The sequence below is a fragment of the Erithacus rubecula genome (genome assembly GCF_903797595.1).
Source record: "Erithacus rubecula genome assembly, chromosome: 1".
NCBI lineage: Eukaryota > Metazoa > Chordata > Aves > Passeriformes > Muscicapidae > Erithacus > Erithacus rubecula.
Window position 1 is genome coordinate 65,968,332 of NC_136658.1, and position 72,089 is coordinate 66,040,420.

Below are 72,089 nucleotides of genomic sequence, written 5' to 3' on the forward strand. Positions count from 1 at the left end.
AGTCAGAGATTGCTCAAAGCAACAATGATCCACCAGTGCTCTTTCCTTTAGGAAAATTTATCTTGGGGTAAGATTGGGTCTGCACCAGCCAGGAATTAATCCCAGCTTGGGTAACTTCACAGCAGCTTGAGAAGGACAGGATCAGCTTGACTGCATATTTCCAGATTATCATACCTAATATGTCACTTGCTGTTGTTCTGATTTGTTAACCACTGTATATCAGCAGCAGACATTGTGTTGATCACTCCAGATTAAATCTAGCAACAGACAAAGTTCAAGTTTCACTTTTTTTCCTACAGCTTGATAAATGTCACAACCCTGTGTGAAACTCTCCCTTTTATATTTATTAATTTTTTTAGATATGTCTCTATTCTATGCATGGGATGATTTCTGAAAGGATGTAAAGATGCAGCTCTAACAGAAAAATTGCCTAGGAAGCTCAGAGCGTTTGAAATCAGAAGATGAGAAAAGAAACCATTCTGCAGACTTAATTAAGGCTTTTGCTAGCAGCAAAAACTATAATGCAACATGACAGTTATTTGAATGATTTTTCTTAAGATGACTATTGCTTTTCATTATCTAATTTGACATTAAGGTTGGTGCTGTATGTCTAGCCTGCAAAACAAAAATAAAAGTTAATAAAACACATGCTAGAAATAGAATACAAGTTCAGAGGGAATGCTCTGGGGGTTAAGCCTTTCTCATGCTTTGGGGAGAAATATACTACCATACCCTTGTCCTAATTTTTTCAGTGTGGTTTAGAAAAGGCCTTATGGCTAATATGTCACATCTAATATAATTTGCTATTTCTGCCTTGCATATTATTGAACCTCACTTTTCATATTATAACTGCTCTGCTAGAAGGGCTATAGATAAAGTTGTGTCAGCATTTCATTATTAACACTGGCTTTTCAGTGCTTTTCAAGTCAGACATTAACATAATTCTCATCCCTGGCTTTAGACTGGTAGATATTTATAACTTAGGTGAGAATCATTTGGCATAATTTTTAAAGAAACATTCTGGCCTACTTTTTATCCAAAGATCCATTTTTTCTTCTCAACAGTGAGACAAATCAGGATTTCAACCAAGTGCTTCAGCTTAAAACACAGTGAAGGCAATTTCTCCTGGTGGTTTAACCTTCCAGGATCTCTTCTTCCCAGTTCTCCAAAGTATGCCAAAAGTCTAGTGAATAATAAAGTCTGACCTTTGCTGCTGATGAGTGTATCTTACACAAATTCAGGATCTAGTGGATCACTCAGACTCAAGAGTGTGCTTTTACAGGAGGGAGCTTGTCTCTGCAAAATCTGTAGATCCACATGATTGACACACAGTTCAGTTTCAGGCTTGAAATCAAAAATTAAATGCATTATTGTCTTAATGATAATATTTTTAAATAAAACTGCATTACCCGTGAAGATTTCACTGCATAAGAATAAATGACCAAATCTTCTGGGACTTTTACTTAAAATACAACAAGAAATAAATAAATAAACACAGTAATTCTCCCTTGAATTATTGAACAATTGAATTGGTTAATATCCTCAATGCCAGATGCACAAAGAAAATAAATAAAGAAGTATTTTTAATGAAGAAAAAACGCTCTTGTCTCAAGTGTGTGCCCTTGTCTTGAGCAAAGTAGATGCTGAACTGGAATATTGATTGATAGATAATTAAAAAAACATATCTAATTTAGCTGATTATTACAGATATAAGTGTTTCTTTCAAGTGGATTAAAAGAAATTCAAATATAAGTATTTCATTTGTGAAACTGTATTGCTTAAGTAATTCTGTATTAATTACTTGCAAATGAGGTATTTTTGTTTCATATGCTTTAAACCTCAACAAATACCCTTAATGAATTAACTGATAATGAGTGTCTTTTTAAAGCAGATCAGATACTAATTTGAAGTAGCTTAATAGGCTCTTAGTACTGATATTGTCATTACCTATTGCAAACATCAGCAAAATAATTTTTTCCTTTTTTTTTGCTGTCTCCTTTTACTATTTTCTACTAATGCAATAATGTTAACCCTACACTAAAGAAGATTTCCTTAGTTTATGTCTTCAGTATGATATTTTACAGGATAATAGCAGGAGGTATTTGTGCACATAATGCCAACAAAAAGAACTTGTGCCTCTTATTGATGGGCAAACTAAAGAAAAAATTCCCATGTTTCTGTTATTGAGTTGGGAAAAAGGTATGAAATAATAGCTGAAGTTGGAAAGCACCTCTGAAACAATCTCATGTGACACCCTGGAAAAGACAGGTTTGTCCTAGCTCAGGGCTTGAGATCTGAACACCTCCAAAACCAGAAAATCCTCAAGTTCCTGTGGAGCATTGCAAGAATTCAATCTTCTCTGCCTTTCTCCACGTATTTTCTGTCTTCCTGTGATGGCTTCCATTAGCCATCCTGCACCTTTGGAGGCAGACCCAGAGCACTCAGGGCCCAGACTCTTCAGATGTTCCATTCACCAGTACTTCCATCTCACCCTTCTCTCATCCTAGTATTCCCCTTCCAAATTTCACTGCTTGTTTCTTGATTTCTGCATCACTTTTGAGTAGGTACTATTGCAATTTCCTTAGCTGGAAGTCATGGCTTTTCAACATCTTTCATAGCCTTTAGCTCAAGGTCAGGATACTTCTAATGCTGCATTCAGATGTTTAATTAGGGTTCTCTTCTATGGATACCACATATCCATATCAGCCTTTCTTATTCTCAAAGTTATATTCTAATTTGCAATTAGATGTTGACTTAAATTGCCTACAATGTTACATGGGAAAAACAAAACAAAACAAAACAAAAACAAAAAACCATCACAAAAAGCCCCAAACCTTCTGGCCAGAAAAACAAACTCTGAATTCTGTTAAGTAAAAAATCTAAATATTTTATGAAACTGAGTGATGTTGGCACATGGAATTTAAAATCCCAGTCTCATACTACATTTCATGGCCATACTCCATTTCCCATTACATAAACATCTAATTTGAGGCATCTATTTAGCCAACTCTGGTAGTTATTATAAAGGTGTAATTGCTCCAGAGTGAGATCCAGCCATTTTGCTTGCTTGTCCCAAGGTACTATTACTGCATATGCTTTTTTCTCCTTTTCTCCACCCATGGGCATCTCCATCCTTTTTAAGATCCTACTGTCTCTCTCTGTACTTTACTACACATTGACTTCCAAAGATCTTGAGAGAGTATTTCTAACAAGAAATATTTTATATCATCAAATCCCTTGGACCATGATGTTGGCTATTCTTCCTAGACACAGCAAATGCAATCTGTGAAACTGGTTTGGAAGAGCAAATATGTGTGAATGACAACTGAAAATTCATTATGCCCAGTCAGTGAAACATGGGGAAAACAGAATTGAGGCCAAGACAGGAGAGAAAGTGAAGGTGAAAATGCTGAAGGTGAAAAAGAAGTATGGTTGGAGCAGAGAAACAGAATGGTCTGAGCAAAGAAAGACATGACAGCAAACAAGTCTGAAGCATGCAGAGTGGATTTAGATAGAAAGAATGAAACAAAACTCATCCATCAACAGATGACATGACAACTACACTTGGAAAGAAAGATGCACAGCCAGAACAATGAAAAAATTAGACTGAATATGTCTAGCAAATATTGCTAATTATCAGTTTATCACTCCTAAAAGCATCACAGATGTGATAAGAGCACACAAAGATGTGATAAGTTGTTTAGCACAAAGGGAAAGAGGTGAAGCAAAACTATTCATAACTGATCCAATAAATATAAAGTTTGTATATCTCAGTCTGTGTCCACTGACAGACACAGCCAGAGGTGCATTCGAGCACAGACAATCTCTGAGTGCCATCAGACAGGCAAGATACACTGGAGGTAAAATGGGACCACTTTCCCAAGACCACTGCCTGGTACAATGTGCATCCACCAGCTCTCCACAAGAAAGGGAATATAAATCTGCTGCAAATAGACTGTTCTCATCTTTGATGTACTCCTTCACCGGCAGGATACAAACCTCTGGGATTCTGTGACTCAAAGGTACTCATGAAACACCTTTATTATGTGTTCATAGGCACTCATTGGAGACCACCACCTAATTGCAGGGTGCAAGAGAAAGAGGATAGAACAGGCTACCAGATAATTTGGGAGAGTTTGCCTCTGCCCCCCATTCACTCCAGTGAGAGGGACAAAGACACCTCCCCATTGCCATGGGGTTCCCAGTCTGAAGGACAGGACTGTACACTGCATCCTTTATAAGGAAAGCTGGACAGCACAGAAAGAACAGAGTAGAAGGGAAAGAGAATATTCCTCTCATTTAATACAGTTTAACATACGTGCTGTCTCTCTCTCTTGTCTAATATCTGTATCTTCTGGAGGAGAAGATTCATTTCCAGGAAACTACCTAGCTAAAAATATGATACTTTTGAAGGGGAGATATTAACTGCACTTCTGATAAAAACCCCTTTTACTGATCTTCCTATGATTTCATTGATGCCTTGAGTATTTTATTTGAGATGATAGACATTCTTTAGACAGAACTATAAGGTTTGGCTTTTAGCAAGACAATCGAGGTTTTATTCTTCTAATCACCATCTGTTGTTCAATAAATGTCAAATTGTTCCTAATGCTATCTTCTAGCATACGAGTTTTAATTTGATTTTGTATTCTGTGTTCATTACTGGCAACTGAGAGCTTGTCATGTAAGATTTTCATTCCTTATACTATCTTGATTCCAGTAGGAAATAAATATACACATGCATTCATACACAGACAGATAAGCATGCAAAAGATGGGCAGGCTTTTCAAAGCAGAAAGCATACAAAATTGCTCTTGCAGTGGTCACTGTGACTGAGGAGCCCACCAAGAATATAAAAAGAGCAAGATAACAACAAATCCCTGTAACACTTTTGAGAAACAGAATTGCTGGACTGCATGTTTCAATCATAAAGATAAAAAGACATTTTAGATTAACGTACTCTGTATGTTACAGTGAGGTTCAGGGTGCAACCAGAGGACCGTTTCTGAGCCACTTAGAGAAAATAAATCAGACATTGACTCAGAAGGTGGTTTGGAAGTCACAGAGAAAAGTCAATACACTCTGAAACACCATGTAAGTCCAGACTGGTTGGACTGTGATATTCAATATGAGAGGGTTTTCTTCTGATCACAGCAGAGAAAGCAGAAATGAACCTCCTTTGATGAGCTTCTGCAAATGTCAACAGAGAAAGCAGAAATTCTATGCTGCTCCCTGATGTGGGATATCAGGTCATCTGAGAGTGACTGGTTAAATAATAGGAACATGCTCTTTTCCTGAAGAGTTTTACAAATATTTCAGGACTCCCTTTTTGAAGAATTTTCTTTGCAGTCATCAAGGAGAGGTGAAATACCTTTCAACTGTCAATGTGCTGTTAACAATTTCAGCTCTACATGGCACATCTGATTGCTTAGGTCAATTCTGAAATACCCTAAATGCCTTGGGAAGCTGTACGTAAAGCCTGTTGGAACAGATTCAAGGTTAGAAATACAGAACACCAAGATAGGTCACTGTGAAAAGCATCATAATTAGTCAGGCTGCTACTGTTTAAATCCTTGACAGGTATAAACTGATTTAAAAAGCAAACTAAGATGTCTTGTGAATGTATATAAGACAGCAAGGGGCAACTAGCAAAATTCAGGAATGAAGTTGTAGCTCAGTACTAAATTTAATTCTAGAATTGATGTAAGTCAGTAAAAGGGAAAACTTTTTGCTGAGCTACCAGACAGGAAATGGATGCACAGACACGAGAACAGGATTTCTGGCATGACGAGGCTCTTCAGACTAGAACCAGCAGCACACCACAAACAATCAAGTTTGTGTTACTCTTCACAGATATTTGTGCAGCCTGAAAGGTGGTTTTATCCCCCAGTCATTCTCTTAGGTATTTGACTGTCTTTCCAGTTAGAAAATCTTCCTAAATCATGATCATACTATTTGCTTGCTGTAACTGAAGGTTCTGACCCTCGTGCTATGTCCTCCTGGCATGTAAAACAGCTCATTTCCTTCTCAGTTGGCACAGCCTTTTGCCTATTTATTTCTCCTGTCAGCACCATCTATTACCAGAAAGAAGAGCACTGGTAGAATTGGGGTTTTTCCACACATTTTCACAGTTAAGTCATTCTGAAGTTGTCCAGGTGGGCTGCAATGAGCAACACTTTTGTATGGTGAAGTGGAAAGAAGCACCAAAGAGCTAAGAAAATAATAGCAAACCAGTATCTCAAGGACAGACAAACATCCCAGCTATTTATTTCTTTGCCACACATACAACTGGTCATCAGATCAAAAGGAAAGGGATTTGATATGCCACAAACCACAACAGATGACAATAGCCTTTGCACATGGCAATAGCAGCAATAAGCTGACAAGTATATTGTACACACAATATAAAGCACCATAGAAACAGCACCACCAGATAGGACTTCATTCTTTCCCCTGCCTTTGTAGCTGAAGCGCAGTCACAAACTAGTCCAGACTTCTTTTGCCCTGCTGCAGGAGCCTGCTCCAAGGACCTGGCTGGTACATTAAGGATGCAGCAAAATCCATGTTGCCTCACCTCTCTGCAGCCACAAACTGTTGATGATTCCAGTTCAGGTCAGTTGGTGGGCAGAAGCCAAGTCCTATAACATTTCAAAAATGCTGCTGTTCAATGTGCACAGCTGCTGGCTGGAGTCATGGCTAAGGTTTTGCTGAAACTGTGACCCAAAATACATTTTCAGAAATCTTCCTGAGGTGTCTAAACACAGAAACGAGAGGTGGCAAGGATGGGAAATAATTAGTGGTGGGGAGGTGGGGAAAGGACCACTATTATTTTACAGGAAGAAGCAGAAAGATTTTTAACATGACCTGTATATTGGGATTTGGAGAATGGATCCTGGTGAGAAAAATGATGCCCAGTGCAGAGGAAAGGAAGGGGGTTTTAGAGGTGGCACAAAGAGCTTCATTTTGTCTGCATTAAGCTTACACTGATGGCTTCAAAAACATAATTGCTTCTAAAATAGTCAAATTATGCATTATGAATACATTATCTCCTGCATTTTGATTGCTTTTTCTGCTGACAAATAATTCACAAAACAATCCAGATATCTGAAAATGTACCCACTCGAAGCTTAGCAAGTGGTCTGTAAAGAGAACTTTACAGCACTGGGAGAAAACCCTCAGCCAGCTCAGCTCTGCTGGTAGGTCAGATAGATAGATCTTCCATTAGACATTCATTCTCTCTCACACACATACATGCACACAAGTCAGGACATACTATCCCGCTTCTATATTATGGCAGCCTCCTAAACGTTTCTCAGCTTACAAGAGCAATTGCCATGGAAATGTTGTGACAATCCCCTCAAGGCAAATGAGTGGTCTACACAACAGCATTTCTGAGCTCGAGAGGTCCCTTTTCAAGGCTATATTGAATTGAGTAAGTCACACCATTACTGAGGCAGTCTCAAGACTGGCAGTGCAAAACTATACAGTGATTTGCCAGCCTTAATCGCTTTTCAACTCTATGCAGCAGCTCTCTGGAAGTCCTGAGACATGCTTTTCCAACACTTCCACACTATAACTGAAGCATCCATTGTTAAGGAGCTGTTTTCAATTTTTCTTAGCAGTCCCTTTTGTGGCAGGGTCAGCTTTTTAAGGACGGCTAGCACTCCTTTAGTGTCAAAAGGACCCCAGCTTCCAAGAAAAAGATCCCACAAATTAAAAAGAATTAAACAGATTATTTAAATAGCCTAATACTGTATTATCACAGCTCAGGTTACTTCTGTCCTCATTCTTCAGTGCAGCTAACCTCCTCTGCCATTTCATATAGCTTTCAGGTATAAGCCTTTTAGGAGTTTAGAATTCACTTTATTCTTTCCATTCTTTGCCTCTTCATATCATTTCTTCACTCAAGGTTTCTCTCTCCTGTCGTTTGTATGATATATAGCTGTTAAAAATAAGTGCATATTGTGACCTGCTGTGCACCACTCACTGCCCTAGAGCTAATATAATTTACCCTAGATCAGAATACTTTCTCATGCCTTTTTATAGGAGATACTCCAGTCATTGCTTGTAACCAATACTTCTTCAAGATCAAAGGTCAGGACCATGAACTGAGGAAGGGGAGCTTGCCAGATATATAGACCCAATTGCAAGCTCTAAATTCCTGTTTTCTTACAATCCTCTCGGGGGTCTGGTTCAGTGCCATCTCTCTCTGTAAGGGGAGTAACTCTCACTAGAAGAGCAAGAATGACAGTCTGGGAATTTAGGAGACTTGCTCAGGGACAGAAATGATGTAGCATAAGTAAGAACAGGACAAGGACTTTAGTTCATGGCATGTGTCAATGCTGAGTTTGAGAAAACATACCCAGAGGAGTAAAAGACATTCATTCTTATCTGATATGTTTGCTGATATGCCCAACAATGCAAAGCATTACAGTGGCAATGCTGATTACCTTTCACTTAAGAACCAGGCTGAAAAATAATTAATTTCTTATAAGCTGCCAAATGGCTATTTCCACAGTCACAGCCCATGGTATGTAGATGAAAGCTTTTGTATTTAAACTGCACTTACAGACACCCTGCTCAGCCCTGTAAGGGACATAGACTCTCTTAAGGAGGCAAATAATGATAACAAATGTGAGTAACCTGCCCATAGGAATTGGTTCTCCTAATTCACTCCCTGAACCTGCCTCCTGCATTGTCACCAGACCAGCCCCTCCCCACCCAAGGGCAATGACCCAACATCACAGCCCAAGCAGAAGCTGGCTCCCTCTTCCCACTCAACAGCCTTATGCTCACCCCTCCAGCTCCAACTCCAACCATCCCCTGTTTCTCCAAGCTGTCACATGCCTGGTCCCACTGTACCCAGACTCATGAGAAAGATGCAGGTCCATATACAAGTCAGGAGCCTGCCCAGCTGTCCCCTCCTAGAGAAGTGTGTAGCTCTGCTTCCTAATTATAAACAACAGGCATGGAAAGGGAAATGGAAACTTTTGTCACCAAGCTTGGACCTGTTTCAAATTTGCCCTGCCTGCTCAAATGCAATACTGTTTTTCTTGAAAGGCTCATTGCTAATATTATAATCCACACTAGCAAATAAATGTACACATCACATTGATTACTAGAATGACTGAAATGAAATTACTTCCTCACGTCTCTCTGTCTTTCTTATCTCTGTACATGTAATTTTCCACTCTATTGTACTTGCTCTGAACTCTGCTTTGAAGAGTTTTTCCATTTACTGAAACACTAACCAGTCACAACAATTTATTTGCACTTCTATTGTGCTTGCCTCCCCTCAGAGAATATCAACACAAATTACAAACATCAGTGATTTTAGCCTCCATTCACTCCAGCAATATAATCCCCAGCCTACAGATGAGGAAACTAAAGCGTGACTTGTCCAAAGTCATATAGGAAACTCACTCCAGAAATCCGTGGTGTCTTAAGGATGCTGGAGGCCATGGGTACTGTGAGCATGTGCATCAGAGACACTCTCTGTACGTGCAGTGAGGCAAGCTCCCCGAGCAGGAGGTGTGGATTCACTCCAGCTGAGTCTCCAGTCTTGCAGTGCCACTGCCCAGAAAGTCTGACCCATTTGGCTGTCAGGTTGCTTTTGAAGGAGACACAGAACCTGACTCTTATGGTATCATAATTTAAGAAATCATTGACAAAAATAAAATCTAATTTCTACACAGGTCCCTGCCAGCTCAAGTTTTAGGCTACACTTAAGAAAGTGATATTCACACCAGCAGAAACTTCATTTCGTTTTATTTTCCTCCTAGAGGTGTCTCTAGTCCTTCTACCCCTAACCCTCACCAGTGATCTGGAAACAATGCTATTAGACAATTAAAACAGAATCCAGACAATTATCTTTGCTTAAATGCTCGGCTTATGGTGAGGCAGATATCCTAAATTGTGTTTCAGTCCCTAATTAGCAAATATGGAATAGTGAGGAGTTCAATACAGAAGTTATGCAACCAAATCAAGTGACCAAATATAGATGGACTACATAACTTTTTAGAGTTATTTCAAAATATTTATCATTCCCAAATATTTACATAGAAGTCAGCCTTATAAACACTTAGGTAATTACTATGGAATGATCATTTAAACAGCAGCTTAAAATATAAGCTAAAGTTAAACACATAAAGTAGGAGAACTAGTCCTTATCTTCATCTTGTACGCCAATTTCAGTTTGTTTTGATTTTCAATTCAAGCAAAAACACAGACAAAAATTATTTCCTTAGAAGTCAAAATTATTTCCTTAGAAGTCAAATCTATTTTCCATTCATAATCTATTCAGTAAAAATCATCATACATCCAACTTTTTAACACAAATACCACGGGAGCTGAATTTTCAGTCATTCTTTTACAATATAGAGAGTCACAGAGAATGAGTTGTCATCTTCCTCTTACAACTGAATTCACACTGTGCTAGTTTTATGGTTGCTTTCTCACATATCAGACATGGATCTATCCTGAAAATATAGGTGAATAATAGATTTGATAAAATATGTTGTTTCCACATGATAGAAACTGTGTAAATTTGATTTGCATTTATTTGACATTTCATTTGAAAAAAAAAACAGGAATGAAACTTTCAAAATGGCACATTTCATTTCAACACTTTCAAAAGGAATCTTTTGCATTTTTAATTTCAAAATGGCTTTTTCATATCAAAATTGACCTCATTTAAAAATAAGAGGACTCAACTATATGGGAAAATGGGTTTAGTTAGCTACACATTTTAGACATGCCAGTATGAAGCAAATCATATTGTTTTAGGGTCCTGCATCTCCCCCCCCGCCCCCCAATAAAGGAGACATGCTCCAGTTTCATGTGACTTGAGAGAGCTTTGGGTTTTTTTCTCATAGTTTTTTGTCTCAACCTTCATCTTGTCTCAACATTCATCTTATTCAACTTAATTCCCCCACAACTGCAACAGTGGAATTCAGATATTTATGTGTAGGTGTCCAGGGTGCTGGTCTCTGCATCTGAGGTGGGTTTCATCCAAGAGCAAAAGAGAATAGAACCAACAGAAACTACAAGGTACTGGGCATAACCCAGAGTAAACACATACACCTGATTATCAAGAAAATCTTCAGTTTCAGTGCTCATGACAACAGGGGGACCTTTGTTTAGGTATTTGGTTGCCACACACTGTAAGCACCTAGGGCAGTTTGAGGTGCCCTAGAAGAGGTACTTGTGACAGGGGTTATGGGAAATGCACCTCCCTAGGCCAGATAGAGGCAAGGCAATACATCCTGGGGCACTCCAAATGGACCTAAAAATATCAGGGTGAGACACAGAAGTAAACCCCACAATCTAAATCTAACCTACCTAACATACAAAGTCATTCCAGAGTGTTATCTGGTCTACCTATTTTGACTATTGTATGTTTTCCTTAAGGATAAAGTGAATCAGTTGGGCAGGATCTAACTCTTTGTATGGATAGTGTCTATTCAACTAGTTTAGAGCAATATGTGTTTTAGATTGATAAAATAAATTTAATTCCATTCAATTCATGTGGCTTTGCAGTACAATAACAAGCGTGAACTTTGAATATTCACAGCAAACTCATCACACTGAGAGGACTGTTAATGTTACACAACCAGTCACAACAAGCACTTCATGAGCTATTCATTAATACTTTGCAAAAAGGAAAAGTGGGTTCAGTTTTATAATTAAAGCATCCATGCCAAATCATTTGCTGTATTATAAGAAAACTACTCATTATAGAGTCATAACAGCACTTAGTTTCCCTTGTGGAAGCCCAGACATGAGCACTTGGGGGATTCATTTTGCCAGCAAAACACCAGAATTAGGAGGCCAGTTACCCTGGGCTGCTTGAATAATCCACAGGGAGAAAACAAATGGAACCAATCTCCCTGCAGGATACCTCAGTCTTAAACACCAATCCATTCTGCAGGCTTTAGAACCCTCCTAGCCCTGCAGATTATTAAAATCATTAATAAATTAGTTTGTGGTTGACCTCATGTGGGTATTTAGGACCTTGCAACATACCCTGGAGTATCATGGATAAGAAGCACAGACCCCTCTGGAATTGCTGTGGGGACCAGGCACAGCACTTCAGACAGCTCTAGACCTAAACTACATTAAAGTCCAAGTGACTTCCCACTTCACCTCAAAATTCCCAGTAGTTTGTCCTTAATTACCCATGCACACTATAAAGGAACTCGTTTTGAGTCTAAGTAATTATTGACTGCATAAAGCTCTATTGCAGTCTGCAGGATTAGGCAGACAGGTGACAATCAGGAGACTAAGTCTCTTGGAAAAGCTCAGTGTATAAAGGTCTGGCAGAAATTCCATGGGAAGCCAAATGTCCCTCTTGCTGAAAAGGCTCTTTGGTGGCAGAAGAAAAAGGTAATGTAACGATTTAACGGTAATATTTGAAATTCACTTCACTGTGTTGAGACTTGGTCCCTCCACTATTGCCTCCCCCTTGTCTGGACTGAACAATCCCCGTGATGTAGCTATGGAGGTCCTTGAGATGGGCATCATATTTGGGACAAAATAATGCTATTATCATACAAATGATGCTGAAGAGCCTGCCTCTTGTGCAGCCTACACTAAAAAATGAATGAAAAAAAGATTAGATTCTGTGAGATCCTTCCTTGCAGGAACAATGTATTGTAAAGCAGATTTGCTTCATTTCCTTCAAAATCCCTCAGATAATGCAGGACAACGCTTTTCAATGGTTCCCACTATAAGCACTGTGTGTCTGAGTAAATGGGAACATGGTACACTTCAGAAATCATTGTAAAGAATTACTGTTTATCTGGATAAGGAAGGGTAGACTTAAGACCTGATTATGCCTACCCATCCAAATGCATTGAAAACTCTGTCCTCATTTTCACATTCCTCAAGTAGCAAAACTTGACATCTGTGCAAAAACTGTCCCACTGAACAAAAAATATGGCTGCTAGTGCAACTAAAAGGGCTAGAGTTTGTTGCTAATGAAACTTTCACCACATTTTTATCTGTCCTTCAGAGGAGTTTGTGGTTATTGTTTTTTTAAAGTTCCCACAGGAAATCTCTGTGGTTTTATCTGCACTTTGAGGGTCATGTAAAAGGCTGGGGCATGTTTGAATGCTGAAGAAATTATTCAGAATGCAGATTTGTAAACGAGGGTGGTTACTTACTCAGAACGATTGAGCCTGGGTATAAAAGCCAGGAAGTACATATACAGTGAGAGGGCTAAGTGCCAGCTCTACGTGCTCCCCGCCCATCTGTGGTTCTGAGCACCACTGAGTATCCCTCAGTCAGTGACACTAATGAGGGATGAGGATTTTCAGCATCTCATGGGCTCTGACTGCTGCAGGGCTGTTTGCATGGAGCATTCCAGGGTGTGCATGCCTGCCATAGTTCATGGAAATATGGCAGTGGGGATATTTCAGCTTGCACCTGGACTCCTGCTCTGGCTTTAAACACATGGCACTGGTTCTGACTGCTATTTGTTCATCTCTTTAACACTAGAACTGCCACAGTCACAGTTATTCTCTGTAACTTGATAGTATCCTGGCAACAATTTTAATTAAAGGATGACATCACCAAATATTCCTAAACAGTCTTTCCATCCTATAAAACATGGCTGATATGTCTCTGAAAGATTTGTATCTGTTTCATGGAGAGAAATGCTGAAGTCAATCATTTGGTCATTTGTGTAGTGAAATCAGTTGTCGACTGTAGTGGGGAGCAGGCTGCAAACAGTGCTGATTTCATTATGCACAAAGAGCAGGTATTGAAATGATGCAGCATTCAGGCTCTGCCTCCTAAAGATTGCCCACCACACAAAGTAGAGTAATATAATTGTTAAGAGCAGAGGGGTACATTTTCAGAGTGCTTTGCTCAGCAGTTTATTCTCCTGACTCTGATTAAAATTAATGGGAGTCATGCAGCTGAAACCCCATGGATTGCTCATGGTTTGATGACACAATACAGCTGCAAACGAAGGCAGGATTGTGAAGAGTCAGGTACAAAATGGCAATTTTTACTCCATTTAACCATAATCTCTTTTCCAGCTCTCAGCACATTAACCACTTTTCTGCTGATCATGTCTGAAATGTCTAAAACTAAGCAGTGCTATTTAGAGTGCCCTATTTCAGCAGTAAAACTGAGACCTTGTCAATACAGCCACTAGTACCTATGGTAACACCTATCTTGTCATTTGTTCCCCAAAGTAGAAGGAATTTTACAATGTGGATTGATGCAGGATGCTTTTCACTCTATTGCAGTCTGCTAATAATTCCTTACTAAGATATGTGAAGGATTAACTCCTGGAAATGCTCCACAGGTGCTACTGCTAAATCCTGCTTAGTGCTTTGCTCAATTAACAAACAGTATTTATCACTGTATGAAATAAACTTGTGTGATTTATGGCTACAAAATAATTCTTGGCCAAAAGAACATTGTCAGTGTTGTGAATAAGCTATAAACACACACTATTTAAAGGTCAAATGTGTAAAAGCTTACTTAATAAATTAATTAACTGCTAGGAAATTTTGGTTAAGCATTGCTTCTCTTGAAAACTGAAAGTCTAGAAACCGTGTGGTCTGTCCTTGTTATTTGTTCACCCCCAAAACCTTTTTAAAGCCAAATCATTCAAACTCCTTCTTTCCATTTTGATAACAAACCTGTATCTACCACTTCCACTTTTATACTGCAAACATCATCTTTAGACTACCTTGGACACACCACTTAGGACACTCAGCCCAAACTCCACCATAGGCTGGCAAATACTCATGTTTTACAGACACATTTCATATGGAACTCTGTTTCCCAAGCTGCAAAAGAAATTTTAAAATGTATATCCATATGATATCCTGTGAGTCATAGAAACCCCAATGCAGAAAGCTGAAGCTACTCACTATCCAAGGATGAGGAGCCTTGCTGCAGTGCTGATCATCCACACAGTGTTTCCTCACTCACTGTCTCTGCTCTCCAAGCAGATTTCTTCAAGAATTAGTTATGAAAGAGCTAGGATCTCTCATCAGTATATCAGCCTGGACTCAGCCCTTTTCTTCTTGCAATATACGTAGTGCCATTTTTTTTTTTCCTGAGGGTAGCAAAAATGGATTTCTGTGATCTGCTTATGAATCCACCTCCATTCGCAGGAGGAATTAGTGCATTTAAAAAGTGATTTATTTATGAATCTAACTATATTCAAATGTTTTTAGGAAGGTTGTTTTGCAACAGAAAGACATTCCTTGCTCCTATTTCTCTGTATAGAAACATGAAGGATTAACACTGGATAAAAATAAAAATCAACAGATCATTCTTTTGTCTTGAGGCTCTTATGCCATGACCATCACCCCAGATTCCAGACATCACTCCAGGGATCAGAATAAGAAAAATAATTGCCGACCTCCTTGAGCCTTTTTCTGTGCTACAGATGCACATCTGAGTCTCTCTGGGCCACTTCTCTTACAGCTGATACAAAGGCAAAAGCAGGAATTATTCTGAGCTACAGAAAAGAGAAAATACTTCCCATCTCCAGCAGAGAACAGACACACAATTAAAGCCCCCAGGCCCTCAATAAGAAGACATCAAAGAATCACTTCCAAAACATAATCCGGTTGCCAAAGATTTGCACTAAGAAATCCCTGCAGGAGCTGGTGATGCCAGAAACAGTACTATTCCCCATCCTGAATCCTGTCCTGTGTGGCAGGGCATAGTGGGAAGTTGCACAGACTGCACCCCCTAGTTTTTAAGGGAGTCATCCTGGTCAAAAGGGAAAAAAAGTCTCAATAGTCTGCAGAAAAAAGCCCAGGTGCACACACTTCTTTTGTCCTACAGAAACTTGACTGTCCCCCATTCTGAAAAGCTGCAGATTCTTCAAAGGAAGAGAAGATATAAAAGGAATGTTTTGCAGATAAAGAGGTCTTTCACAACTTCCAGCTGACTTTTCCTCCTTCCCCATTTTTAAAGGCATGTAATTTTGCATAAATATAAGGATTATTATTATATCTTCCCTTCCTCACATTGAGGTTTCCAAGTTAAATTACTTCTAGTGAAAGACTGGGTGGCCCACAGAAAGAAAACACTCTATGAAGAGTTACCCATTATTACTCCCATTTTAAAAGTCAAACTAATCTTTTCCTTTTTCCCAATCTTTAAAATAGACCAAAATGGAGATGCAGAAAATCTTAAATCAAGGTTCATTTTATCACTCCAAACTTTCCTGAGTTCCAAAGACTCATCATCTTTACCATCACTGTTTCTTGGGGGTATTTTTCATCAAAATAAAACAATTCAGCAGAGAATGTTTCCATTCAAAATGCTTCAAATTGCATTCCTGTCAAATGTATAAAATGTCCTGCATTATGCATAAGAAGGATTTGTACCTCAGCTTTGCTAACATAAAACAGTATTTCCAGCATAGGCAACTAATAGAACAGGTTAATGCTCTGGGGTCTGTTCATAATACAGATGGTAATGATTTGAACAGCTTGTGTATTTGCTTCCCACATAAACATCAAGAACCCGAGCTCTTTTCGCCAATCTTTCCAACAATGATCTTCCATCACACAGGCAACGGCAGCAATCTCCCATCACCTTGGTGTTTCCAGAGTATTCTTTGGCCCTCCCTGATTACAGCAGCTAATTAATTGAGTCACACAGATGCATGTAAAATGAGCTAAGAACCCAGTAGGTTAACCAAATTATAGCTCACTAAGTAAAGGCACAAAATTGTTCCCAACCCCTGTTGCAGGGTGTCCTGCACTGAGGGAGTCACCTGTGGATGTACCTGTGCCACACTGCTCTGAGGGGCTCGTCAGGAATTTCTAAACTAGCTGGGTCATTTCTGTGGCACTGTGCTTGCACTCTGGATGCCAGTTAGCCACATTAGCACAGCCTGCTAGCCAAGTGCTCATGTTAGCATCTGCTAAAACAGCTATCCTGTTTTTCAGCTTCAGGAATCTGCCTGTACTGCCAGATGAAAGACAGCAAAGAGGATTCTGTCCTTGGTCCAAGAGGCACTGGCAACTTTGCATCATCGCAGCTGAGTGACTCAAGTGTCACTGTAAGGACTTGCACTGCAGGCACAGACATTCCTCAGCTCCCCACATAACACCCTGAGAGACCTGAGCTTCTCAGAGGAGGATGCACAACAACCAACAACACACTGAGCCAGCCAGAAGGAAATGCCAAAGAATGAAATCTCCCAGTAAGTTGGCACTGCAAAACTAGGAGTCAGAGCCAAACCCCATATAAATCCACATATCCTTCAACTCTCATTACAGCGTAGCAGGGAATAATACGGGTGCTGAGGTTTGGGTGAAAATTCTCCATTCCCCCTCTGAAAACTGCATTACCATGTAAGCAGAAATGCAATATCCCTGGGCCCTAAGGGACAATGACTGACCAATTCTTCTGCACTTCTCTGAGGAAGAAGTGCTAGGCTGGTTTCTCTACAGGGCAGCTTCTATCTCATGTACACCATTCATGAACATCCAGTGCTGGAGGCAGGCCATGGGACTCTCCATGTTCTGGATATTGCTTGGGCTAGGGTATTAGCCCTATCTTCTTGGGTTTTTTTCTTTATGGCTCCTAAGTCCTTTCCTTTCAAACAAGATTGGGCCAAAACTCATCAGCAATAGACAATGTGCTGTCAGTCCAAATTGTTATAAACTATAAGATTAACAAGTAATTGGTCCATTCTTATAAAAGATGATTAAAGGAGTTGTAGGTCAACTGAAATGAGAATCAAAACTCATTTTGTAAGGTTTAGAAAACTTGACCAAGGTGGAAGGGGTGGGAATCTGAACTTCTTTATCTAGAAAAATGAAGACGTTGTAGCTATATGAAAAGCATTATTCACAAATGGTTCTTACACAGAAGAGAGTTCAGAGACTTGAGCTTTGAAGCTCTTGCAGACAGACCAACAAAACACTCCCAAACTTCAGACTACAGAAGTCCACTGGCAGGATTATCACTGCATCCTTGTCCTGTTGTTATACACTTCCATGAAGCCTCTGTTATTGGCCACTGCTATGTAGAAATACTGGAGCAGCTCTGGTCTCAGCAACATAATCATGCTCATCTCCTTAAATCCACTTAATTTTCAGCAGAGAAGGTTTATGAAGAATTTCCTGCTTGTGAGGGTAGTTAAGTGCCAAAAGAGGACACAGCTGTCAAAAGCATCTCAGACATACATGGTCTTACTTTCAAGCAGAGGGGTGGACAAGGAGACCTCCTGGGACCTGGGTCTAGGATCCTGCCCTCTTTTGCACAGCTCTAGCCAAAAAGCAGTACCCTTGGATGTCTTCTTCCAGTGGCACTTCCTGCCATCAGCAGATCCAGCAGCTGTATAGCACTGTTATCCAACATCTTCTCTCTTCAGCATAACACATGGACCCAGAGCAAAGGGATCTATGTGTCCAGTTACTCCATAGGAATCACACTTAGCAGGAAGAAGTTAAGGAAGTTTAGGAGCTGCTGAGTTGGGGAGTGGGTCACTGATTTCCAGACTCATTGCTGAGGAAGAGCAATGTTTTAAAGCCAGATTTGCCTCCACACGTGTTCCAAGGACAAGTACAGCCAACCTGGCTGAACACGCTGGACAGTGTAGGCCAGTGGCAGGAGCCATTCCCTGAAGGCCTGAAAGAAGGGCTGCCCATCCATCCTCCCTCACTCCATTTGCTTCCCTGTACATGGCTGACAGCTTGCAAACTGGCAGCAGCCCAGAAAGCAGGGGGGAAGACAACCACGTTCACCCTCGCATGTGCCACTTTCAAAAACCATCATGTTGCAGGTCCGTAACTCTCATCTCTCCAAACCCAACTCAACAACAAAGCAAGCATTTTGTCCTATTAGCAGAACTCCTAGTCCTGCAAAATGACAGGTTGTTTGGCAGTATGAAACAGGTTGTGGCTGCAGACTCTGCACATGGCTCGCATTTGTGCCATTGGTCTGTGGCTTTCAGGGAGCAACTGTTGTGCAGTGACAAAAACGCAAAGAAAGAAGAGAAAGAAACCAAATATTTACAGGAGAAAAAGTGATTCTACCCCACATGGTACAAATTTAGGGATGCATTGTAGCTACATCATGTGTGTATAGCTACTGAAACAGTTTCCAACAGAATGTTTACACTGTTGTCTGGAAGCATATTGTTTGCCTACTTTTCAAAGCCAATTTATATGCAGCACACATCGCAGCATGCACGAAAATTCAGACAAAAACACAGATGCATGCAACAATCCCTGGCCAGCTCTTGTTGTTCCTTATTGTTTGTTTCTCAGAAGTACCCAGGAAAAAGGAGGAAGGTAGAAACCCATTATGCTGGGTGCTGCACTACCCCAAACTCAAAGACAGGTATTTCACTTGAGGAGCATGCAGTCTCTATTTAAGAGAAGATATAACAAGTAAATGTAACAGAGAGTGAGGGAGTGACATACGGGAATGAATAATAAGAGAGTTTATGTGTGCCAGCTTTATGCACTCATGTGCCAGCTAATTGAATACACGATGCATATAAATACCAGCCTCCAACTGAAGGCAATAAGTTAACTGTAGCCAGCTAGCAATTCATCATCAGCTTCACAGAGAAATTAATGAGAAATTTGAAGGAGTCCGGGCAAGGACAACCCAGAGAAAAGTGTCAGGTGGGATAAACAGAAGAGCATGCAAAAGGGGAGCAGGAGGATGAAGGAAGTTGGCATTGTTGCATTGTTTAGGCAGCAAACAAGGATGCTCAGGTAATTTGGTTGCTCAGAGGAAAGGACATGAAAGCCCTGGATCAAAGAACAGAGAGTTTATATCTAACTTATCAAAGAAATAGAGGGACCAAGGAGGACTGCAAAAGGCAAAAGAGGATGTCACTGCACTTTGGATAAACCTGGTAAAACAAGGTCAGTGAACATAGGAATGTCTGAGTGAAAAGGATCAGACTGCAGCTTATGCAGGAAAAAGCCTTCTCAGAAACAGTGTAGAATCATCAAACCAGTAAGTGTCCTTGCTGGGAAGTATGGGGTAGGGTCTTCTTCTCTCCCAAGGGAGAAGGAAAGGAGAGAACAGTCCCCAAACAAAGCAGAGTTAGCACCAGCAGCAGGGCAGCAGGCAGCAGGGCAGTGGGGGAGGCCTGCCCAAGGCTGTGTGCCATGGCCAGCTCAAGAACACAGTCATATTTTAATAGCCAGCTCTACTGAGCACCTTCAGCCAAGGCCTGAAAGGACAAATCTAAGAGAAGTGAAGGGATGCATTTCTCCTACTTCTTGAAGTGCTCCTTTGCAGAAGATCCCCTTCTCCCTGCATGCCATTGATACATGGATCAGAGTTGAGTCTCCCACCTTAGGTGTCTTGAGATAGGTGGTGTGAAAATCACTCATCAGCAAAATTGCCTCTAAGTCCCTGCTCTGCAGTTCCCTGTGTCACCATGCAGACAGATGTCCTCTACACCTACCTCTGTGGCAGGAACTATTTATGTTCAATATTGTTTACAGACCCCAAAACCTCCACGGGGAAATGCCAAGTCGATAGGCTAAGAGCTGAAATAAAGCCATTGTGTGCTTGGTTTTTTCTGCTTTTAAAAGGACAGTGATCTTTTTACAACTCTGCAAAGCCTCTTATTAACAGAAGCACTGCCAGTGTCCTGGGGGCAGTTATGTACCTCACTGTCCAGGACCCCATGTCAGCCCCCCAGGGCCATCAGCCCCAACCAGTGATGCCACATCCAGCTCTACACAGCCCTGCCTGCCTGTCCTCACAGGCATGTCCAGAGCCTGGGGTTTCCGTGGTGCCCCCCAGCTGCCCTGATCCTGGCAGGGGCAACAGGATGGTCCCTGGATGCCTGGCCTGCCCTAACAGACCCATGAGGAGTCATCACTATACCCTGGGGCCTGCAACTGGAGAAATATTAGCACAGGACAAAAATCAAAGGACAAGCTCAGCCTCTCCAGCACCAAAACACCCTGACCCAGCCACTCTATACAAGATATTTTAAAGTTTTGAAAGTGCAGGGATGTTTCTGCTTTCCCTCTGGAACAAAACTACCAAGGACCAACCTGGTTGTGCTTTATCAACTCTGCAGTGACATTGAGTGGCATCCTGAAGAGATGGCTGCTGTCACAATCTTCCCCCCTCAGTGGTCAGAGTTGAAGCCTGGTGCCAAGTCCCACAGGGTCTGGGTCACACTGCAATTGAACATGGTGAGCAGCCAGAGTATCTTCACCTCCAGCCTACCATGGAAGCCTCCAGTCCAGGCTGAATGTGGTTTCCAAAGGGGAGAAAGCTGTCCCCAGGAATCATAGAACAATAGAATCATAGAATGTCTTTGTTTGGAGGGGACCTTAAAGATCATTTAGTTCCAACCCCTCTCCCATGGGGGGGTCCACTTGACCAGGTTGCTCAAAGCCCCATCCAACCTGGTCTTGAACATTTCTGGGGATGGGGCACCCACAGTCTCTCTGGGTAACCTGTGCCAGTGCCTCACCGCCCTCACATAAAGAATTTTTTCCTAATGCTGAACCTAAATCTACGCTTCTTCAGCTGAAAGCCATGGAAACATTAAAGACTTTGAAGGAAGGACTTGAGAACCACAATCAATTCACCAGAATCTATTCCTTGCATGCTAACATCAACTTCCTCCCTAAAAGATGGTGAGCTGAGGAGCCTCAAGGCACATGCTGATGGCATTTCCTGATAATAAGTGAAGAGCTATTCACCCTCCTCGACATACACATAGATGAAGAGAGAAAAAAACCCCATTTTTTACACATAGATGAAGAGAGAAAAAAACATTTTTAGAGTATTTTCTTCTTCCTTTCTAAGCCAAATCCTTATTTGGTCTATTGCAGATTATTCACATGGCAGTCTTGCCTGTACTGCCTGATCTGATTACTGCACCAACGCCTCCATGGCTTTCAAATTCATTTCACAGGTTTCCAAGAAACAGATGCTGATACCTGATAAGTGGCAGCACCTGGATTCAAAACATGTTATCAGTTCATCTGCCTCCAATATCTTGAGTAACATCTCAGCTTGGTGAGGAAGTGTTGCCCTAAACCAGCTAACATATTTCCATGCAGGGAAATAAAGCTCTCCTTCGTAGTTGTTGACATGCAGATTCACACCTTTTTGTTTTTCCTACTTAAGCACACGCAGTCCCAGTGAGTGCAGTGATCCTGTTTCAAATATTTGGTGCCAAGGGCTCCTCTTGCATCCTAGAAGTTACCTATTTGTCACAAATAGCTTTAAATGGCTCTATAGAACAGATTCTTTGAAAGAGTTTTTTATTAAAACAAAAGCAATCATTTGCATACATGTTGATTTTGATTATCAGAAGACACAGACATGGTTGCATAAGTAACAGAAGAAAATGATCTACATGAACTCCTTTCTTTGTCAATTCCAAGCTCTGGATTTCAGTGTATTAACTTGCTTTCTGACATGATGAAATAAGACATTGTTACAGTACACATATTCAGAAACTATGCACAATACCCATTAAAAAAATGAAAACCATATCATATATTCAAATAGTTTGACCATGCTTTCCACAAGACCTCTTACTTGCTCTATGACAGAATTACCCAGGGAACAAATTGGAGCCTAGATTAACAAGGCTCTCAGAAATCTAACTACAGAATGACAAAAAATTTTGAAAAAAGGCACATCAAATAACATATCTGTTATTCTATGGCAATGTATTATATATAACAAGAGCCACTCATGGCAAATAAAGTCAATGAGAGGGTTTGCATAAACTTAGAAGAGCATAAAGTGAAGGAAAACAGTGTTCTTTGCACTGCTCTGGCTGGAAAATTGAGTCTATAGCTGCATTGTAGTAAGACCATTCCTAGGGCCTGTTTAGACACACAGAATTAGTAAGGGAAGCAGCGCAGGACAGAAGGGAAAATTGATGAAAACCACAGTGCCAGTTTTGCTTCCACAAGCACTCCAATGTGGCAGCCTGGTGGTGTGGCAGCTAGGGAGAGTGTTGAACTGCTTGGAGGCAGTGATAGGTGGGGGCCAGGGGCCACTGTCCCCTGCATCACTGCTGTCAAGGACAGTGAGCCCTGTCCCTTCCTCAATGGCTTCTCTTCCCTTCCTGTGGTAGGACTTACACAGCAAAGGGCATTTTTACGCCCCTTCCTGAAGTCTTGAGCCAGATACTACTGCTTCCAACTAACAAATGTATTGCTGTCTTCTGACTAAGTCTTCTTCCTAATCTATTTTAATCCTTGAACTAATTTCTCTGAGGCCTCATTTCACTCTGATGAAGATCAGTGGAAATACATTCTGTTTCTGAGTGCCTTGCCTGTGTTACTCTGACAAATGCAAATCAGTGGGTAATTAGCTACTCAGTCACCAGATAGTCTGTGCCCAGCTATTTCTACAAACAAAAAGCACTAAATCGATGCACTAAATCTACCCCCAGAGACAGGACAATTGTAAAGCACTAAGCACCAATAAACACCAAGCAAAACCTAAAAAACCCCGTAGTGCCAACTGCTGCCAGCAGTACTAGTGGTCAGAGTGGGCAATCCTTTTAAAGGAGGTAAGTACCTGTATGATGCCCTCACATGCAGTACATCAGACCAGATGAACTCTGAACTAGCAGTAGCATTGTCTAAAGATCCATTGCATTTCTCATATTGGCTGCTGCCAGTTTTATCATATGCCTATGTCCCTGAGGTACTAAGCCTGGAAAATCACATCATATCTTACAAGGTAACCATCACTGTAAACATACAGCTTCTGATCTGTGGGGCTATAGTCAATACTCTGGATTGTATCTAACTTTTTATCCATAATGATACTAATTCTACCTTCTTGACCAGTACTTGTGTCATACATGTAGAAGATTTCCTCTTGCTTAGTGTTCAATGGCCTTGTGGCATAAAGAACACCACATAACATGAAAGCATTGGAAACAGATGGCTTGTACTGTCTTGTCTGCCAAGTATTTAGCACATCAAGTGTGGTCTCATTGAGCTTGCTAATCACAATGTTGCCCACGTTATTTTCAGTTGAATATATTACCCATAACCCACTTTCATCCACAGCAAAATCTATGTCCTGCCATGCTACGCCTGCATAAGAGAAGCGGTTACCAACAGCAGCACCTGGAAGCTCCTTCTTCAAAACCTGCGTGTTTGTTTTTATGTCATGCTTCACCATGTACCTCGAACCATAAGCATGATAGAACAAATGATTTTTATAAAGGGCAGCACCACTTCCTTCCCCATATACTATTCTCCTTTCATATGTGGATTTAAACAGCAGCAAATCATCAAAGGAACTATAAATTCTGAAGTATTCTAAGTATCTCCCATCGGTGTTCAATGGTGCAACCCAATAGACTTCCTTCTCTGGGTTAGAGGGATAGTAATCTCTACCCCAGGATCCGTATTTGTAGGAAAAGCCTCTCCAGTTCAGCTTGGCAACATAAGGCTGACTAACATTCATCAGTCCACGGTGAAGGCAGGTACCTGTAAGTAAAGAGAAAAAAGACAAAACAAACAGGTTTTCCAAATGTCATTACTAGCAGAGAGGTTTTGCAGACCGCAGCCTCTAGACTGTGTTTAGTAGAGAATAGCTTTGTGACCAAGCACAGACATAAATGCACAGCTTCATGGGTAAAAAGCTCATTTTTGGGCCAAAGTCAGCAACTGGATGGCACCCAGTGTTCCAAGTTGATTCAAAACTCAGAAAAAAAAGTAGAGCGCATATTATTACACTTATTTGAAAAGGAAGGTGAGGGATTAATTCACAGAAAGTAAGTGCTCACTGTACTGCTCCATACAAGGGACGGACTTCTGTTTCTACCCGTTTGAGGCAGGCCAGCCTGATGCATTAGGAAATCCCTTGGAAAATACAATTTCAGAAGCATTTTAGGTTATTTTCTACCTCAGTGGAATTGAAAGCATGGGAGCTGGGGGGAGGAAAAAAGAATGAGGAGCATCTGATTTCTGTGTATTTCACTGTGAAGGGGAAGAAAGGAGCAGCAGCAGCAGTAATTCCAGAGTCATATTTCAGATTAGCATTCTGCTGTCAAAATCACAGCTTTACAACTGTGTGTCACAGCCACATGGTGCCTTCTACCTCAGGCCCTCAAAGAAATCTGCAGACAGTAACAATCACAACCCAGGAAATGTAGACTGATATTACTCTGACTTTTCATGTGGGGCAACTCTAAAGAAAATACGACTTCAAGCTGAACCAGAACAGCTCTGTTTTACACATATCAACTGCAAAAACATTTTCAGGATCATGGAAAAATTAATTTAAATACAAGAAACAGTTTCCTTTTACTCATGCTGACATTCCTGTTTCCTGATAAATTCTCAATATTATAAGTCACTAGTAGGAAAAAAACTCCACTCAAAAATGTCCCTGGGCTTCTGATGAGTGTGAAGCTGCCACTGGCAAAAAACAGCATGCACTTTTCCAAGTTTTAACATTAGCTTTTTGTATTACTGCCACAAAAGTGTCCCAGATTTTTCTCTGTAAGGTTATTTTCACCTGAGGTAACAGAGACAGAGATATCACCAACTGACACCAACTCAGAAGCTTAGTGGTACTTCAATGTTTCCCAGTTCACCAGGATGTTCTAGCCACTAGATAGTCTTCCCTTTTAAAGATGGAGTACAATATGAATAGACCCAAGTCTCACACATTAATTAGTGAATAAATTAATGGCCACAGGAATTCTGTGCACTGACAGCTATGTGCTCATGAAAGTCAAGACTATCTCTTGAGGTTTTAATACTTGGAGTGGGAACAATGTCACAATTTCTTGCAGCTTCTATGACAAGAATGGCTCATAAGCTCAGCCATATGAAGGGATATCTGGCACATAAATAACCTCTGTCTTAGTACAAAGGAAAAAGAGGAGTATCAGATAAAGATTTTATCTTTTGCCCTCAAAGCTGACCACCCCTAAGCATGGACAGACAATACTTATGGGGTTGAATTGGAAACTCCTGAAACCATGGACAGAAAAAGTCTAGGAGACATTTTGCTCTCTAAGGCTTTGCAGTCCATCTCACAGAAAAGGAAAATCAGAGGTAGACCATTCTACTAAGTAGACCATTCTTTCTAAGTATTCTACTTAGAAAAAGACTGGGAAACAAGATAATTGGTGAAAAAAATGCACAGTTGCAAAAGCAGAGAAATCTTTTCCTGATCTGCTTTGTTCAGGAGAAAGGTGCTCTACCTGTGGGATTAGAAAACCTGTGTCCTGAATGTTAGTAGTGTCCAAGCACTGACATTTGTGCCAATGTGTAAAGTTGATTTGGACAATGAAGCTCTGCATGTCTCCCCCTTTCTCAAAATGTACTCTTTCTCTGCTTCTACTACATAACACCTTCACTCCTAACAGTTTTGTACTAGCGACTGCAACCTGAGGGACATGTGGTTCACCTGCAGTCTCCTCTTAACAGCTGTGAGGAAGGTGGGGAGCAATTTATATCAAATATAAATCACTACAATGAGATAAATCGCTACGTCCTCAGGCCATGTTGGCAACTTCCATGGGGTCAGTATTGTCCAAGGGAGCAAACTTCATCACTGAGTCTCCATCTGATGGCAGAGAAGGTGGCACGAATTGTAAACAGTCCCATCTCCTCCCTCAGACACTTTTGTGTCCTGGGTTTCCTGCAGCTGAAACATGGCATGACCCTGGTTGAATGCTGCTTTCCTTCGTGCCACCAAGAATCCGTTCAAATCAGCATTCCTGGCTCGGAGCAGATGAGCATTTAAGCATGCACTTAAGTGCTTTACAAAGGACGAGGCCCTGAAGCAGAAACCTCATTTCCAAATATAGCACACAAGGCAGGCACTGCTGTATGGCTGGCCAGGCTGTATCTCTGGAAATGGCACGTAGCATGTCTAGTAACATGGCCTCAGCACTTGGCACAGCTACCAGCATTTGGAGGTGCTTACACCTCAGCTCATGCAAAGGAAGAAAGCTATGGCAGCCAGTGCAAAATGGCTTGCAGCCTGCCAACTTCATAAATCAATTTGAACTGGTTTTTTTCCTCATATCTCTATTATGTGTTGTTACCCCTGGCATGAGGACTTCTTTTAAAGCTGGTGACATATTGAATATATTACAGTGCTTAAATCACAATAAACTTATCTCAGAACTAAATGGTTATTAAATGCTCTAAAACTCTTCATTTGTTTAAAAAAATGTAGCACTGAAGCTTGCAGGTAGTGAAGCACTGCTAAGCTCATCTATATGCGACCTCAAATAATTTTTCATGTCATTAAGCAGAACACAGTTCCAGATTTATTTTAATAATTTATACATTGTTTCATAAATAAAAAACAAACGTGTGTTCAGCAGAGAGACCTTTTTTTACAAAAGAAATAATAAATTATTTTTTCTTCCCTTAAAGAGATCTCTCTGCTGAACACTTGTTTGGTTTTTATTTATGAAACGATAAATTATTAAAATAAAGTTAGAAGTGTGTTCCGTTTTAATGACATCAAAAATTGTCTGAGGTTTCCATAGAGTATGTGCTTGATTTTCATTTCCTTGGAAATTCTCCCATAATTATTATTTTTTTTAACAAAAATCCTCTGTGGTAGTCGGGGGTGATCTGTCTTTCACACAGGTTCAGAAGAATTCATTGTTGTTTATTTAATCTAAACTTGCCTCCCTGTCTAGGTCTTGTGGGAAAAAATGCACAAAGGAAACAAAGTGTCATGTAATTTTGTAAATATTAGAAGGTACTTGAAATAAATCCATATGCATTATTCAAACTTTCAAGTTTTTAGCTCCTTTCTCCATTGTTTTGGGCCACAGATAAATGGCATCCTGGTATTTCTGCCTTCCTTTGTCTCATGCTTATGTAGCAGAGAAGGAAAAGACTACCACAGGTACATACACACATACTTGTCCCCAAATAAAGAACCAGTACCTCAGCTCAATTAGATACTAATTCTTTTGATTCATCAGAAAAAGAGCTGATATCTAATTGTCAGGACTGAAGGGAGCCTGACTTGCTTGGCTAACAGGCTGCAGAACTGAGCACAAGGCACATGCTGCTGGGTCTTGCTTTACCCACTTCACTCTGAGGCACTGGCAGAGCACATCAGCTACTTACTCCAATACAGGAAAACATTCCAGAAGCCTCCTCCCACCAAGCAGCTGCATCTGATTGCAGAAGAGAAGGGGCCACTGTTGGCCTACGCAGCCAAGGGCTGAGATCCCAAAGACTAATGAAAAAGACTAAAAGAGAGGCTCATCCTAGCTGCTATTGTCTCACTGTCACAGGAAAACTCACAAAGACACTCCAGTCTTCCACCAGTATCATGGGGGAAAGACACATGCATGCAGCTGCACAAAAGAAGACCCATGTTGGCAACATCTAACTGGGGATGAGGTGGAGGGAGGGCTGGGTTTCATCTGACAAGCCTGAAGGCAATTAAACAGCTAAGGTCCTCCAACTGAGCTCTCTCCAATGGCCCTGAATAAATGCATGTGTTTCCAGGGCAGTTCAGGAAGTCCTGGGGAGGACAACTGGCCAGTTCTTTTCAAGTGCCTCTAGGCATATTTCTCTGATTGTGTATGGATACATTCAGTGCAAAGCACAACAAAAATATTCAAAAACCACAGATGTCTAGAGTCCATAGGAGGTAAAATATAAGCTAAGGCTGAAATCATTATAAGACTCCAATAGGATTGCCTGAGTTTCAGCATTAGGCTACTCCAGGTATTCCTTCTGCTGAGACCCGCTCACCAGTAGCTTGAAATCCTTAATTTCTGAGTGTATAAAATCCAGGAATAAAAAAAAAACACTGTTCCTTTTTCCCTTTCTTTCCATTTTGCCTTTGAATTTCATCTGACTCACTTCTCCCTGCTTCCTTTCTCAGATTATTTCAGTAAGGTGTAACACAGAATCTGCTACAGAGTGCTCAAAAAACCATCCTGGGGTCTTTTCTTTCTATAACTACCCAAATGCAGCCACATGAGATTAGCCCAAAGGAAAATGAATGGATAAAAAATTTCTTTCCACTGGAGTGGTGAGAAGAAAGATGCCATGAACCATTGCAGATAGGAAAGCCAGTGATAATGATGGGGGATGACTACCTGTATGTCAGACACTCAGACACACACCTCCTCACTCAGAGGGTAAGGCAAATGGAAACCAGTGATTTCTTTCTGCTATGTTATTTGAGAACAGGCCTGCTCACTTGGAGAAATACAGCAGCAAAAGCCTTGGGGGACAGAGTCAGAGGGGCTGCATACTATAGCAGTGTGAAGCAAGAAGCTTTAATTAAACTTGCATTTAGACTCATGATCTTAGACAGCTTGGGGATTAGCCAAGCTCGCTCTAGTTCATGCTGCCTACCCAAAATAGGCAGGAGAGAGGATGAAGGGGGAAAGAAAAAGCAATCTGAAAACAGGACAAAGAGTCAGTTTAATACAAACATTATAAATATAATATGAACTAAAATCGGGGCAAGGCCAAGAGGTTTGGCAGGAATTCAAGGCATTCAAGCTTGCAGAGAAAACATACAGAAATTGTATTCAAACACACAAATGGGTGCTAGAAAACTCCAGAGGCTTAGCTGTGAATGCCCATGCAGCACCTCCAAAATGACCATCTAGGAGATGCAGCTCTCTCACATACTTATTCAGTCTTCCCAAGCAAAAGTGTCTTACTGCTTCTAACTGTTTTCAGATACAGTCTGCAAGACATGTAGTTGCTCTACAAAGTCCTCTGCACAGATGACAGCTGTTCCCCAACAGCCACAAAAAGTCACAATATGCTACTTCTGTATGGATTAGCAGGGATCTGAGCCTAGGTAATACCTGGGGTATCTATAGAGCTAGCATCTTCCATCATGAAGTAAACTTGCCTTCCTACAGCAGTTTCTCTGCCTGTTCTTTGTGCCATCTTCAGAGACCACACTCACGCTAAAGGAGGCCATGTGATAATACACTCACAAACATCCTCCAACTTCTCCCAGGTTCCTAACTCTGGACAGAAAAACTCACAGACACCAGAGATTGTCCTCAGCTGATGTCAGTGCTGGTAACTCTCTGGAAGTTGTCATACCAAGTAGAGTTTTGACCTCCTTCATTCTTTTCTGCTACAATGCACTGTTGCATATGCAAAGGTTCCTGAGCTGTCTGACCACTCAGGAATAAGGCAATGCCAAAGGAATACCATTTTGGGACGAGTCTATCCATCCCCCTACCAAGCCCTGAGAAACAATGTTGAATAAGTCCATTGCAGTCACAATTCCATGCAGCTCCATTTACCCATCCCAGAGCTACCATCCTGCTCTAGACCATGACTTGCCCATCCCTGAATGGAGCTGCTCTCCAAGTGTAGTTTCACCTTTCCTACTCGGTGAAAGCTGCTGTGTCCCAGAGACACCAGCCAACCACCCAGATGATAAAAGCAGCCCTCTCATCTATCACTCATGGAACTCAGTACTTTTTCACCAAAAACAAAAGCTTGCTGTAGGCTTGAAGAGGATGAGATTGTTTCTTTCCACACACCATCACCCCCAATAAATCAGTGAGATGTCCTTCAAGTATTTCTAAAACACTGTGGAGGTTTTTTTCATTGACACATTTTAAGTCCTTCCTTAAGGAGCAGAGAAAGGCCTTGAGATTTTTTACTGCAGCTTTTTGTTTCTGATTTCTCTGCTGTCTGATTCCCAGACAAGGTGTTACTCGTGCATTCTGTCAGAGAAACACAGCAATGGCTTGCACAGACATGAGGCCCTAAGGAGAGACTGCTCACCCTAAGGGGAGCTTGTATTTCTGCCTCTCACCTTTCCAATGAAATGCTTGAATTAGCTGACCTCAAGGTTAGTGCTGGTAGGTGCAAATTCATGCTCCTTGAAAGCAGGACACGGCTGCTCCGTTATTATGGGCTCCTCTGGCTGATTGGTAACCAGCTTATGTGAAAAAGCAAGAATCTTCCCCTGGGTATTGTATACAACACAGCACTTTTACTCTTACAATACTCTGGCTAAAGGAACCCCATGTGCATAAAACACTCAGGGGACCAACATGGTTTTAGAAATTCTCCTATCTGTTAGCAACTGGGATTCTTGACCTGGCATATCTAATATAGTGTTTCCTAAATATTTTGCTCCAGTATATCATATCTAACTCTCAAAATTTCTCAGACTATGATTCACTCCCAATGTTATTTTTCAAACTAAATGCAATGTCAAGAAAAAAGTTCTTTCAGTTATAAACAAATTACCACACACCCCATAACTCTTAACACTGTTATATGAAGTGCATTCTGGGAGCCACCAATCAATCCCCAGAATACAACCTTTCTTAGTTAAGAAAACCTTAATTCCATTGAAATCAGTAATACAGCTCCCCCTTATCCTCCAAACAATAATTTTTACCCAGGTCCCTTGACCACCTGTTTTAGAAGCATCTTTTGACTGTGAAGTAAAAGTAATCTTCATGCGAAGCTCCCTTCTGGAGCTTACATCTTAACAGTTTTAGTACATCAACACTTGCTCATACATTTTCCAAGCAGCATTAGAGCAATATTGCCATGAACACAGGTCACTTTCACAGGAACTACTAAAAATCAAAGCTAGCTGGTATAAAACATTGTTGCCCACAGTTAATTGTTCTGAAAGGAAAAAAAATAAAAAAATAAAAAAGAGAGAAGAGGGATAGAGATTTGCTTTTCACACTATAGGTAAGAGGAAGACTGCAACTTCTAGCTGAAAACAGCTACTGTGTTTGTAAGACTTTGATTACTACCTTCATTTTTCTTTTGAACCATTGATGAAACATTAGGAGCTGTCTTCTCAATTTTTCAAGAGATAAGGAGTATCATTAAAACTGTATTTAATATTAACAAAGGGAAGTCTCTGCATTTACAGTTCTAACCATGCATTATATTATCTCTTCTGTGTTATCCCACAGAAATGCTTACCTGGTGGGAAATAAGGGGGTGATGGAGTTTTGGTTGCATTCTCTTCACACTCTTTCAATCGATTCTGCAGAGACACAATTTGTCGACGAATGGCAAGGACATTGTTTTTGTCCAGTGACTCTAGTTCACTTACTAGTATAGTCAGATTAGTGATCTAGAGGGGGAAAAAAAGACAGCAAGTTTAATGTCAGTGTTATTTTACAGCTATTTGCAGGTAGGGCTGATCACAGAGGATGCTGCAGAAAAAGGTTCTAAGAAATAGGCCTTATCCTTGTGGCCTCAGCTTGCCATTTCCAGCAGAGTATGCAATCACAAGATTAAGACTAAGTTGTATAAACTATGCAAAAATAGTGTTATTTTACTCGTAGTGTAAAAATGTCCAGTAAGTCTTAGGCAAGTACTAGCAGTTAAACATAAAAAGTACTTATTCCAGCCTTACAAAAGTATCTGCAAATTTTATTTGCAAAGATAAATAGTAATTTTAACCACCTGCTTGATGATCTAGCGGGCAATGGAGCAAATGAGATTTCACTTTCCATCTTAAGTAATTATTCTCTCTAGGTGAGTGATTAACTACAATTTGGAAAATGTGATTTATAGTCTGCTAGGAAGGTGATAGTCTTTCCTACTTCTTGATTTCATATTGATTGGGCCACTGCCTTAGCAACCAGCAGCTAATTTTTTAATTATCTAAATTAAAGCACAGAGGCTTTCAAGCATGGGGGTCTGTAAATTAATATTTATTATAATAATTTAATTAGCCTGTGTGTTTAATGTTATGCAAAACTTTTAACTTTCAGACAGATATTTGGCAAAACTAGAGTGGACTCCATTTGCTTTGGGGTTTCTTTACTTTTCTGTGCTCTGTATTAAGGAATAAGATGTTAATACATATAAGGTCAAGCTTTCCTTTAATTTATGCTGATGAAATGCTAAAATAATTCAGCTAGCTGCAGTAGAAACAGACTGTATTTCCTCAACCTAAACACTAAAGAGAGAATAGACTATCTGTGTATTTGAACCCTCTGTGGCTAATTAAGACCTTGGCAATACCTCCAAATATATTTGCTCAACAATGGCACTGCTTCCAACAAGGCTGGGTTTCAGCTGAGTGACCAGTCTCTCTAGGTCACTGATTTCCACTTTCAGTAACTGGAAGTCCAGCTCTGTGTAAGATATGCCACCAGTCTCCACTTGCTGCACTCTGATGGTTAGATTGAGGATCTGCTGCTGATACAGTTCAATTTTTTTTGAGTACTCCCTAACCTGAAAGAAAGAAAAAAAGACATATTGAAGTCCAGGCTGGCAAATAAAATAAGCCCATTTGACATCCTTTTCATATTTCTGAGTACCCAATGCATAGCTTCCACATACTTGCCATATATATTCTTCACATAAACTGCATGAATGTAATTCTTGTCACATACATAAAAAAATATGAAATTTAACCCTCATTTATTGTTGGCAGTTTCAGAAAATCCCCTCAGGAATGCCTGGGGATAACCGAAGGCAGAATTTTACTCACAGTCTTCCATTTTCTTAATTCATTGCCAATATTGTCTTTGTGAGCTAATTTTATCCTCAGTATGCCAAGAACTTACATTGGTGAAAATTTTATTAGGAAATCTGCAGTGTATTATCTCTCAAAAGCAACCAAAGAAGGCTGCAAAATGCAATAAAGTATTCCCAAGTTTTCAACTTCATTTCCTATTAACACTGAATCCAAATAGGACTTTACCCTGTGTGTATTTGAATTGTGTCAAACATTGGCAGAACTGATCTGATGCTTGTCTTTGGGCAGGAAGGAAATACTTAAATACAGTGTTAGAAATCAAATCTGGTTTAAATGAAAGTGTTAAATATATTGCTGGTATTAGCTGGAGTAATTGATACAGCAGCCTTGAAAGTGTTAAATATATTGCTGGTGTTAGCTGGAGTAATTGATACAGCAGTCTTATCAGTCTTTGAACCATTAAATAGTTGTCCAGATAAATATATTTTCACACATATATCTGCTGAGGTAAAGGTCACAGTACAAGCATTGTGAAGCAGAATGTTAAGAATATTATATGGATTTGGGACTTCCCTTAGAAATGTTAGTTCCTTTAAATTTAATGCTTTGGTAAAGGGGCACAATTTCTCTCCCAGATGCTTCATATATCATTATATCATGAAAGATAAGTAGGAGTAAATATAAATAGTTTGCTGCACTACTAACTTTATATTTATACCCTCAGATGGTATTTGTGCCTCTATCCACAGCACTGTAATTTCCGTTACTATTACTTCTTCTGCTGAAAGACTTAGCCTGCACCTTCTCAAGCATTCTTGCATTATCTTAACATTAAATAAAAGTTGGTACTTTTTTACCATTGTCTCTGAAATCCTGCCATGGTGTGAAGACCATGGGCTTCCTGTTTTTCTGCTCTGGCAGCAGCACTAAAACAGGGACTCAGAAAAAACCCCACACTTATCAAATTATTCCTTTCAATCTTGATTGAATCTTGTTTACAAAAGAGGAGGTATGGGAGATCATGGCATGGAAATTTATGACGAGGATCTTTTAACATCATAAATTATTTAGTGATGTGGATTAAGAAGGAGAAGCCTAAGAGTAGGTCCTCTGTTCAGAAGTACAATTATCAATAATGGCACAACTACACTATAAATCATAAACCATTACAAAAAAATCCTTGCATGGACATACACAGTATATACCAAAACCAGGATGTTCAGTTCCATGTATTTAAATCTGAGTTTGAAACAGACCTTCTATTCTAAATGTGTACAGCCAGACGTCAAGCTGCTCAAAACTGTGATGTTTCCACAAGCTGTAGCAGAAGCACCCTGGCTCACAGCACTGGATGCTCTAGATCTCCCATATCAAGCCAGGATAACTTCAAGTTATTGAATTAAGAATCTAAAGTTACACAATTCAAGTTATACAATTAGGAATCAAAAAATAACAGCCTGAAAGACTTAGACCTAGTTCCTTGTAACTGGCTAGCAACAGTGATAACTGGGATTACATGCCCTGGCTGCCACCATCTTCTGGTAGGGAATAGCAGGAGAAACAAATCCTTTCAGAAAATCAGAGGTAATTGGACCTCATACTTTCACTGATCACCAAAATCAGTTTGGCATTGAAAGAGAACCTCAAAAAAATTCATCTGGAAAAATTTTTCAAAGGTGAATGTTTAAACTGTGTGCCTAGAGTTTGTAGGACAACAACAACAAAACAAAAAAAAAAAAAACAACAACAACCAAAAAAAAAATTATTACTACAGCCTGAGAAGTACAAAGTAAGTCCATTTTTGAGCAAAATTGCACTGCTGTGTGAAGCTATGTCTATCACAGAGGTATCTGGAAATCTGTCCATGTGTTAATAACCTTTCTCATGGTAATACTGCTAATAATTAATAACCTTTCTCACAGTAATACTGGTAATAATAATGCAATACAGACCAAATGTACAAACCACTGAAATAAACAGGCTGCTGGAATTAGTGATGGCTACTCATTAGTGAGAAGCCTGTGAATTTGAAGCTTTCTCCAGGGTTTTCAGAGCCTGGACAAATTGCTGAGGGCTGGAACAAGCCATACATAGTTATTTCAGCCGTGACTGCAGAATGCAGACCTGAAGTTCTCCTCCCGTATCAGGATTTTCACTCAGCCAACCATCTAGGTCATTTAAGGACATGTCACCACCATCCAGCAGAGTCTGAGCTAGCACCATCACTCTGCAGTGCTCTGCACAGCCACACCAGCGTCGCAGGGAACTTAAGCTAATAGCTCCCCTGGCGAATTATTGGACAAATAAAATTTTCTCAGCAGTGCTGCACTAACAGGTCTATACTGCTTGTGCAGAAAAATCCAGCACATATGTTAAGCATTGCAATGCTCTGTGTGGAGATTCCCACCTGCTCAGATCTGCCTAAGGAGTTTCTGTGGGTTAGAAATATCAGTAGAAAAAAGAACACAACATTGCTCTGTTGATTGGCAGATAGATTTAAGCAGCTTGTAATCCCTGCTCTTCTACTGCATCTACCTGCTAGGGACTGTCTGTAGTCTCTTGACAGGCTGGCACAGAAATTCTGTGCACATCCTATTTTTAGGGATACAGAACAATAACAAGTACTGATTGCTGCTGCATTTGTCATAAAAGCCTTAAGTAGGGTATGGTGAGTGCATAGGGCCTGGATTAGCCCTTTATGGGAAGAAAATGGAACCTTGTGAGGCACATGTAAGGAAAAACACCCTCAGTTTCAGTTTTTCTTCATTCCAAGCATTTTCACCTTCATTTAATGAAAAGGGCAAGAAAAATCTGCAATGCTCATTTAGTGTGTCATTTACCTGCAACTGGTATTTATCAAAACAGGTTTTGCAGCATGCAAGCAGACACTTCTCCAGCACACATTTGGAGAGTACAGAAGGGGGAACAAAGGTGCAAGATGAAGATGCAAAAGAAAAAATGTGGGAGGAATGAGGGAAGACAAGAAAGAAATTACAAACCCAGCAACTTTCTAAAATATCTCAGCCCAGGACACTGGCTTTGAGCAGGCCATAAGGAGCAAGGCTGGTAGACTGCCTTCTCAGAAGGAGAAGAATTCCATGGCAGGTTAACCTGTTTTGAAAAGCAGGGATTTTTTTTGCTCCTGTTTGTTAAGTGAGAATGTTGTGGCCATTGTGAGCAGTATTCTGAAAGGCACTTTCTCTCCTTATGATCATGTGCTGATCTTCCCCTGTTAATAGAATTGTCCTCTCCCTTTTCCTATTGAGAGGAACAGCCAATTCCCACTTTGCTTTAAAAGGTTAATTTTCTTCTGTAATCATAATTATGCTGGCAAAGGTTGATGTGACAGAGAAAAAATTAGTCTGGTATTTTCAGCCTACGGTTTGTACTCACTTGGCACATGAGAGCATCTCTTTATCTGTAAGCTTCCTTGCCTGCTGATTCTATAAAAGGACCCCCTTGCTTTTTGAATTAGCCAACAATCAGGCAAAAGGTTAATGATTCAATCAGATTGTTTATCTGGGACTTTTAGCACATGGAAAGCATCTTTAAGAGGGTCCAATCCTGCAGCTCTTATCCAGGAAATGTTCCCATGAGCTTCAAAGGGTATTTTAGAAGAGCAACAAAAGCATGGATTCTCTGTCAAAAGAGGAAGCATTCAGTAGAAATTCCCACTTCTGTGGTGAGACTAGGTTATGTCTGCATGCAATTCATTAGGAATTTGCTCAGGATCATTTCTAATAATGATCAATATTGAAAGCTTGGGTTTCCTCCATTTCATCATTTCCTGGTCTCTATGAGCATATCATGACTGGAGTAACATACAGGATTGCATAAGAAGCATTTTTTCTACAATTGGAAAGGCAAAGAATTTTAGAGCATGGAGATTTATGCATGACAGGATCTCAGAATACCTAAGTTCAGATATCAATAGGGTAATGCTCAAAACCTCTCTTCTTTCTACTAAAGAATTAGAACATTATAATTGAGGAATCTCACACACATCAATTTACACCAAAATTCAATCTGTTCATTTCAATTTCTGACCTAGAGTGTCATATCACACCAAAGTGTATGTCACACTTCAGCTAGATGCATTGTAACACTGCTTGGCTGATTGGTCTCGACAGGATGAAATTCAGTGAAGCCTGAGTTAGGCCAAGAATTTTCACTGTCTACAAGGAGAATTGCAAGTCGAGGTCAGTGTCTACACTGTGGTACACTGCTGGGCACAGAAAGGTGACAACAGTCACAGCAGCTGACACCAGCTGGCAACGTAGACATTAAAGTCTAGGGTGAGGACTCGGCTTGCCCTGAGTTTAGAGGTGAGTTTCAGGTACAAATATGGACACCTAATTTCAGGAATTTATAGTAGCAGCCTGTGTCTTTATATAAGCAAGGTGTCTGAACTCATTGGAAATCTGAGGCTGTCCACACAGAGAGGTCAAGCATGGGATGCTCCAATATCTGGCTGGCACTGACCTAAAGGGAACATGCACCGTTCTGAGGAAAATACCAGTAAGAGATAGGTTACACCAGTGCAAGAGACTGGGAAAGTTGGTACACAACCACCCTGAAGAATCATGCCAATATTTGTCTGGGAATCATGCCTCTCATCCTGTCCCAGCACAGTTACCTTCAAATGCTGGCACTGACCATAGTGGGAACAGCATAGGAGCCTGAAATCTCAGTGATTTTCATGGTTTATTAACCCTGAGCTGCACTTCCATGCGCCAAAGAATCAGGTAACTCCTGTGCTTGAAGGCAGCAAGACTTATGTCAGCTTGTCCTTCATGTGCCTGCTGACAGCTGAATGTGTTTCACTGTTAGCTCCAGCTCTTTCAAAACAAACTATTTGAACTGAAAGATCTTACCACAGGATCCTATGCCTGTTGTTGTGGGCTTTATGCACAACTTCTTATCTGTTCTTGATTATACCAGAGGAGGGTTATGAATATTTATGATTAAAATTTATAATTTAATGCTTTGCCTTTTCTGCTGATTAATTCAAGGACACTTCATTTCTTGAGATGCTTGCTTTCCAAAGAAAACACTTTCTGCTGGACACCCAATCTGAATCCTGAATATTTATCCACCATAAAAAGTCAAAGGCAGATTCCTGTCTTCACAGGCAGCTTCACCCAGTGCACTTCAGCATGCATATGTTTGCCCAAGGTCCTCAAAAAATGGATCTCAATTCATGCAACAAGCAGCCAAAGTTGTGTATGTTTGTCTTCAACAGAAATGCATAATTCAGCAGTCTCACTGCCACAGCTTCAGATGTTGACAAGAAAGATTTTTTTTTTTCATTTATTTATTTTTCCCTGTGAGAGCAGAAGCAGTGAAGGGGCAATTATTCACCTACTTCTTCACTCTGGGCTGTGGTGACCTTTCCCCTCTTTCCCTTCATTGCCTTCTCACAATCTGGCTGGCTTGATACAAATAATAACACATGAAAGAGCAGGAGGCTTGTCTTCCTATAGCATCATGTAGCAATCACAACCTAATAAAACTGAGCCAAAAGAGGAAAAACATAATCATTCTTCCTAGCTGAAAAAGCCTAGAAAAAAGACCTGAGAACATTCAAATATATATGATGTTACAATGTCAAAGATTAGAGATTTAATAACTTTTCTTCTTGTTCCTACAGAGCTCTTTCCCACTGTCTGAAAGACACACCACAGAAAAATGCTGACTGCTGTACTTTTTCATAGGCAACCATTCTTCAGAAAAGATATAACTGTTATTTTTTAAGAAAAAAGAGCACCTTACTTTAGAAAGCTCTGCCTCAAACTTCTGTGAGAGTGTTGTGGTTATAACTTCCAATTGCTCAACCTTCTGCACTGGAAAGGTGGTATCCGGCAAGTACACGGAGCACTGGCAAGTTCCCTCATCATTCACAGAGCCAGACACATTGGCAAAGAGCTGCAAAAACAAAATGGTAAGAAAAAAAGGGTTAACATTCTTCTCTAGAATCAGTATCTAATAATGTCTGGCAATAATATGAGTTGTGCCAGTCATCAGTTGGTGATGATTTGAGATCATCAATTTCATTACTAGTCATTCTTCACCTTTTTCTTCCAAGGAACTCAAAATATCTAGCAATTTTTATGACTAATCCTTACAAATCTCTCTAAAAGTAGTTAAATATTCCTTTAAAGATTTTAGCATTGGAAAAATGGAGACATATAATAGTCCTTACTTTCCCGATCTTGTGAACAACATTCCTAAGATAATGAAATAAATTTTCCAGCAGATAGAAAAGCAGGAAACAGCAGGAAAATAATAACATAGAAAGTTTGGTCTTACAGCTACTATTCTGTTCATCAAAATTGGACAAATCATTTAGTCATTTATATCCATAGAGAGGAAAGCACTGAAATAGAACTAGTAACCAGGAATGTTTTGAAAAGAAAAATCTTTCATTTGAAGATTTGCAGCCAGCCACAGCAAACAGACGTGCATTTAATTATACACCACTGAAAGGTGATGAATTAAATATGCAGGTTTGGCCTAGGGTAGAGGTTCTTACTTTGCTACAAAATATTTCTCATAACACCCACACATCACAGCCCACCCATCCATCGTTGTGGGTAGTTGGCAAAGGTCTTGCCCATGAATTGCCTTGTCCCATTTGTCTGCATGCTCACAGCACCATCACCAAGCAATGTGCATGAGGGACAGAAAGGTCAGAGCTGGTACCTCCTCATCTTGCCATAATTTACAGCCAAGGCACACTGTAGTCTATAAACATCAGGCTGAATACTGAATGTGTTCAGAACAGTTCTTTTTTGTTTGTACACAAAATGTTTCCAATTCATAAACCTATCACAAATTTATTAATAAAGATATTTGATGTTACTTTAAAATATTCTGGCACACACTTCAATGCAGCTGCATACTTTAAAGCTACAGACTGGGTCTTTAAACACTTCTTTCTATAATCTCTTCTCCTGTCTTGCAGAAATCCCAGTGTTATTCATGTGTTTTCTCTTTTCCTTTCCCTCCTAAAAATAAAATAAGCAAACACCAAAACAGTGTCCTGAGAGCTGACATTTCAGCACTTCTTCCCTTGCTTTTTTACAGTGGTTTCAACTAACATCCTTACTGAAAAAACAGTCCAGGACACACTGTGATGACTGGCAGCAAAGTTGTCTTGACCTGTGATCCCAAAAAGAAAAGAGCAGCAAGCAGGAATCATCCCAATTCACACTTCTGGCAACCTCTTTACTGCAGTCACAACAAACTGCATGCATCTCATTTTGAAAGAAGGTGTGGAAAGTAGTTCTATCTGTGTTATTCAAGCACCATGGGCCTCAAAACTTCACTCAGACTGCTGAAGACATTTAACATGAAAGGGAGCAGAGAAGTATCTCATGGCATTCCAGAATGTCCCAGCACATAGCTTCCATTGATTTCTCTGCCAGGCAGGTTACCAAAGCACTTCTGAAAATCCCACTGAGAGCATACTATGTCTAAGTTTCCAAGTATTTTTGAAGATATGGCTATCAGTATGTAAATTAGTATGAAAAAATAGTTCCTAAGCCACTTAGATATTTCTGCACCTCCAAGTCCTCAGTGCATTGGCATGGTTGGGATGGCAGGCAAGTTGCTCAGCAATAAAAAAAGGAGCAGATGGGAGAGACCAAAAGAAGAAATAAATGTGGCTTAGTGAGTATACGGGACCTTCTCTGAGACCCTTGCAGGTTAGCATGCTAATTTTCATGTGGAAGGCATTGTGTTCTGTTCCTCCTGTGCATTACACAAATAGGAGTCCATGTATACAAGAGAAAGTATGCTATTCATTGTATAGCAATAGCTATACCTTCATATACTGTATCTTTATGTGCTATATCTTTGTATGCATTACGTACCCTGCTGTAAACAACAGTCTCAACTGTACTACACCAATGAGTTTTCTAGACTTACCCTGCCTATTTCATGTGCTAAAAAGCCCATTCATACATGTGTTCAGATATCTCCTAAGAAACCTCAAACAGATGCTTTTAACCTCCCTGTGAAAAACAATCATTATATTTTAACATTTGAATTAGGAAGGAGCTTTGAGTTGAAGGCAGATCTTCACAGCAGTAAGTGCAGCTTATATTGAAGCCAACAGTTTCCCCAAAAGACTGGAAGCAGCCTGGGCAGACAGAACTGCTTCCATTCTTCCACTGACATTACAAACATAGGGATCATGATGTTGACAAGACCAAGGAGCATTGTTTAGTTAAAAGCCCCTTGGGTCAATAAGTGCTTCAATCAAAATATAATACCAGCCAAATGACAACCATGTAACAAAAATGTCTTCTGTCATCCTGTAGAAAAATAGATGAGATAGACTGCTACTTTTGATGGAGTTGTATGGTTTTTAAAGTTTAATAATTTATACAGAACGCTTAAAAGAGAGCAAACTGTCCTAGCCTACAGCAAGGACTTGACAGCAACATTTCACTCTGCAAAATTAAGCTGTTACATATACATATTTGAAGCTATGAGAAATGTTCCTTTTCCACATCCCTTCAAATTAACAAAGGGAGTAGGAGCAAGCAATTACTCAATTTTCTGAAAATCAGGAAATTTGTCACTGTAGGCTCATGACATTCTCAGCTCTAAATCAGCTATTTGCTCATCCTAAGAAAAAGAATGGGATCCACAGAAAGCACATAGCAGGGCCACAGTAGGCACAGAAGGTGCCACCTCAGATGGGCAAGGAGATGGATAAAGTTTGGGTCCTGCTAATCAGACTCCGAAAGATAGCCATGACTCCATTTGACTTTCTAAATGCTCTACTGGAGCCAGAGACTCCACTCTGTCTCAGGAGAGGTTCCTTCACACACTCCATATGCCACACTGGGCTTTCTCAGACATACAAAAAACCTGCTGTGAGGCTGAACCTGTGCTTTGAATCAACCCTGTTTTTGACAACAATTTGCAGGACCATACAGAGCAAGTGTGGCCCATTGAATCTGTTACAAAGTGAACATGTTATTAAACAGTCACTGATATAAAGAGGGAAAGAAACTGGACTCCAAAATCTGCAGATCATGGGCTTGAGCACTGTACCAGGAGGCAGAGAAATAAGACTCAAGTCCCTCTATCACCAAATAGCTGATAATATTTTAACTAGGTAGAAGAGGGAAAATCAAGATTTTTCACTTCCAGCAACCACAAGTGGGCACTCCTCAGAAGATACTTTCAAGGCCCTGTTCTAGTTTATGAGAAGAGTCTTCCTCAGAGAGATTGCAATCCCCAAACTGTTTGCCACATTGTCATTACATCTCCAGGGCCCCATCTGTTTCATGTCTGTGGTCCAGTTCAGAAGCTACAAGGTTAATGCCAAATTTTTGTGTCTGACTTACGGCACTGAATGTCATGGTAACAGTAGTGATGATTTTGGAGATTCACTGCTTCCTGAAGTACTGGATACACAACACAAAAATACTTTTTCCAGTCAGCACAACTAGCTTACACGTGTCAGAGTTAAGTCACTAACTTAGCTGAGTAGCATTTAAAGAAAAGGACACAAGTACCCAAATTTGGTCTTTTCTGGACCATATTGAAGAATTGTAATGGTTATACCTTTGGGGAAGTGTTCGATTCACCATTCATATTCCTAGGCTGAGCCAGATATGGAAGCATCGTACTGAGATGAGTGGTCTGAAAAGCAAAGGAAAGATTTTTAGTGTGATTTCCTGCATATTGGCACCATCCCTTCCACACCAGTTAGCCCTCATCCTGCAGCTCCAAAGCACTTTGATTTTATTATGGGAGCTATCCTGAGCAACTGTAAAATTTCTGATCTGCTGCTGAGGAGACAGTTTCCCTGGGCACAATGTCACTTCACAGACACCTCTTCCTGAAGAATGGCTCTGTGTGACCAGAGCAAGGCAGGGGATACTCAGCCTGTCCAGGAGGTGTGAGCTGAGGATGTGACAGGCAGTTGTGGCAGACTGCATGGCAGTCTAAAGGGACAGTGCCATGTCCCTCTGCCCTAAATCCAGAGATTACTGTCCTCCCAGCAGGAATGTCCCTTCCTCACCACCTAGATCACGCCACAGCCTCTAAGCAGAGGACTCACTGCCCCTTTCACACCAAGCTGTCAGGCTTGGGAAGCTGTGATGGCTGGGAAACATGTCCCACTCTGCTAGTAGCACCTTGGAGGTGACATCATCCCACCGTGGAGAGGGAGCACTGGGAGAAGACACTGCACTGCCAAGGATACAGCCAGATCCACCTCAGAAGCCTTTTATGCAATAAGAATATTTAACTTCAACTTCTTCCTGTGGCTAATGCCTGCCCTCCTGCCACAGCAAGGACAGCAGCTGCCACCCTGGCACCATACTGGGGGTTACCATGGCCCCACACAGTGTGAAGAGCATGGTGCATTCCCGTGATGCAGCACACTGTCACCTGTAATGGGATCTCACCGAAACCTCTGTCCAACTGGGAATTGGAGCAAGACACCCTCAATGTCAAATGGTGTAACAGACAGAGCATCAATCACCACTAGGTCTTTCTGCATTTCCCAAATTCCAGCTGGAACCCTGTTCCTGAGGCAGGGGGTGGTGGGGAAACCCAAATGGCCGGCAAAGGGCAGGTCTATTAAGTGGCACAGTATAAACAAGCTTTGTGGGACAATTTGTCAAATAAGCCCTCTTGAAAAGGCACTTGTGTGCTCATACAATTACACTGAACATGATGGGCAGCTGATAGCAAGTAACAGTGTTAGGGAAGAGCATCACAAGTTGTGCAAATTACACAAATTGAGGACTAACTTAAAGCTAAGCAGATTAAGGAGGACTTTCTCCCCTATTAAGCTTTCTATCCTCAGCTTATCAACATACATTATAACACCTCCATCTTGAATTTTGCAACTTTTCATTCTTTGAGCAGATAAAAGCACCTTCCCAAGAGGTGCTAACTTCACTGCCTGCATCTACAACATTCCCAAACTTAAAAAAAAATGTAACTAGGAGCACATAGCAATTTTCTGGTTCGTGAATAAACTAGATAAACTAGAAAGAATTATCAGGAAACAAAATGGGGTTTTTCCCTCACATTTTAACTAATAAGTACCAAAAAAGCAGCCATTTTTGCTCAAACAAAACCAAAATGCTTTGCTTCATTTAAAAAAAGTTCTTAAGATATTCACAAACTCTTTTTCTGAAAACAGAAGCCCCACTTTAAACTTGGGGGAAAAAAAGGACAGTACAAAATCAAAACTTCATCAAAAATTCATTAATATCATTCTTTGCTTTAAAAAAATATTTTTTAGTTTTATCCTTCCCCCTTGAATTGGATGTAGCTTTTGGAGGTTATTTTTGGAGGTTATTGTGGGGGGTTTTCTGATTGATTTGGTCTGGTTTGAATTTGTTTCTTGCCCAACCAGATACAGTTTTTTAGGGGAGAGGGAGAGCACCCAATAGTAACCAACCAATATGGCATTCATGTGCCCAGTCACGGAGTATGACAGAAATCATGTAACTGGGAAAGCTGCCACATCCCAATTCCTTCCACATCAAAGAGGTGGATCTGTTCCTGCTATAAACCCTTGCTAATTAATTAGAAGCTACACAGAGCATTTAATATCCACTCAGATCCTCACTGGGACTTGCACTCATCTAACCAAAGGCAGAATTTAACTCTGACTTTAAACCTGTGCCTTACTTTTACATTTATTACCCAGTCCCTATACATTAGCTGGGGGGAGGATGGAGGAATACTTTAAACTTTCTCCATGCAAAGACCTCAACATTTATCTAATAATGTTCCAGTAACCTTCAAAGAATTTTCAGCAATCTAAACTACATGAGAAGACAAGAAGGCAACAAAGCTCAGGTTATGAGACCCCCATCTTACCACTGCTGCTGCTGCTGTCGTCCCACCCACAGCACTCATGCCCTGCATGAGGAAAAGCACAGCCACCAGTGTGTGCTTCATCTTCTCAGCCTGTGGATGTAACAGCAAAGGGAAAAGGGATGTCTTTTATAGTCCAGTCTGGGGATTTCCCCAGCCAAACCTTAAGGAACTTGTATGATATTTTTACAGGTTTTGGGCAAGTGACGTCATGAACTCATATAATAACCAAATTACTAACGTACAAAGAACCCTGAGTTACCATCATAAATTAACTATCTCCAGGAAATCTTTCCCATGGGGTATGGTATCTTAATCTTGGTTCTATAGAACATCAGGTGCTTATTTGCTATGAGAGGTAAACAGACCCTTCAATCATAAAAATTCTTGTAGATACTTTGAAGATTCCTTCAAAGTTATGTAGACAATACACATCTTTGTGGTATTTAATACTTCTTAGATGTACAGAGAAAGGCAGGTCAGGCTAGACTGCTCACACACCAGAACCATGTTTCCCTTTTCCTAAGGGCCAACAGACCTTTGCCAATAAGTAAAATACACAGAGGTTTTCAGTTTCCTTGATTCTCACATCGCACAGGCAGGACACAGACTGCCTCCTATTTTATTCCCAGCAGGTTTGTGTGTCATATATTAACACTATGTGCCCATTAATGCTTACCCATGCATTAACACTGTGTACCCATCTATACTTACTCGTCTGCTGTCTTTTCATGGAGCTGCATTCCACCTGACCACAATGATTCACTGTCCTGTCTTCAGAGCACTGATCCAGAGAGATGAAAAAATGCAATTAGTGTGGCCCCCACACTTCCCAGCTGTGCCACACCACTCTGTGAGAGGCAGCAAGCCACCTGTATTTCTCACAGCACCCAACCCACCATGGGAATTCTCCACTTCCAACAAGCCTCACTTGTTGACCTTGATAGAGTCAGTTGCAAGTCTCCTGCAGAAGAAATTAAAATTTCTCTCCTGAGTTCTTTGGATCACTGGGAAAATGAGCTTGGTGTTTGGAAGGAAGGTTCTAGTCAGAGCTAAGGGGATGGCTGTATCTATGCACTTGTAAAAGTCACAAAGTCTGTAGACCAAAACATGACCATGACTAGAACATAATTTTCCTTTTCCTTCTTCATTCTGTCAGGCTTAGCTCTTCCACGTAGCAACAAAAGGCCGTAGCTGTGCCTAAGTGAAGGAAGGAGTTAGGAGACTCTTATTCCTTTCCTAAGTTGGTGGGCAGAGGTCAGGGCAGGAGCAGCAGTACTTCTGAGCAGCAATGCTGTCTCATATTAAACTCATCTCCTGGTGAGGAACTCTTAAGGTTTCCTTGTATGACCACAGCACTATCAGCTCCAGGTGGCAATGGGAAAGCTGAGGCTTAGGGCAAATACATGCAAGAAAACTCTTGAGAGAAGCCATGTCCATTGGAGTAACATGTTTTTTTAAGTACAGCTTTGCATAAGCATAAGCTTCCTGACATATTCACAAGGCTGGCAGCAGCATTTTGCAGGGTAAGGATATAATAACTTCTTGCAAAGGCATTTTTTCACAGCAGAAGCTGCATCTCTACTGGAGGATTTCATGGCTAATAATTCAATGTAAGATAGACAAGACCTGGAAGGCATGTGATAATGTGTAAGCAAAAAGAACCAGAGCCATGCTGGTAGAGCAAGAAAATGAATCCAGGCTTCTTCCTCTCAGGTTATGGTCGTGTGCTTTCCTGTGTAAATCACAGAGCTGTCAAGGAAATGGAGAGACTGATGCTGTAAGTACAGTCAGGACTAAAGCCCTGAGCTCCAAGAGAAGCAGATTGGCCCCTGTCAGAACAGCTGAAGGCTGTGAAATATCTTTTGCACTACATGAAAAATTCTTTGACCACACCAGAGTGGAATTCAGATGAAAACCAGCACAAATGTGTTGCAGAAAACTGGTAAGCCTATGTTGCCCACCAGGATAGCTCTTCTCTCAAGTTGTGATATCCTAATATTGCACAATTGCCACTTCCTTTCCAGAGTTCTTTTGGTTTTGGGGTTTTTTTTGAGTGAACCAGCTGATCTCTATACAAAACCAAGGGAAACTCTGGAAACCAGTCACTCCCAAAAGGCATCATGGATAGGGGTTCGTTCCTTATCAGCCCTCCTGGTCCTAGCCAGCCCTCCAACTTCTGACATAAGCCCTTCCATCACATTGCTTGTTATAAAATGCCACCCTGATAGGCTTCAATACCTGCCTCAGGTTCTTTCTGATGCTCAAAAAAAAAAAATAAAGACCCACACCAAAGTGATATATAGAAACCCACACAGGAAAGTAACCATCACATCTTAGCACCAAAAGGGCCCAGAAGAGATCTAAGAGGACTAGTGTTTCACCATGTGGATACAAAGGAAACCACTGGGCTGTTGTAAGGGAACTAGTTCTGAACAGCACACTAAGAGGGCACTTTTGCTGAGGCCCAGGCATCATTCCAAGGGGTGAATGCATTTAGCAAGACAGAAGAAGCAGCAAGGAAAAGCACAACACAGGTAAATCAAGCTGACAGTACAGATGCATCTGTATCTGTGAAGACTCCAGACTAGTAGCATTCTCCATGCCCCATGCATGCCACAATTCCTTGTCAGCTTTCATACCACCTGAAGGCAGCTGCCCATGCAAGCATGCCCCACACTGGACTTGCCAAGGCACTTGTGAGTCCTGCTGTCTGCAGAGAGGGCAACTTTGAAGCACACATGGCCACACTTGCATGCTCCATTGTGTAGCAAGCAAGTGAAATTTTGGAGGCAGATTTGTGCTGTCAGCATAGGCATAGCATAGAGTTTGGAGCCTGATATCTAATCAGGAGAAAAACCTGTTTTCTGAGCATAACAGTGAGTCTCTGTTCCTTCCAGAGGCTGGGACTGCAAATCACCCATGAAGCATAAAACTTTCTCAACGGTTTTTCTTTTATGTTTAAAAGGCAGTTCCGAGATAGGAAGCAAATATTAGCTAAGAAATGATAGTTAATCAGTTGCTATGGCTTTTTTTTCAGCAGTATTTGTGCTTGCACATGACCTCACAGAAGACAATTGGGATCTGTATTTTTATTCCTAATCAAAGCATAATTAATGCTAAGTAAAAATACTTTCGCTGGATCTATGTAGAACTCTTAATCTGAAAAGGTAACTAAGACTCATTTTCTGCATTTTAGAGGAGAGGAACTTTATATACATGCCATATAGGAAAGTTACACTTATGTAGAAATTTCCACTTGGGAAAACAGGGAAATATGAGGATTTTCTCTTGGTAGAGCTGCACCCTCACCTGTACTTCCTTGTTTGCAATAGTCCTAATGGGCATCTCAGGGCAAAGGCCATTCTTTTGCACCAGACCTTGTCTTGGATTTCAACAGGAGCTTAACAAAAAATACCTTCTCAAAAAGCACATTTATGTCTCTCAGGCACTTGTTCAGCAGAGCCCTTCTCAAACCAGCCTAATTTTTCACTGATTTTATTTCAGCAGATATTATCATTATTATTATTCAACAGAGAGATAGGTGATTCATATCATCTGCTCTCTAAAGTTCGATCCAAAGTCATGGGAGTCAAATATTACTTGATCATGCTTGGTGGTATCAACATAACATTTTACATCTCAGTTTCCCATCAACATTTGGAAAAGATAGTATTTCTCTGTCTCAGAGCCATGTTTTTCAATTAGATGCATTAACAAGACTAAGAGGCATTCAACTATTAGAAAACAAGGACCACATCCAACAGGCAAAAATACAGGCAAAAATAAAATATAACTTGTCTTGGTTTATTAGGCCAACAACAGGATTAATTGAATGTAGGTTATGTATCTTGGTGGTTCTATCTATCAAGTAAGCATCCACACATATATTTATTCTGTTGATGCCACAATTTCAAAATCTGTTTGAATTCTTCAGTACATTCCCAGGACAGGTGTATGACCTGCACTTTCTTAAAACAAGAAAATAAAAATCAGTGAATCCAAAGTGGGATATAGTATCTCACTGTGCTAAGTTGCCAGAATGGCTCAGACAGAAAGTACTGCACTGCACATTACATTTTGCAAGTCTAATGTAAAAGCATTTCTACTGTTTGCCTGCAGACGCGATAAGACTCCGAGCCTGGTGGAATCAGCATTTCAGTGCCTGTCGTCCAGTACCCTCTATACTGTGGATTTAGCAAAGCTTGCCTAAAGCTTGTTAAATCCCTCCTCCCACCAAACTACGTATTCCTGAAGTAAAGCCAAAAATATGGAGAAAATACTGATTCAAATTCCTCCTATGATACAAGAACAGAGCAGCTAATGTTCCTTTTTGTTTTCTGAAGGTGTTTCTTTCTGAAAATAATGAGTCTGGTCTTCTTTGATTATAGGATCATCTCGTAGTGAAATAAGGAGGTTAGGGGGGTCAGCTTTCTTCAGTAAGGTGTTGTGGAACAATTGTCATCATGAAATCCATCTATTTCATGATACCAATGTTCCACATAGACCTGTTTTACTCTGCTAATCCCTTTACAAATTGCTTGCACTTTTTCCCTCTCCAAGTGATTCACATTTTTATGCAATATATTTTGGTGTCATCTATCATAAAGCTCATCTATTTGGAAGACATTATGCAAATACTTTCATTTAATCCCTTTATCAGTAGAATGTCAGGTTAGTGTTTTAAAAAACATCCCTCTGGGCCATGTTCAAAATAAGAAAGTGTATGGGAAATATTAACACCTAGTTTTAAAATTATGTTGGTAAGGGTGAGCCTCAGTTTTCTGAGACTGTAGGAAAGGGGCATCTTCTTGGAGCAGAATGAGAAACTGAGTGGAATTTGCAGAAAGGGTGAAATTTCCTTTACACCTTTAAAAATGCCACCAGCTGGGCTGATTCATACCCCCCCCCAAAAAAAAAAAAAAAGAAAGAAAGACAAAATAGCCATAATGTCTAAAAAGAAATACCTTCACTAAGAAAGACATAAGACTAGGACAGCAGCAGCTGAGGGGCCACCAGCCAGAACAATGAGACATTACTAACCACAGATTCTGTGGCTTGGCAAAAGAGTTTGTTACCCTGAAACAGAACAATCCAGAGACTCTTGAATTTAATGGAGTAACTGTAATCTGTCTGAGTTCAAAGCCAAAAGGTATCAAGAAAGTATAGTCCTGGTCCAGAAGAAAAGGAAGACAACAGACAGAGAGAGTGGATGGCAAAATGGTAAGAGCATACATGAAAACTGGCATATTTTGTTAGAGAACATCAAAATGCATGAAAAGCAAAATCTAGAAGAGGAGTATAAGGGTGTATATATGAAACACTGACAGCAATACCAAAATATGTTGGGACGCTGAGTGAGAATTAATTCCCATTCAAGGAGCTTAAGAAGAAATAACTATTTCCTTAAAAGTAATGAGAGCACACCCAGAGAACAGTGTCTACTCTTCCAGCAGGGCAAAGGAAGGCAGAAGGAAACACCCAGGAGAAGGAGCATTAGAGGACATTTTGGTTACACAATAAGTACACTGCTGCCTTGGGATTTTGACAGATTTTCATGGACAGCTAGACGCATGTATAAAGGCAGGAGAAACTTGCATGCAAATTGTTTTAAAGAAGGAATAATTGCTTAACAACAACCTGGGGCAATGACAAGGCAGGGGACATGTTATTGCTGACAACAGAAAACTACTCCTTCAAAAGGCATCTTGGAAACAAACCCAGCATGACATTGAAAGAAATTATTTACTTTGGTATTAGGTTGTAGATAAATAATTTTCAAAAGTAAAAGTTGACACATAATTAGGAAGGACCTCAAGCTAATAATGGTCATCTTCTCATTTGAGCAGCTATTTGCTTAGCACTTCAGTACTCTGCAGTTCAAACTCTCAGTCTTGTATTTATTTCTGTGCCTTCCCCCTAGAAGTGTATCCAGTGAAGAGAATTCTTAGTCCCTCAGAAAAACATGTCCTTCATACATATGTTCCAGTCCCAGGGAACACAGGAACATGGCCTGGATGTAATCTGAGTCATTAATATGAACCTGGACACTTACAGGCACCTATGTAATAAAGACTTAACACAGAAAAGTCCTTGAAACTTCTGTTGCACATACCACCATACCACAAGTCCCAACAAAAATAAGATCTAAAGCCATTTCTCTACTGCCTGCACATGCCTGTGGCTGGTGAATATAAATGCAGCCACTTGGCCAGAGGGAAAAGGCTCCCAGTTGCTTTTTATGGCTTTGCACATTGCAGACAAACTGCTGCCTCTGTCAAGTTGCAGAGCAACACCAGCCTTATGCACCAGCAGCCCTGGCTGCCCTGTTAGCAGGGAGTGTGGCTCCAGCCCAGCCTGTGGTAGCAAGTGTTAGCAAACCCTTCATCAAAAGGGTCATCCCTCGATGCCCCAGAGTTAAGGGGTAAGAAAGAAAAATAATCTTATTCCCTGCAATAATCCCATGTCTGAAAGCTGTGGCACTCTCCTTCTTACTTTTCCTACCCATTTTGAATCTCAGATCAGGGTTGTCTTGACCAGCCTAAGGAGGTAATGGGAGAAATGTGTTTTCATGATAATTCTATAAAAACTTTCCTTCCCACAGATACAAAGAGAATCTCTTCCCTCTCTATAGGCCAAACAATGCAAAGTGTTCAGTCACACCAAAAACATTAATGAACATTTACTCTCTGATTGACAAAATCTTCTGGACTTGACACAGCTGCAAAACAAGGTCCTCCTTCAGGTTTTCCTCTTCAGCCAGATATCATCACAATGAAGAGGACATGGAAAATGTCTGAGCTGAAATAAGAGATGAGAAAACCTATGGACTATCAGGTGGATACAGCTGAAGCTTTGTTTAGCTTTTAGCATTGTGAATATTTTCACATTAATATTAGATATCCTTAAAGAGGCCTGCAGCATGTATTCCAAAGGCTTCATTGATCCCAGGCAAGAATATTCTCATCCCTCTTCTGTGGAATACACACAGAAGTTAAACCAATCCTACAAGTACCCATTCAGCCTCCTTGGAGCTTTGCATCACCACAACATTATTACATCCAGGATCAAGGTGTGACCATTGTATCTTCAAACTCCCCAACACTTTTGTGGCACAGGCCTGATCTATTCACATCAGACAGGCTGTACAGAGGCTTGCCTATACAAATAGACCAGACCAGCAGCTATTCTCTCAACCAGTCCTTTCATTTCAGCTACATTCATCACTCAGGGAAAACTCACACGCAAATAACACTTGATGCTGGAAAAGAAAGTCACCATTTGTCTTATAAGCTATTCAAATGTTCTATTTTGCAGTACCTGTAAGCATGGACATGTGTGCTTTGGGCTTTGCAATGCACAATGATCCATTCTGATCATATACATAATTTACATAATAGTAACTGCAAGCAATGCCAAAGCAACCCTGGTGTCTCAGAAATAAATAGAATAGTAATAAAAGAATAATAAGAATAAATAAACAAGAATGTGCTTCCTGGGCAACACAAAGGGGAGTCATGCTCAGAGATATTCTCTGCAGCTGATTGACCTGAACTGTAAATATAGTGGCATGCCAGATTTCTGCAAACCTCAGGATGGGATAGGCACTGAGTCACCTGCAACTGCTATTATGCAACCCAGACTGCTTCTCAAAACAAATTAACATACCAACTCTCAACTTTTCAGACAACTGAAGAAAATAGAGTTGCCAAGCAGCCCTGGGGACCCTGGAGTAAGGCAAGCTTTCATCCAATAATGCTCACACTATAACACATACTCTGATTGCTTTCTCCACTGTTGACTACTGCAGACTTTCTATGGGCTCCAGAGTTTATTAGTCCAATCCATCCTCAGCTGCAGTGGGCTTAATCCAGTCACAGAGAGAGCACAGGCAATGACCCCTCTATTAAGACATTTACTAGGGCAAATGTCTCATTTTCAGTCCTTTGTAATACAGCCAAATTTCAAGTGTCTGAGCTCAGTGCCTGCCTTAATGATTTTTTAAGACTCCAGGGGACCAGAACAATTTTTTGTTGCTGCTGCTTTGAGAACAAGGTTAAAGGAGAACAAGCAGTTCTTCCAAATGCTATCTTTTTGGCAGAATTCTGAGCAGCCTCACTGGCATCCAGAGGAATTCTGATATTCAAATGAACCTAGAGCAGGGGCTGAAAAACCTTGCTTGTTGACCCCAAGAAAAACCTGATCCCTTTTATAGAAAAATATAAAAGACACCATGAAAAATCACCTCTTGAAGGAAGGGAGAAAGAATATGAGTCTATAATGCCCAGACCCCAGGTGAGCTATTGAGCCACACCACCTCTCAGGCATCTTGACAAAGTGCTGCACCTTGTTAATCTCACACCAGCAGTGCTTATGTTGCATCCACCTGCTGCCCTGCAACAGCTTAGCAACCCCAAAACAAGAATCAAAAAAACAGAACTGAATCCTCAATCACATTCCAGTTCATAGTCCAATGTAAATCATGAGTGAATCCAGGTTTGTGCTAAGACAGTATACTTCTCACTGGAACATGGATGATCTGGTGTTTCAGTCTGCTATCTGCCACCCTGGCAGGAACTTCTGACAGACCGACTGTGATAAATAGAGGAGAAGATGGGGAACATCTTGAGTTGCTATAGGTTGAATTGCACATGAGTTGGAGTACTCACAAGAGCTTGCAAATATAATTCAAAACACATGGTATGCTCTCCTGGGCTTGTTTATACCACAAAGTGTGCTTCAACTGAGATAGTGTCAGCTTTAAAGAAAATTAAGTTTGTCCTCAATTTTTGGAAAGGCTCTCTTATTTCAAAATAGGCTTAGTCTGAAACCACGCTGACTGGAGTGAAGCTAACTCAAAACAAAGACACTCAGTGGAATTAGTGCATCTGTTGAGAGAATGTGCTGTCAATATATCCCTATATAGACAGGTCTGAAGAAATTTCTCAAAACACATATCAAAAACAGGTAAGAGTGTAGCACCAGACGAAATTATGGCCGAAAGGAAAGAGAAGAAGGGAGAAAATCCAAGTTGTTAAAAAGAAAAAAAAAGTAATTATAATGTTCAGCTATTTAGCCATTAGTTTCTGGAAATGCACTTCTTCACATACCTTTCTCAATAGTCAAGAGTGTATCTGCAGAAGAAAATAAAAGTTGGGGCTTTTTTCACAGATGCGGCCTCTGGAACCTCTTTTTTCTTTACAGTGTGGATTTCAGCTTCACCCTGAAGGTAAGAGAGTGTCACAAATAAACTAAACAAGGACCCATCTGCATATAGGTAAAAACTCAGTCCTCTTCCCATAAGACTCCTAATGGCTGTTTTAGCAGTACAGCAACTAATTTCCAATAGCCTATGGTAGTTTTCCATTGGGTTTGAAATTTCCTGCCAGGCAGGTTTTCACCAGTTTGTGATAGTACTTATGCAGCTTTATCATTATGATCTCACCAGGAGTCTGAAGCAATAGTAAAATGTATTTACACAGAAACAGACTTTACCTTGTTTTCTCAAAAATACACAACATTATATCAGAATAGTTCAATTTGCCCACAAGTAAATTATTACATCCTCTATCATTAATGATTCCGTGCATTCCTTTATAATAATCATAAATTAATCCTCTATATTTTTCATTAGCAGTTTTTAAAAAACAGCATTAGCATCCTAATCAACCTGGATCTCAGTTTAGATCTCTTCAGTTGTTTAATTAAAAAGTAGATCTTCACCCTTCTTATATATTGTTATAGATTCAAAATGAAAGTAGAAAGTCTGCCCCTCCTTCAAAATGCAATTAAAGTACCCTAACTCATTAGTTTTCATTTTAATTAAAGTTATATTGCTCCCTGGGTTGCTTAAAAACAGGAGTGAAGTATCCATCCATCCATCCTCTTACACCAGTTGTTCAGTTTCTGCCCATCTGGACTTTGTTCTCATTATCAGAGGCATTTCAATAGAACTTCCTCAGTGCAAGTCTGAGGAGAAACGAGAAAAACTCTGCCATCTTTATACACAAAGACAACCTGAAATCTCTGAGAGGCAAGTCATGGCCATTCTTGGCATGACACTTCTATGGGTTTCTGGATCCAACTGTCCCTCACAACACTGTGCTGGCAGCACCAACATGGTAACACAGCAGAAAATGTGACACTCTCCAAGACTTCTCTGCTCATACCTCAGCTAGAGGGGGCAAAGTCTGCATGCAGGATGTGTTACCCTTTTCTTGCTGCCTCTTTGCTTTGGAGAGGGGAAGAAAATGTGAGGCAGGATCAGCAGTGAAGAATTGGCGAGGGCTGCAGCATCTCCCACAAGGCTGAAAGCAGCAGCCCCAAGATTCCAAGAAATAGGGTGTGCAAGATGGAACAGAAGAACCTGAAGCAACTCAGAAGAACAAAGCATAGTGTGAAACAAGTCTCAGGAGGGGACTCTCTTCCCCAGTTTGTTCAGCTGAACTCATCCATCCAACCTGAGGGTGATGTCGTCTCTTCAAGCCCAGTAACAGTGCTATGTGATGGCAGAGCATGTAACAGGTCTCAGATCATACCACAGGAAAACCAATGCTGAGAGATGCTTCCTGTTTCCCTGCTACACTCACAGCAAATGTGCTATAGATATTACACAAGCAGCTTCCCTTCCGTTGGATTTGCTTGCACCTGTTATAATCTAATTAGGAGGAAATTGGACTTCCTTTGCTAGCATCATAAACAGAGGCAACATAAACATATAAATCTTTCTCTCAAATTTATTTTCCTTCTTTTTGAAATGCCGGAAGACTGCCCTGTGAACCCAATGTGCAATTCTCTTTTGCATAGCATGTTGAATAATGGATCAAGTTTATGTCTACCACAGATGAAAATCATGCTTCTCCTGAAATCCATTCACTATTTCATGGACCCAAATCCTCTAGGTGCTATACATTTCAGCTGTCATAAATCCATGTAACGTTCCTGTGCATGACACTATTCATTTAGACCACCAATTTAGTTAAATTGACAGATGCGAAAAAACCACATGTAACCAAACAACTCCCCAGTGATCTCACAGCTGCTGGTGCTGAAGGGACTGTGTGCTTAATTCAGTGATAGTCAGGCACTTCCATCCACATTTGCCACCTGCTGTCAGTATCATGTCAGGTGGAGCTGTGCCACAGTCGCTAAGCTTTCTTCTATTCAAGACATTCTCCTTAAAGCTTTTGCAAGCAAATTAAGTGCAGTAGGTAGGATCCTGCACCCACTTTCCCTGTGGCTCAAAAGAATATCCCCACTGGTTTGATCAGAGCCCAAAGACCAACTCTTAAAGATGAGGAAAATTAGCATCTGGTCCTCTTTCACTTCTTTGCAAAACACCCTAGTATGCTTCAAAAATAACTCAATGAAAAAACAGATAACACGCTGAACAAAGGGTATTTATTACACTTATCTTTGAAGTCTAATTCCTGCCACTCACACAACAGTAAGTTCAGCAGTGCCTACTCTCCTTGGAGTCCTGGGCATTCTCAAAGTATTTTAGGGACCTCAAACTCAGCCAGACAAGGTATAGCAAAGCAGATTATTAGGCCCCTATTCAGTAATGTCTTTAAGCAAATCCTTACAACCCCTTATTGTAAGTAGCCAAGAGCTTTGACGATTCAGGTCTTCAAACAGCAAGGAAGCCACATTTCAAAGCAGAACCTCATATCTCTAAAATGAGCATATGGCTTTTAATGTTTTCTGAAAGGATTTTGTTTTACAATAAGCATCAATTTATTGTGCAGTATCCAGTTTTCCACAATTTCTAGCACAATGAAAATCATCAGGAAAAACTAAGTTTGCTTTTCTATAGAATGAACAAAATGTGTTCAGATTATATTTCTTTTTGGCATACAACAAGGAACAAACAGAGGATGCTCTTTCTTCACATAGAATTCACCATTGTCTCGATGTGAAATGGGAGAAATGCATGCTTTTCTGTTCAAATCACTATAAATCAGCTCCCATCGTGAACTTTCTGCATAATATTAGCCTGCCCAACCATGTAAACAAATAAATGAATCAATGTAACATTGTTTTTATATGGCATATTGTCATCGTTCATTAGTAATTTAATTCTGCATGTGTTCTGCAGTTTGATAGACATGTTGTGCATGGGGGAAAAAAACCAACATTCTTAAGACTTTGGCACCTACAGCAAAGCTATTAAATTCATATTAATGCGTCAAAATAAGTAATCAGCAACTCTGAAAATCAGGTCATTCATTTTTATGCCTAAATTTAGATCTAGATTATTAACTTTAGGCATTCACAGTTGAAAAATGTTCATCCAAATGTGTCATCAGGGAGGGTTGAATAGATTTCTAGAAGAAACACTTCAGAGAAAAATTCTAAGCGATAACAATTTAGATGATAAACAGTATTATAATTTATTATTCATATAGTTCTATTGCCTGTTCTGTGCCTGGCATTCTAAAGGCAAGAGAAGAAATACAGCTAAATATGTTATTCTAAATATACTTTAAAGGCTACAACTAAGGCTATAAAGATTTAGAACACAATTACTGGTGTTCAGCTGATTGTAGTATTTTTCAAAGGAAAGGATTTAAACAGAGATCTTTCTCCTCTGCCCTGTGAAAAGGTAAGATAATACTTGTGAATTTAAACTTTGTAAAACAAAATTTTCCAGCTTTGACCTATATCCATAAAGATATTTAGATGCTTAATTTCTATGTCAATGTCCAGCTTCACATTGATATCAAGAGATAAACAGCAGCAAACAGGGATGGGATTCATTTCTAAAATAAGTAGACAGCAAAGTAATTTCAAGGAATGACATACATCACACTAAGGCAAGTGTCTTGGAAAGATTTATGATATGACTCTACTTCTGTTAATCAGAGAGGAAGAAAGACAGCTAGTTTCAACTGGACATCTGACTTTCAGAGTGAAATAAATCCTTTTATTGGTGCCTGCATCAAAGTTGGTTTTATTTTACAAAGATTTACTACTTTTGAATTGCAGCATGCAGAAACCCCAGCATTTCTAGGTGCTGAAATTTAGGAATATTCAGTACCCCAAAATCCTAAGGTTTTGTATAAAAATTCATTATCTCTCAAGGCCAAGAATAAAGTATTTTGGTAGAGAATTTATAAGTGCCAACAACCTTTTCAAAGGGAGCAGTCACACTCCTGACAAAGCAAAAAGGAAATGCTCACTTGAACAGAGGTGAACAGGTATGAGCATCAAGAAAGGTGTGCTCCTTTTAAAAATGTGTTAAACAACTCACATTCCTGGTGAATCCCATTCCTGGCAGGCAGACAGTGACCATTTGAGTTTCATTCTGTGCCAGCTTCTGTATCTTGCATCCCAGCCAGTTAGTACAATGGATTGCTCTTCCTAAGGATCTAACACCACTAATGAAGAGGTACTGAACAAGTCTAAATGCAAAAGAAAATGTTTTACTGCAGGGGCATTCACAGAAATAACTTAATCATAACTGCCCATTTTGCAAAGAGGAAGATGGATGTTGTTTAACAGCGTCTTTTTGTCAGTAAAACACTCATTTCTATCTCTCTAGCAAAACGTGTCACCATGTGTTACAGAGAACTCATTCCTTTTGTGTCTAGGAACAAAACAGTTGCAGTGTAAAAATTTCCTATGAAGACAGTCTATGAAAAGCACTTTAAATATGCACATCTGGATTTAGACAAGAAATGTTTACAGATTCAAATCCACCCATGCTACCACTCCCTGAGATGACAATGGCAACAAACCACCTCTAAACCACCTTCAGCAGTGACACTCAATTTCTTGTGGAGTGTTGCAGTGTTGGACAGTATACATTTTCAGTCAGTACATATGGCAAAGCTGAGGCTCAGCAATCTGTTAGCTATCAGTGATGGAGTCACCAAATCCTTTCATAAAGGGGGGGAAGCAGGAGCTGGTTCAGAGAGTCAAGTCTGTATAAAACAGGCTAGCTGGATTAACTCTCTCTCTCCCCCCAATGGAAGTGGAGTCTAGAGGCAAGCTATCTAGTTATAGGGTAGACATCTAATTTTGAGACAGTAATATTTAAGTAATACCAATGCAGGAAATTCCCTACAGCATCTTTAAATTGAGGATTAGGGTAGATTAAGGGTATGTTTTGCTGAAATAAAAGTAATTCTCATAATCTGCTTTCTGAAACAAGGAAAGTAATAAAAACACAAGCAAACCTAAGCAGTAGCAGAGCAAACCAATATATGAGAAACATACACTTATCACACCACCCCAACACAGCACATCAAGGCCTGCTACCCTCACAGCACAGCTAAATAAGCCATGCATCAGCATCTTTACCAAGTCGGAAAAGCACGAGCTGTCGGGGCTTTCCTGACAACTCTCAGCTTCTCCAGGACTCCTCCCATGCTAGCAGAGCCTGTCTGTGTACAGTGCATTTCCCACCAGCAGGTCATACAGCAGTTGCGTTGGGAGGCTGCAATGGATACAATGCCAGCTCCTGAACACCCCTGTCACCAACAAAGCTGACTAACTTTCCACTGCTCCCAAGCAGTCTCTGCTGAGGAACTCCTACTGGGAGTTGTCATTTTGATAGAAGGCATCAATGACCCACTTTCTCTGACTGCCAGAGGTCCCACTCTCCCCTCCATTGTCTCACACATCTTCGACTAGAATTACTAAAGTCTCACATCCTCAGAGTCCTTCTCACTCAGGCTCTCCTTGGACCTCCTCAATACTGAGACTGAATAAATCCAATGCAGCAAATATCACTCTTCTTAGGATTGGTCTACAGAAAACACAAAAGGTAGTTTTACTATTAAGACTACTATAATGTAATTCCATAAACCTCATTATTTGGGTCCAGGTAATCTAGGCCCAGGACATATATTTTGTGTCTAATTAGGCAAACCATCCTCTCCATGATACAATCAATATGATAAACAACTGATCATACAACCAGAAAGCATTGTTTGAAAATTGTAGTGATATTTTACAGTAACCCTATTACAGAGAGCATAGAAAGTAAAATTTAATTATTCTATACGTTTTAAACAATTTTTACTAACTTTTGTCTTTTTAATGGACTTAAAAATCTTTGACCACTTAAAAAAGCAAATATTCTTCTTTAACCTAGTCAGTGTTGGCAGGACAACAAAATAAAGAGGATGTTTGCAGTTTATGGCTACATCTGGTGATGCTGCAGCTCATGAGCCAAATTTATATTATTTAATTGAGTGTCATCTACCACCAGTTCCCATGTTAAAGAGCTTGAAACTGGGCATATTTGAATCAGGGTTTTAAATTTTGCCCTTCTTGTCTTTTCAGACATTTATGTAATTTATGACCATAATAGGTTATTCTGCTGCCAAGCCACTAGGATGAAAAGGAAAAAGTCTTCATACTTACAAGGCCTTCACATAGTTAAGAGCATGTAACCCCAGTGACCTGCAACATTAAACAAGAAAACACAAGCTCAGTCTTTCAGCTTTTAGCTTCATGCACTTTGAATCTACAATTAGCTCAATTCTGAGCATCTGGTCTTTTTAACCCCTTACATTCAAAGGTCATTTGATCTTTTAGCAGTCAAGGTTTGCTGATATGACAAACATAATTTTATATTTATTAAAAATGGAGACAAGTTAGTGACATGTAAAACATCACAGCACTAGATGTTTTTCTGATCCTTCCTGTTATTTGCACTTATATTGAAATGCTAAAAATAAATTTTAAAAAATTAAAATTCTGTACATTTTCATGACACCTCTTCTAGAAAACATGCAATGGTGCATGACAGAGTTTATACACTGATAAGAGTTACCAATTTAGAAGTAGTTCCAGCAGTCTTTTGTCCCTCTTTCAAGCATCTGTTATAGAGGTTAGCTTGGAGTGACTGGTTTGGTTTGAGCCACTGCTGCTTTTCCAACTCCATTGGGCTCTGGCACAGATGAAAGTAGGTCTCTGCTGCCACTGAAGGCAATAGCAGAGTCCTGAGGTCTGAACTACAAACAATTGGCTGAGAAACAGTCATGATTCTGTATTTTCATCCAAATATTCACCAATATCAAGTGTAGTGCAACTGCTTGGATCCCTGCTCAATATCAGTGGAAATACAAAAAAGGTTTCTGTCCCAGATTTTTCAAATACAAAACTTTTAAAACAAAGACTGGGAGTCTTAGTGCTAGAGATTCATTTGAGACATATTCCTAATTCTCCAATAGTATGAAAATATTTTTGTGTCTGCTTCAAACACTCAATGAGTCAATTTGAACATCCATTCATGTTGCTCAGAAGCAAACTCATCACTTTATACTATACAGCTGGTAACTATAGAAGATCCATCACTCTTACAAATATTTAGGTTTTGTTAAACTAGCTCATTGAAGTCAATCAGACTACTAGGTGCACACCTCGAAGCACTTGAGTTCAGCACCTTATTTAGAAGGCTGTGAAAGAGATGAGAAAAAATAATCAATTTCACTAAATTTGAGACAATTCACTGAGGTAATAAGGTAATAAATAGGGAATTCAATAATCTTAAACGATTTTATGCAATGGATAAAGCAAAGACAGTATCTCCAGAGAACAATTCTTGTTAAATCACTCTTAACTGGCATTATCACACCCCCAGCACTTCAGTGCAGGATTCATAAATAATGCCAGAATCAAGCCATCTTTTTCAGCTGCTTCTAGATAACCATTCATACCAGAATTAGCATATCAAGGTAGGAAGAAATGCATGAATATTTATTATCTCCATTTCTACATGGAAGCTTAAATGAAGAATTTGCAAGAATATGAGGGGCAGACCTACAAATATTATTTATATGTTGAAGCAAAACCTTTGAGCTAAAATTCTGATGGTGCAGTAATGACTTTGAAGGAGTGAAAAAGCTGTGTCTATGAGCATGTCATTTCTGAGATATCACTGAAATAATGGCAACAATTACTCTAATTGGCTGCACTGACAATGACTACAATTCATGGAGCCCTTGAAAATAGGCAGCTAGGAAAGCAGGGGAAGAGCACAGCTGAAGGCAGCTGAACTATGGCAGTGCACATAAGCCAGGCAATATCTTGGCACAGTGAGGGCACATGAACTCCCAGTCTTTTCTCCTTTTTACCCTTCGGATTTTCAGTGGCAATATTTCCAACCACTGCCCAGCAGCTCCTCCTCATTGCCATGCTCTCTTTCCCCCTTGCCAGTCACTGCCCTGAGGACCACAGGGGAGGCTCTATTAGTGTCCATCCTGTTATCAACGACCATCAGACTTTCCAAGGAGAGGTTTAGTGTAGAAACCATCCTGTCTCCATTATCTCCTCCCTAGATGTCAGAAAGCCGTGGATAACCCTTCACACTGTCTCAATATCATGTGGCCTTTCTCACCATTCCTGTATCTTAGAAGAGACTGGGAAACAGTACCAGTACCACTGTGAGACTCTATTCATTTTCTTGAATAAAGAGAGGAACATTTATAATCCAGGGGGGTTTACAAACGTGCCCACCTTTCTCTGGTGTCCACCTTTCCCCATAGTTTAGAAAGAAGGTGCCCCCTGCAGAGGGACAGGATTATCCCTCCTCCCCAATATGGTAGCAAAAATAGAGACACATTTGCACTCAGGTTAGGTAAATACCATAGTAATAGTAAAACCCACCTCTAAATGCTACACAGGGGTACAATAATGTTTTACTACCTCATTTATGATTGTCCCATCACAAAAAATCCCCAGCTGATTCCTGCATTTTGCCTAGTAACCTGTCAATGGACTAAAAATAATGCTATGTATTCATCACATCAGAGCAGCTGGTCCACCTTAGACCAAGCAGCATCTGTTTTGGTTTCAATAGCCAAATAGAAGAGAGTATGAGAAAAGGGAGCTTTGCAGGAAGGAGAAAGAAGGGGAGGATAGAGAAAAGAGACAGCAAAAAAAGAACAAACAAGGAGAGGGAGATGAAAAACAGCATCACTGAAAGCAACTTTTACTGCAGTTTAAGATTAATGAGTGCTCATCCACAGGCACTCTACAATCTGAAGTGGAAGAAACTGGAGCTGCTACTCAATAGCCAGTGTAGCCCTTTGCAGACATAAAAAGCAGTACGCTGATGTTCCCACTCAGACATATAAAACCAATGTGATGTATGTAGCTTCTAAGTGTTGGTGCAGCATAAAAGTTTTATTGCTGCTTTGGCTTGAAGAAAGCTTCAAACCTCAGTTTAGGAATTGCAAGCCCCTGTAAAAATGGTTATGAAAGGCATTTTTCCTAATCACGTTAGCAAAACCTTCTCTCCATTTTCCTTCTCATTAAAAAGCTTAAATATTTTACTGCTATAGTGTGCAGTCTTATGTCCAGATTACCCTTCATTAAATGACTTTTACAGTAACTGGATACAAGCCTTTTCTATTATTACACAGCAGCTAATTATGTCTCCTTTGTTTTCATTTCATCGTTTTAAACAAAGCTTTTAGGGACCCAGCTACTCTGTGAGAGGTGTTGCCAAACTGAACACATTTCCAGCAAATCCCAGCTGGGCTGCATTCATTTCATCTGATGATCTTTGCAACATGAAGTAGCTTTTTGGAAAAGAGAAAAAAGACAAAAAATTAAAAAGAAGAAAAAAGAGAAAAGGAAAAAAAAGAAGTAGACAGGAAGGAAGGAGAAGAAAAATAACAACAACCAACCTATAGTGCTCTTACATTGCTTTAGCACAAAGACAACTCACTGGGGAAAAATCCATCAGGGTGTTAGTGAAGAATGAAATATGATGTACAGCGATTCGAAGCATCATAGCTAAGCTATGTGAATGATCAGTTCTATCAGGCATTTTCTGAATTCTGACAGCATTGCTGTTTTCAGATTATCACAGTAATATTTCCAAAGTGTATTATTACATGCACGGCAAGAAAAGAAGGGGAGGAGGCCTGAAAATTACTTCCCTTCTGGCAATGAATTGTCATTCATGTCCCACATTGAGCCAGCTCCTCGCATTGCCTGGGAAGCCAAGGGAACCAACAAAAAGATATGATTTCCCCAGAGCTGGGGAGCCAAGGGAAATGATCAGGCATCTGAAGACTCCCTAGGGTGCAAAGAGCAATAGCAAAAGGCTTTGCTAAACAGAGATACTTTTCAGTATCTGTGCAAATAAAATCTAAATGTAGATTTTAATTGCTCATTCTCATCCATGATACACTGAATAATACAAGTAATCATATCAGAAATGATAACAAGATTTGTTATGTGTGTTTCCATGTACAAGGCAGTATATTGTGCCTCCTGAACAGTGTGTAACATGACTGGCCCTTGCTCCACAGAGCCTTAGAAGCCTACAGGTGTACTAGTCTTATTTTCTCCTCCTTTTCTCATGGGCATTTCATAACATACCTTTAAGTTTTTTCATTTTTCTTTCATCCTTTTAAACCTTCCTTGACCAGGTAGCTTTCTAGCCCTTCTTGAGCAGATGTTACTCAACTAGCCCTCGAGAGGAAGCCTTGCATCTTCCTCCTATCAACATTCTTTGGGCCTATGAGTCCCACCTTTCACTTGCTATATATTTGCAGTTAGGGTCACATGTAAAGCTTTCTAGGATTTAGGGGTTATGAAATCCCAAAGGAAAGTAAATTTGAAGATCTTCTATTGCTATGAGTCAAGAAGTTTATAGAATTCTAAAGGGACCGATAACCTTTCTAAAAGATTTCAAAAAGATATCACTGTAAGGAATTCAGCGGGAAACTGAAAAGACTGAGCACTTGACCTTATCTCTACAGAGCAGAGTAGATGGTTCACAAAATATGTGATGCTTTTCAGTGAGTTACTGTGCCACCACATATCCTCACTACATACTAATGGGGAACCGATCCTTCTTTGCCTTCTGGGCACTTTCTCATGTAGACAGGGGAAGAAATGAGTAGCCAAAGGCAGTAGATATGACAGCCCTTCTTCAACCCTCATATAAAGATAAAGATAAAGAGGGTATGCATGGATGGGTTTGTTCATGCTCTCCATTTCAGGTCTTTCTTCAGCTAAATAGGAGCCAGACTAACCCCTCTTCCCAAAATTCAACCCTAGCTGCCTAAATAGTCCACTCTCGCCTTCATCCCAAACATTGCCAGTGCAATATGACCAGTATGCTCATGAGATCATTGGTCAGTGTAAAGTATGTACTCTACTCCAGAAAAGTGCTTCTCTCCACCCACTTCACCCACTCTTCTTTAACACTAAAGTTCATGGATTCTTTCAAAAAGACCATGAAGTGAGAAGGCACCTTTATCTCCCACTGACAGAAGGCTGGAAGCTGCTTCCTGTTCTATTAATCCACAGACCTCCAACCCCATTTGCTTTACACAACAGCAAAAAGTGAAGCACAATTCCCTCCCCTTGTTTCAAATGCAGGAAATGAAATAGGAAAATGAAAAATGGTTTAGCAAAAATGTAGCTTTGCAAAACCCTTAACCAGGATACCTTTCCAAATCAAGCTTGTTTTTCAGAGAGACTTGTTCATGGAATGGAAAAATATGGAAAACAGCCCATCTGCCCACGTAGCTGTGGCCTTCATTTTCCTCTTTAAAAACCCTGACATTTCTCTCCCTTTTCAGGCCAAAAGGAGAGGGCTAATCACATAAGGGGTCCCCAAAAGCCTGTCTCCTTGTCGCTGTTCCACTGCACGGGCTTTGGCAGACACAGCAGGGGTCCGATGCAGCTGTTGGAGAGCCTGCCCTGCCTGCCCGGCTTTGCCTCTGCTCCTGCTATTTTGCTACTATATAAGCTGTATAAATACCAAAAAGAAAAGCCTGTCAGGCAGACCATTTCCCATTATTTGGAAATTAGAAGCTTTATACTGTTTCTAAAACTAATTGTTTCCATTATCAGAACACTGCAATGCTGTATGCATCCACAAGAAATCATCCCACAAATGTATTTCTTTCTTCAATATACTCGGCTTTTTTTTTCCTGTGAATACTTTTCCTCCTTTTTTTCTGAGATTCCATTCAAGAAAAATACAATAAAAACTCAGGTACAAACAGACTATTGGAAACTATTTGCTTGTGCCTTTCAGTACAAGAAAATTTGTTTTCTTTAATTTCAAAAGAGAGCAACAATTAATTTAGCTAATGAGAATTACAGAGAAAAAAAACAACTAACAAGCACTTCAAACGACTTCTAACCTATAAAAAAAATCTTATTTTGGTCCTGATGCTAAAAAAGAAAAAGTCTTTGCATAAATAGTCTTACTGAAGCTTTATCCTTTAAAACTTATTCCCAAGATTGAGCATTTGGCAAATGCAGGTTTCAAATTGCTGCTGTATTAATGAACTGATTTGCTTGCAAAGTCCTTTTTTAAGGGAGGGTATTATTACCAAGCTAAATGTTAAGACATAAGCCCAGGACACTACCCAGGAGCAAATGGGGCAGATGCTTGTATTTTTTGACAACAGCACACATACTTAGACTTTTTGACTGTCGCTTTACTAAGGAGAAGAAGAAAAAAGAAGTGCATTCGCTGGTTCAAACATCCCCCTTAGCAGAAAAAGGCCTGCAGGGAAAAGAAAACATATAAAAATGCACTGAAGCAAAGTAATGCTCCTTGAAGCTGGCTGTGCCCCTAAACTATGCTCCTGAGATTATATCCCAAGGCGGCAGGGGGCATGGTTAAGAGCAATTCTCCCCGGCTCTGAAAGAATGAAAGCAAGTGTCAGCACTGCCATAAAATCAATGCATGGATGATTGCTCCCAGGATGACTCGAAGCAGCAGTGACATGAGTCTGGACATGGTGCTGGTGAGGAATCAGCCTTAATGGCTTCCCATCTGATCCCTGGCTGCAGGGGTCAGTTCAGCTGCATGGGCTGAAAAGAGAGGTCACAGATCTGATGTGTCAGCATGCAGCCAGCTCGTGACACTTGTTGAGCTGTAAAGAGAAGATTGCCAAATGGGATGGTGGAGTTAGGATACAACACAAATCTGGCAGGCTTCCTTGTACCCTAATCCACTGTTCCTATACCTTACAGAGCTCTATTTAGTGAGGTGTTCCTGATTTTGAGGTCTGAATCACAGCTTTTTTCATCAGTTAGATGATGTTAAGCAGGGACAGGTTAACATGTACCATCATAATATAGGGGAACTTTTCTATTATGATGATTACCTTTTGTCTGATATTCTTTCCAGGATGTGCTAGCCTAGTCTAGAAAGCATGGATCAGAGTTATACACCACTAATAACACACACCAATAACATCTCTCTGCTTATTTCCAAGGTGACTGTGTGCTTGCTCACACAATTTGAACTGGTGTAATTAAAACTAGTTTTTAGACTGACTCAGCCTTTAGCTTGCACAGCTTCTTTACACAGGGGCAATTTCATCAGCTTACCATCAGGTTAGAGTAGATAGCACAGGCTTCAGTCCCATGAAGCATTCAAGACTGCCCTGCTCACCAGTTGACATCTGTCAGCTGAACCATGACAACAGATTATAAACCCATTCCAGGCCTGCCCCTAGTGTCTAATAAAATGCTGTTAAAAATCCCACTCTCGCTCCTCTGACCAGCTTTTCCAGTGCACACAGCACCCTGGGGTATTTCAAGCATAGCTGGCTCTTCTCAAGCCTGTTCTCAGAGCCAAAAGAGCAGTTCTCCTCATTCTGCCAACAACCTTAGTACCTTCAGCTCTTTTCCTCTTCACTGCACTTTGCAACAGACCTGGAATTCAAGCCTTTGATGGATACCAGCAACTATTAAGAGTGAATGAGAATTCTAATTACAAGCACTCATATTGTGAATGGGGTTAATTTCCCTACACTCCCTGAAGGACATCAGGAGGTGAATGAAGGGAGACATATGCCCTGAAATCCCAAAATGGCAAAACAATTCCCTTTCTTCATTGTATTCTGCCACTCTTCATGAAAGAGATGACAAGAATAGGCCACTGGTGCAAACAAACTTCTGTACTCAGCAGCACAAGGACAGTGAGAGGTAGGTATTTACACCAGGTGTGCAAGCAGGAGACATGCTATGTGTGGGTAAAAAGACTTCTAGCCTTCTGATACTGCCATTTTTCTGTATTTTTCTCTTCAGCTTCTTGCATATTCCTCTGGCCACTCAGAGCAATCACGGGTGGCAGTTCAACCACAGGCAGCAGCAGAAGCAACACGACTCCAAGGGGGAATACCAGAGATGAGGCTGTTAGGGACAGACAGTTTGCACAATTTTCTCGTCATACATGTCTCGATCCTCAGCACCTGAAGCCACCTCTGACATCCCAACCCACTGCCTGAACAGCAGCAGGAGCCAGAGGAATTCCTGGAGAACAGACAGGAGCAGGCAGCAACAGGACAGTGGCAGCAGCACTCAGCAAGAAGCACATCCCATGTATGTGTGGGCTGAATCAGATCTGGAATTTCAGACACAGCAGCCCACAGCAGGTCAGCCCCCAGCTGCACAGAGAGCACCTGCCAGAGGATGCCACAAAGGTACTGCAAGGCTACCTGCTGTCTGCAGCTGCACTCTGTGATTGCAATGGAGACTTCAGAACCTTCCCATAACTGCTCTGGAAAGTATCAATGTCAAACTAGAAAACTCATCCTGGTTTACAACAGGTTATATTAAGGAATGATCTATACTGGGATTGCAGCAAGATACCAGTTAAAATCAACGGTGAGTTATTTTTATTTAAACAGTATAAGCATGGCTTAGATCCTGCGAGCAGTGAAATAGTCACATGGGTTTTACTTACATGACTAAGTCCCATGGGAGTGGAAGGTCACATTCCCCATGCAAATCAGCGGCAACTTTTCCATTAATTTTATCTGTAATTTTTAAATAGCAGTACCTACAGACTAAGAACAGGACTCATCACTCTTAATGCTGAATGTATAAACCCAAGGTGTCTTGTCTGAGCTCACTGCTTCAGGCTAGCCTAATCAGTGGGAAGAGTTAAACATTTGCAGTTGGGCGAGTCATCTCTCATGGAGCAGGTATTGAAGACATGCCCTTTAGTAGTGCTAGTTTACAAATAGACATCATTTAAACTGCAGATTTCTAGAGGCAGGGAAGATGAATCCTATGCCATATTTTTAAATAATTCGGCCTGAATTCTTTGAAAGCTACCCCTGTAGTATTAAATCTTTCTCTTTTAACACTTTCCAAAAGGACAATCCAATATTAATGGTAAATAATTTGTCTGGGGAATTAGGTCAAGCTGCTCAACATTTTTGCAATAAAAGAGATTTGCAGAGCAGATACATCTACAGTATGTCTGTTGCGATCCGCCCAACCCGAGCGGGAGTCTTGACTGGTTCTTTTATGGATCTCAGAGCGCAAAAGACACAGCAGGGGACAAAACCAGTTCACTTCTACAGAAATGCACTTTATTTAGTGCCAACTAAAATGCGATAGTGGGACAGAGAGAGAGAGAGAAAGAGAAATGGGGGTCGGGATTATAGCTACCAAGACGGGCAGACGAATCCTCGTGGAGCCAGCCAATAGATGTCTGTTGCCGTCTGGGGAGATCTCAGGGGCCTCCTCTGAGAAAATCACTTTTATAGTCCTTTCCCAAAGTGAGTGGCTTCTGGCCAAAAGGTGGGAAGATTTATGGACTATTGTATGTGGAGCTCGTTACGCTGGGGAACAGGTGGAAACAGGACGTTTCAAGGCACACCAAACCATCTTTGTTGTTATGAACACAAGCAGGGCATCCCATAACGAACCAGTCCATTGTTCTTCCATCTGTGGGAGCTTGTTGAGTAAACGGCCCGTGACTAGTTGTCATGAGAAACCAGTCCTGGTGGGCATCACCTGCGGAACAGTCACTTGGCGTTCCTCCCAACCCTGGCCAGCGCAGGGCTCAGGCGAGGGTCGTTGGGCAGAAACAGACGAGAGGCTCGGATGGACTCTCACAATGCCCCACCTCAGTCCTCCCCAAATGGCATCTCTCAGAGATCCTGCAAGCCTCTACCTCAGGCAAGTAGGATGGCATACTTCCTTGCTTGTGACAGTAGGGTGCCTTAGGTGCCCTAGGCTGTACTTACAGGATCACAGCTCCTCTGAGCAGCCAGCCCCACACTGACCCCATGCACTGACCCCACGTCTGATATGGCATCCAGACATGACACATGAATGCTGAACAACAAATTGCTGTGATGCACCATAACCATCCCCTAGAAGGACAGTAAGAAATGAAGGTCCTCTTCCAGGAATGCCACTCACCTTACCAAGTCTACATCTAGCAATCTACATCTAACAATCTACATCTGGTCTACTAAAACCACCAAACACTGTTTTTCCCTTTCACAGACATGCAACACCACCAAAATTGGAGAGCTTAATCTCAGCTAACTCTAGCTGCCAAAGAATGAAGCATCTGATGTAAACTAGTTGATCCCTGGGCTTCCTCCTCCAAAGGCACTGTGAAGATATATTTCTTGGTGCTCACCAAAGGTTACTGGTTTTTGTGAACACCTAAAGTTGGGTGAAATTAATCTCATCTGAAATTTGCAAAGCAATTTAGCAAGGCTTACTAGAATACCAGGAACAAATATGACATTTATTATACTGTGTTCACTCATCTCCACATTAAAAAAGGACAAACCAATGTCCTCTCATAGTTACAAAAAGTGGAGACCTTAAATAGGAATATAAAATGTTACATGAATACTTAAGACTACTATGTTTCTGCCTATATTACTTAGTCACTCATCTGAAGATGTAATACTCAGGAATCCCCACTCTGTTCCCTGCCTGTGTTTGTTTTTATTGCCTTTCAGGAACAGGAGGCCTTTCCAAGCAAATGATTACTTCAGGAAAAGAAAAAAAAAAAAGGTTATTGCTGGCCTGCTAGGTGAAATTTTTACAGGCAATATAATATACTTAAGAGAAATAATGGTTTTATAGCATTGGAGGGGAAATTGTGATGCTAGTTCTTTTCAGGTCACAATTTAAAGATCTGCAAGAGAAGAAAGTGACACCAGGCAACACACAACCCAGCCTACCTGAATTTGCATTCTCCTCCTGTCACCTAACCCTTTACTCCCTAGAGAGAGTCTGTAGATCTGAGCCAGCCTGCAGAGCTACGAGCCTAAGTGCAGAAGCTGGTCTGCAGTAATAAGATGAATCAAGCCATACTGGTCCTGTGCTGCTGCCACTAGGCCAACACAAATCAGCCATTTCAAAAGCAACCTTGGTCAATTTAGCTGATTCAAAGGTAACTTTGGTATATCACAGGTGCTTATTTGATGCCAACAAGCAATAAATTGGTGTTGCATTAAAGATCTTATTCCTCACAGTTACCTTTCCAGCTGGAGCTCACTAGCTAGAATCTAGCCCCTGATTAATTAATCCAATTAATTCCTTAAAATTGTTGAATTACTTTTAGCTTTAACAAGTTTGAAGACTTTCAAAGGACAGTAAGCTCCTGCTTGCTTTCTATTTTTAATTAGATTAGAGGTAATTTTAGTATTCAAATTAAGAGTAACAGATGTAGATCTGCGTGGTAATGCTGAATCTGAAAGTAATCTTCTAGTAAACAGTTAGGCTTTTCACCAATGTTGACTGCTCAAATCAAATTATAATACGTGCATTTCTAAATTCCTCTTCTCTTTCACTTGAATATAAATATTGATCACGGATACTTAGATCATTTAGCTTTTGCTATTTTAGCTGATTTTAAAATCTCCTAATGGAACTAGAAGAATTCACCTTTTCATGCGATGAGTAATATTTTCCTTATGTTTACATTGAATTTTTGGACAATGGTTGTAATTAGGTGTTTCCACCTCAATTATGATTTTGTTTATTCTTGGATCCAGTCCACTTCAAGAGTATTTAATTCCAAGCCAAGTTATCTCCCCAGGAGCTTGCAACTGCAG

General features: G+C 40.4%; 1 protein-coding gene across 1 annotated transcript; it reads right to left on the reverse strand.

Moving 5' to 3' along the window:
- Nucleotides 1-22,246: 22,246 nt before the first annotated feature.
- OLFM4 (olfactomedin 4) lies at nucleotides 22,247-45,346 on the reverse strand. Its single transcript, XM_079315829.1, has 6 exons — nucleotides 45,277-45,346; nucleotides 42,997-43,074; nucleotides 39,187-39,339; nucleotides 32,955-33,167; nucleotides 31,902-32,055; nucleotides 22,247-24,452 (listed from the first exon to the last, which is right to left on the reverse strand). The coding sequence occupies exons 1-6, from the start codon at nucleotides 45,322-45,324 to the stop codon at nucleotides 23,659-23,661; spliced, it is 1,440 nt and encodes a 479-aa protein (XP_079171955.1). The 5' UTR covers nucleotides 45,325-45,346; the 3' UTR covers nucleotides 22,247-23,658.
- Nucleotides 45,347-72,089: the final 26,743 nt, after the last annotated feature.

Excerpts from the sequence above, each read along its gene's own strand:
- OLFM4 (XM_079315829.1), bottom strand. The coding sequence starts at position 45,324 with ATGCAGGGCATGAGTGCTGTGGGTGGGACGACAGCAGCAGCAGCAGTG. Across the intron at positions 43,075-45,276 it reads CGACAGCAGCAGCAGCAGTG|ACCACTCATCTCAGTACGAT; the intron begins GTAAGATGGGGG and ends TTTGCTTTTCAG. Across the intron at positions 32,056-32,954 it reads TTGAGCAAATATATTTGGAG|ATCACTAATCTGACTATACT; the intron begins GTATTGCCAAGG and ends TTCCCCCTCTAG.